This window comes from Euprymna scolopes, chromosome 13 (genome assembly GCF_053919585.1).
Source record: "Euprymna scolopes isolate OS-2025 chromosome 13, ASM5391958v1, whole genome shotgun sequence".
Classification (NCBI taxonomy): domain Eukaryota; kingdom Metazoa; phylum Mollusca; class Cephalopoda; order Sepiida; family Sepiolidae; genus Euprymna; species Euprymna scolopes.
In genome coordinates this window covers 98,246,029-98,318,117 of record NC_136494.1, presented here as the reverse complement: position 1 = coordinate 98,318,117, position 72,089 = coordinate 98,246,029, and the positions used below count along the sequence as shown (strand labels likewise).

The window sequence follows — 72,089 nt, the reverse complement described above, 5'->3', positions numbered from 1 at the left end:
CAGAGTCCATTCACCAAATGGCAATACAGCAGCCCCAGTATTTTGCACCTGCTGATAGCACAGCCTCCTTAGTGGTTAATCCAAAGTTTGGGTCCCTGACTATCAGGCGGATAACGTCAGCCCAGATGAAACATTTACCTCCAGCACCCTTACTAGTGACATGGCCACAAGGATAGACATAGAAACAGAAAATTTCCGACATCTCAGGCTACTGTTCATGAAGTACTGTCGTCCTGGAGAGCAGCTTTTTCTTCACCCTTTGTCAGAAACATCACTCATTGGAAATGAGGACTGAGGGGCAAATAAGAGGAAGCGAGAGTAACGAGAACTGCCGATAACGCATCCACAATGCGTTGTCTACTCTCCATCTAAAAAAAGGGGGGGGTGTAAGGACTTATTAATATTTACTTAGTACAAGTCCGTCACTTTAATTCGAAATTTAAAATGTTTTAAGATAAATTCCTCTCCCCTAATTACGAATGAAATGAAAATGGAATAGATATAGGTTACTGTAATTTCCATTTAAGAGTGTTTAGTTTTTCTTCTTCCAAAGAGACACATACAAACAAAGAAATTATAATGACAATTTAGCATTGAAATAATTTTAAAAATACCGGTCGGGAGTTTCCACGTGTTCAGATTTTCATTAAACTGATTTCTTCTTTGCCAAAAAGGCACCGCTATCATGTTCGAAAGTTTTCTACTGACTGACACTTGTCATTCGAGTTTTGCTGCTATGGCGGAAGTGGTGAAGAATGGGTTATGGTGGGTGGGATGTTTTCGTTTATATTTATATTTAATCCTAAAATTTGTGCACGTTTTGTGTGCTCTGAGCTTCAGAGCAGTAGTTCCAGTGACTAGTAAGTATCTATTTACATTTTGAAGGGTTCATCACTAAACTAAGATAAGAGTGTAGCCACATGGACTTAGGGTTAGCCCCTGCATTTAGGGACTGGAGACAGCCTGGTTACACTAATTGGTCCCGTGAAGCAAGACTGTGAAATTCCCCCATCTGATTACAGTACTTCCAAACAAATACACAATCTTTTTTGCAATGGTCATTAATTTGAAATACTTTCTACTTGGAAAATATATTTTGCATAAAAATTAATGAATGAAATATCTTTAGAATTTTTAACTTTATAGATCATCATGCTGCAATTCTATCAATTTAATTTGAAAAAATTCAGATACTGTTTACACCTCCACATCAAATTGTGTAGCAAACAATTTGAAATCATTTTATACAGACAAAAGCCAGCAAAATGTGATACAAATTTGTTTTGCAAATCCTGAATTACATTTACAAATAGTTTTGAATCCTGTGGTTTTCTCGCTGAAGGGAAATAAATATCATTTTTTTTCTTTGATGTTACCACAACACAAGTTTTTTTTTGTCAAAGGCAACAATATGATTATACATCTCATTTATAAGCTGAGTTTTACTTAATTTTAAATGATTCAAATGAGTCAGTATATTATCCACAATGAATTCTAAAAGATATGTAGTTATTGAAAGTATAAGGCTCCCTCACATAAAAAAATGAAAGTTAATTATGAAGTAAATAAAAAAAAACGTACCTTTCTTCCTTGAATAATCTTTATACTGGAAGTTATATCAATGGTTGATAAAAGAAAACAAATCAATTAACGCTTAACATTTTCTTAGCCTTTACACACACAGATACAGAAAGAAGATGTCTGTTTATTCACATGGTTACAAATGAAGAGAGGGACACACGTCATATATGCGTTTTTATACAAGCAATCAAAGGGAGACAACTCAGAGTTACCCAACGTTTAAAGCACATATAATCAGAAAACAGACATGTGGAGACAACTTTTCAAGCATTAAAAACATGACTGCAGTTACAAACTATTTCACATTGACAATTTCAACAGAAAATGATTAAAATTTGATTTAAAACAGAGTAAAACAGAAAAGCATATACAATGAAATCTACTCGTCTGTCTTTCTCCCCTCTCTTTACTTCTTTCCTCAGATTTTATATTTTATATATATTCTATCTATCGATTCAACATAATAAGAGTAAAATTATATTATAGCACACACTTCATGTAAACATGTGAAGAATAATGCATGCTTAGACACGGAGGCATGTCAGGCCACGGGATCAATATGCACATTGTTGGTCATGCAATGATGTCATGAGTTCTCAATACAGTTAGAGCTTTAGGTCAGTCAGGGAGCCAGTGAGTCAGCCAGAGGTCGGACAGGGTCGGATAGACAGAGCTGACATCCGCCTTGGAAGTGAAGGTAGAAGTTCAAATAATGTAGAAACTTTGAATTCCTTGATACGAAGCCACTGACCGGTTGAATGGAATAAACGAACATCATGATATTTTTGTAACTGTCGTCTTCGTGTTATGTCATTCAACAAGAAAGGTATTGTGAATTTATATTATAAGACTTGTGTTCCACTCATCTGTATTATAAGAACTTTGTGTATAAACTCATCTAAGAATGGGTCTCTATCATCTTAAGAATGTGCCTCCCTCTCAGTATCAAGAAATAATGAATATTCCTTCATTATGATAAAAGACTGATAAAAGACTCAAAAATATATGTGTTAAAGAAAGATAATGTTTATAAAAACACTCCCGGAACTGTCAAACTGTATAAATTACAATATCTCTATCAATCTCTCTCTATATATATCAATCCCTCTCCCATCCAAAGTGTAATACATGTCACTATTAAAATGTCCCTGTCTGTATTAAAAATGTACCCTCCTTTATATATATACACTGTCACTATCTCTCACACTGATATGAACACTAATACGAACAGTCATCCCTTCTAATAACACCCTATGCAACACAGCATCTACAATGTTCAAAGTGGACTTCTATATTGTTACATGCACCCGTTACATTAATCTAGGAAACTGGGCACCATTTTATGTGGCATAAAATATTTACCGAGTGCCCTACTGCATTATTAATAATATATTGCTTCAGAGTTTGTTTCAGATTATTAACCAGGGTCATAAATAACAAAGCCGTATTAAAAAAGTGTGATAAACTTATTTCTTTATCGCTCATTGTTCTGAAATTCATTTGATTTAAAACCAAGTTCAAGCTAAATATAATGAATAAATCAAAAACAATTTCATAAATGAAAAAATATAAAACTCAGGAGGCTTCCAGAGCGCTATTGAAAGTAAGTTACTAAACACCCACCCCCTCCCTCCGAAGAGAAAATATTTTATTAAGTGAGCATGAAAAAAAACAAACAAAAAAAACTCAAGTTTCTAGAGTGACTGAAAACACTAAATAAGAGTAAGGAAGCCTCTAGAGCAATAATAAAACTAATTTTTTTATCCCCACTCTAGAAGAGAAATTATTGTATAAGAGAAATTATTTTTTTAAGTGAGCAGTGAAAAAATATAATACTCAGGAGGCTTCCAGAGCACTACTAAAACAAATTTTTATCCCTATCCCAGCAAAGAAATTATTTCTTTTAAGTGATCAGTCGAAAAAAAATTCAGGAGGGTTCTACAGCATTATTGAAAACACTAAATAAAATTAAAGAGAGCCTTCAGTGCACAACTAAAATTAATTTATAGTACCTTATTTCTTATTTAAAAATAAAACTACTACTTATTTCTTATCTATAGTATGAATCTCACCTGTCTGTTTAAATGTATGTATGTATATCTGCCTTTAACTTTCGACAGAGGCGATGGATTTTCATGAGATCGGTATCATTTTGAAGCTCGACCCTTCGGACGACAAATATTGAAAAATTGGCCAAAACCATCAATTCCTTCACCTTCAACTGACCACTTTTGTATAAGAACGGTCGATTTTTTCGCTGACATGTTTTTGCAAGTCATTTAACCCTCGCATTCACGATATCGCTTAAAAGGCGTTATTTCGACCCCTCCCCATGACGTCACAACTACAATAGGCACATCGGTAAAACAGTTTGGTTTTTTCATCTCTTTTTTCTCTGGTGTGTTATGGGTTCGAACCTGCTTACTACTTCTATTTTTTTTTTTTTTTTTGTGCTCGCAATTTTCCTTTTTTTTTTTTTTTTTTGGCTCAACCAGCACTCTTACACACACCTCCACTTTCTTTTCCGCCTTCACGTCATGGGGTCGAGCCTGGCTGCCTACTACCACATTTTTTTTTGTCAACATACACCTTCAAACACCCGGGCACCCAGGCTAGTTTTAAAATAAAACTGCTACTTATTTCTTATTTAAAAATAAAACTGCTACTTATTTAAAAAAATAAAATTACTCAATGAATGTTTGTTTTTTTTTTGTATGCCCTTTTCTTTTCATCATGGGTAAGATTTTGTTTGTTCTATTTTTTTCATATAGCTAGAATTCTATACAAGTACCTTATTTTCTTATTTAAGAGTACCTTAACTTATCTAGCCTTTGGTGACAGTAATATGTTGTACATAACTTTTATTTGTAAGAAAAGACACTTTAAAATAAGTTAAAACACAAAAAAATGTATCCATGCAAGTAGAAAAATAATTTATCTTGCCTTTGATACATAAGTATGCAATCACCTGAAATGCATTACTTTAAAAAATCACCAATCTAAACGAGGAGACCTCTAGAGCACCAATAAAATCAAGTTTCTAACACCCATACATCTAGTTTATTAGTGTTAAAATATGTCCTCAAATAATGTGACAAACAAACCAACATTGTAACAAGCAGACACATGATTTTAGTCATTAGTCATAAATAACATAAAATTTGTTCACTCTATATTGGTAGATATGTATCTATCTCTTTACATGTATAAACAAAAACTTTAGTAATAAGTAATAGTTTTTTCACTTTCTATTGGTGTATACATACCTCTTACTCAGTCGCTCTCACTCTCTCTCTCTTCATACTCATAAAGAAACAATTTGGTAACTAGTAATACAAATAGTTATTTTTATTACTCTCTATTTGTGTATAGTGTCTCTTACTGTCTCTCACCATATAAACAAACATTTTAGTAATTACCAGTATAAATAGTTGTTTTATCACTCTCTATTGGTGTATACACGTCTCTCTCTCTCCAGATGTATAAACAATTTAGTAATTAATAGTAAAAAGAGTTTTCTTTACTCTCTATTAGTGTACATGTTTCTTTCTCTCTATTTCTCCTCCTACTTGTGCAATCATCTCATTGTATCAAATGTCTTAAAAATAAAAAAATCTTAAAGTTCTAAACAAAAGCTTTTAAATAATTTTTTCAGAGGTAAAATTTTAATATTATCTAAATAACAAAAGTGTGTAGAATGAAATAAGGAACATATTCTTTATAGGTTTCATTGACAACTATTCAGTATATGATGAGAAAAAATCAAGATAACATTTCAAAACATCAAAAAAACAATAGAAATTTAAGACCCTGCATGCGAAAGCGCCTATTAGTTAGACATGAATAGTAGAAAACATTTTGTGTTTTATGCTTTTGCACAAAGACAATTAGTGCTTCTACAGAATTTAAACAGGAGAAAAATTGTTATAAAGCTATAGTTTTTTAAAATTTTTATTTACTAAAAGGTACTTGTACAGTTAATCAAGACATTAAAAAATGAAAATATTGAAAAAAAGGTTATATTGTACGTATTCGTTATGGAACAAAGTTATCCGAAAAAATAATTTCACTTAATTTCATCAAGTAGTTTATATTTTACAGCAAAAAAAAAAAAAAAATAAATAAATAATAATTTGTTATGATACAGAGCAAAAGGTTCGATTTTTAGGAAGAAAAGCTAGTAATAAAGATGGGAAAAGAGTGTCGACGCTTTAACTGGAGTTATCTCCCCGTGGCGTGTTCAACAAATTTCATAATGGCTGACTTCAACGCACTTCAACGTGTTTTTCTGCTGTAAAATAAAAACTACTCGATCAAATTAAATGAAATTTTTTTTTTTTTTTTTAGATCTTCAGCCCAAAACGGATACGTACACTATAACCTTTTTTCGATATTTTCATTTTTGAATGTCTTCATTAAACTGTACAAGTACCTTACTAAATTATAGGATGCAAAAACAATTTCCAAATTTTTCTTTTCATGAAATGTTTCAAAAGTTTTAAGATGAGGATGGATTATTTGTATTATTTTGACAACGTTCCTAGCCTTGAATCTTTCTTCTCACAACGTTTCGGTCGATGTAACAGTCTATAGTTTGAGTATTAAATAAAATGTTCGGTTCAAAATTCAGTACAGATTACCTAGTTTGCCAAGACGCACCTGAAGGAAGTCGGAAGTTGCACCGGTCGAAACGTTGTGATAACAACACTCAAGATCAGAACAGTAGTCCGAATAATCCAAGATGTGGATTTGTTCAGCATATTATAACCAGTGTAGTGTGCAGTAGTGGTGTGGTGCAGTGGTGCACTGCGTGATGACTTTTTAATCAATAGTTTAAATGCTTCCATATTCGTTTCAAATTTCGTAGTTCATTCTTTTCCAACTTAGTAATATGATTAAAATGGCTGACGTATTTACGAAGAAACCAAAATGCATGGTGGTAGATTTAATTTCGCAATGAAATTCTTTTTAATTCGATTTTTAAAGTTTCGTTAGTGCCTATGCCGAATACTGCTATTTTATATAGGTTTTTCAACTTAAATTCAGTTTTTACGGTATCTAATTTATCAAATTTTGGTGCTAATGCAGAGAGTGATCCGATCTATTTTTTAAATCGTATTTCCAGGTTTAATTAAAGTTTTATGTTGGTTTTTTTTTTATTCAATTGTAAGGTTAAAGTACAGAATATGTACAAAACACCCTCCCCTCCCCTCGTTAACAATGGCTTTTTAAATAATAACCTTATTATTTCAGCACGGATCACTCTCTGCATGAGTACCCAAATATTTAGGTGAAAGTACAGAATAGTTATTAAACGCCCTCCCCTCCTTATATTAAGATCAGGTTTCTAAATAATAACGTTATTATTTCAGCACGATCCGTATTCTGTATAAGTACCATTTCGTTTTATATGTCATTACAATTACTCTTTTTTCTCAATAAATATTCCATATTCCATTAATAGTAAATAAAACAATAATATGTAAGTCACATAGAGGCGAGAGACACACGAGGGGGGGGGGTCACGTTCTTTTTATTACTACAGAGATTTATAAGTTTTAGTTGGTTTAACTTATTGGGAGGGGGGGGCTAAGGATTTCAGGTTTATGTAGAAAGTTAAAATTTGTATGTACACAAAGCTTGACAAAGATAATTTACATAAATATCCATGATCATTCTAAACTTTCGAACGGATTAGATATTTTCGTGTGTAAACTTGATAGAAGGAAAGATTGATTAAAAAAAAAATAAAACTACTTACGAGAGAGGAATGCCGACAGAACAGACGACTACTTTACCTCGCTACAAAAACACAACAACAGAAGAAGGGAGGTAATTCCCACAAAGCGCAGACAACTGTTGAACTTAGCATGAATATTTCTCGAATTATTTTTTTGGTCAGGAGCAAAGTGTAGTATCTGTTCTTACACTGTACTTTATTTTTTATGCCCTCGGTCAGTAAGGGAGAAATCCTTACAAACTGTGGCAATTTCAATTTTTGCTCCAATCAAGAGTACCCCTTTAAAAATGTGTCCTTGTGGGGAGGCAAGTAAATAAGGACAAACAGCGTTCGAGAAGAGAATAGAGAATGAAGTAAATTTTGGATATTGAAAATCCGTATTTGAAAATACTGCTTCCATCTGGGATGAAAAGATAAATTTTGACGGCATAGAAACAAGCAAAACATTTTTTTAGGGTTGACAAGCTTGCAGCAGAGTTGACCATTCCAATGTATCTTTTTCCACTCTCAATGTAGTTCAGATAGCTTGTGGAAACGTTTTCTTATGGCTAAAAATTATAAAATTGACCTTCAACCCTCTTTGAACAAGCGTACAACACTTGGGTTCAAGAATAGCTTTCCACTGCACAATACTCAAAACAAAAAATCTAGGGAAAAATATGTGTCAAGCCAAATTCACTAACTTGAGGCTGTCCCTGATCAGCACTCTTGCATATCTACTATTTGATTCACTGCTAAGAAATGTAGCCTGTTTCAACTAGTCTCTCCCTTTTAGACAGGGTCCAAAAAAAGAATCTCTAATCTAATAAGTCTTACACTATTGTAACGACGGAGTGTGATAACAAGGTATGGCCGATCCTCATTGATGCCCATGTCACATCAGCAACATGAATATGAAATGCGCACACCTCATCGTAAACAAAAAAATAAAACTGTCAGATTCAGCAAAATGGTGAAAAGGAAGTTTAACGTTTATAATAAAGTTTTATTTAACAATAAAGATAAATCATTTTTTGGTGGTGTATTTCAATATTCGTGTGTTTACACTCGAGAGAAAATTCAGTTATTAAATGATTTACGGGATGTTCATAGTTCTTGGAAATAAATCCTTGGAAATAAATGCTAGATTTTTAAAATCATGCATAGGTCGTGAGAACTTAATAGGCATTTCTTACATAGAGTCAGATAGAATTTGAGTAAAAGAACTGTAACAATAGATGAAAAGAGAAAACCTTCTCTGACTTAGGAAATCATCTTTTGTTTAGATAAAAAAAAATTTTTTTCTTTACAAAAGGAATTAAAATTTGTTACATTAGTTAGTTCAGTATTGTGATAGTTTTTATCCATAAATGTGTTCGAGGTGACAAAAGATTATTTTTTTTAGGAATTAATCCAGTGAGATTAAGAGTATTTAGGTGCATGGCGTGTGAACTCAATGATAGTGATTTTATGTCAACGAGATGGAGTCGAATAGCGAGTTGTTCATTCATGATACTGCATCCTGAACTGAACTGAATGGATCTCTGACTCAACTGATTTGGATTTTGCATGCAGTGTCTTTTATACGCTTCCAGGTGGCTTCCAGCGAAGGCTGTTCGAAAAAGATTTTAGAAAAAAGTTTTCTTCATGTATTGATTGAACAGAAAGTGAACACCCTGTCATGTAATATTGCTTTGTGTTACGTCTGCACAAAGAGACACAGCTTTACTTTTTACTTCTACAGAATTTGCATAGATGGATAGACAAATGTACGTGGAACTGAAATGTTATTTATCCATCTATTTTAATGTCTCTGGCATATCGCTACACTATCAATCAAGCTCCAACCCCTGTCCCATCACCGCAATATTGTAACCCTATGCCTATTTTACAAGTACTTTAATGAAATGTGCTTAGACGAACTCGTAACACTCTCGATGTAAATAGCCCTGACTAATCTGACAAGCAGCAAAATCCCACCCATTCGCTTTAGAAATCCCTCGGTGCTAGAAAGTTTTCTACTTTAATAGTTTCTCCCCTTGCACTGCTAGACTTTGGAATTCCATCCCGGTTTCCTGCTTTCCTGACTGTACTAACATGTTAAAATTTAAATGCAATACAAACATCTCTTTATTGACAACTCCCTACACAGTGCCCCTGTAGACATGTTCCCAAATAGTTGCCCCCCCCAAGTAATGACACCTTACCAATTCTCCAATACTATTGCTACACTATCCCTTTGATTACTGTACTCACAATAGCCCTTATCCCCGAGTGGCCATTGGGCCTTGATAAGTGGTGAACTCCATGTAAAAAAAAGCAAGAAAAAGAAAAAAAAAACTCAGTGTCCACCCCATGTACTCAGTACCATATGATGAGCGTGTTCAAGTTGGAATTCCTGTTTACTCAAATTTTGTGAGCATCATAGATGCAAATATGCAGCTTCTATCAATGAGTTTGATCTGCATCCACTCTCCTATCATTACAATGTTGCCCATTTTCTAAAATATGCAGCAATAAACGATATCATCACATGATGCCTGGATACTGCTGGGTTTCCTTCCAAAATAGAACCGGAGGTGTTGCATCTTTGTTAAAAGTGAGCCTTCTGAAATGGAATGTTTATTGCAACATGTCTTACTGATAGTGATGTGGAGTAATAGTTTGGTCATCTCACCTCCTCATTCGCCAACAAATTCTGACCCCAATGCTGTTTCCGTGGATTTCTTCTTTTTCATCTTCTCTTCTGTCCGTGTCATTGTCTCTCACATTAATGGCTGCCTAGGGGCAGAAAAGAAAAAAGAGAAAGAAAAAAAGAAAACATAGGAAACACATTCTGTGGATGTTAGTTGGGCTCTGGATGCATGTGTGACACCATCACAGGAAAAAAAAACCCTTCTAACTGCTAACCGACCGGTATTTTTAAAACTATTTCAGTGCCAAATTGTCATTATAATTTCTTTGTTTGAAGTGTCTCTTGGGAAGATGAAAAACTGAACACTCTTAAATGGAAATTACAGTAACCTATATCAATTCCATTTACACTTCGTTCGCAATTATGGGAGGGGAATTTATCTTCAAATATCTTAAATTTCGAATTAAAGTGATGGACTTGTAGTAAGTAAATATTAATAAGTCCTTACACCCCCCCTTTTTTTTAGATGGAGAGTAGACAACGCATTGTGGATGCGTTATAGGCAGTTCTCGTTACTCTCGCTTCCTCTTATTTGTCCCTCAGTCCTCATTTCCAATGAGTGATGTTTCTGACAAAGGGTGAAGAAAAAGCTGCTGTCCAGGACGACAGTACTTCGTGAACAGTAGCCTGAGATGTCGGAAATTTTCTGCACCTATGCCTATCCTTGTGGCCATGTCACTAGTAAGGGTGCTGGAGGTAAACGTCTCATCTGGGCTGACGCTATCCACCTGATAGTCAGGGACCCGAACCTTGGATTAACCACTAAGGAGGCTGTGCTATCAGCAGGTGCAAAATACTGGGGCTGCTGTAATGCCATTTGGTGAATGGACTCTGGACCATGCAGTAGTTTCGAGTGGGGCCTCTCGATGCCATACTAGTGGGTAATTGTTACGGCTTTATCTTATCATGGCTACAAAAAAAAAATCTTCCTCTCTTACCTTCCCTCTCTGTCCTGCTCTAACCAAGTCTGTCAACCTGTTCCACAAATCCCAATCCTCAACAGGAAATACCTCCAGAAAAATAACACGTGTAAACCTAGGACCCCATCCTCCAACGTAGACCCCTACTACCATGTCTCCTTCTCCAACATCAGTGATCTACATTCCAACCTTCCAGAGGTTGAAACCCAATTACAGGAGACGAAACCAGACATATTCTTCCTAAGCGAAACTAGCATTAGGCCGACCGCTTCCCTTGACGAATTCATAATTAAAGGATACTCTAACTTAACATCTAAATCTGACCCCCAAGATCGCCATGGACATGGAATATGTGCCTACATCAAAGATGGTAGGGACATCTCCAGAGAAGACCCTAATTTACCTTATATGTGCTTCTGGGTTGCACTTGCTTACACCACTGCATTTATATTTGCTCTCTATCAGCCTCTCAACAGCAGAGTTACTATCCTTAAGAGCATATCTGAAAAAATTGACCACATCCTGTCTGCTCACCTTTCAGCTAACATCCACATGACTTCAATGTCCACAATGCGGAATGGCTGAACCACTCTAACAGAACAGATGATAAGGGGAGGTTCTGTCATGATTTTGCCGTTGCCTATGACCTCACCCAGATTGTCCACAAACCCACCCGAGTGCCCGATACTCCCGGTCAGTATGCTAGCCTTCTAGACCTTTTTTTTACAACTTTCCCTGAGCTATGTTCAAGTTCCGTTCTGTCTCCTCTGGGATCTTCCGACCACACGGTTGTATCAGTTAAGATAAAGACGAAATGCAATAAGTCTGGAGATGTACCTCTTCACCGTACTGTATATCGATACTCTACCGCTGACTGGGATAGCTTCCGTACACTTATATCCGATCTACCACTGCATTCCATGTTTAAAAAGGATGTGTCCTCCATAGTATCAGACCTGACCGAATGGCTAATTATAGGCATAGACCGATTCATGCCATCCAAAAAATTCCAACAAAAACCTAACAGTCAGCCATGGTTCTCCCCAGAATGTGCTGCTGCCATCGCACACATAAATCACTTTTTCCATAGCTACCACCGTAATAGATGCTCTGAGACTAAAGCTGCCTTCAGGACTGCCAGCAACCACTGCAAAAGAGTAATAAAAAATGCAAGAGAGCTATATGCTCAGTCCGTTAAATCCAAAGTAGCCGAGAAGCGTCTTGGTTCCCACCAGTTTTGGCAAATAGCAAACAGGATCCTGAACAGAAGCGTGCGTTCTATCCCAACCATCATCAATGGACCTGATGTCATCTCGTCAGCATCAGATAAGGCCAAACTATTTGCCAAGAACTTTGCAGCTAATTCTACCCTATGCGACGAAGGCCATCAACTCCCTGTATTTCCTCCTATAACGGACAACATGCTCTGCAACATACAAATTATCTGTGCATGATGTTGCTAAGCTAATCAAGAACCTTGATTCCAGTAAAGCAACTGGCCCTGACGGTATTCCAATCATTGTGCTGAAAAAGCTTCAACTAGAACTTGCCCCCATACTTACAAAACTCTTTAAGCGTTGCCTTAAAGAGAAGTGCTTCCCAACACCCTGGAAAACCTCATCAGTATGCCTTGCATTTAAGAATTCAGGTGAAAAGTCATCTCCCTCTCAGTACAGACCAATGTCTCCTGTGTGTCATGAGTAAGCTGCTGGAATCCATATTAAATAGAGAAGTAGTCAACCACCTCAGCAGAAATAACCTTCTTAGTGACATGCAATATGGTTTTTGTTCTGCCAGATCTACAGCAGATGTTCTAACGGTTATATCTCATAGGATTAGTGAATCTCTTGACAAAGGCGTCCTCTTTAGGGCAATTGCTCTTGATATATCAAAAGCCTTCGATAAGGTATGGCATAAGGGTTTACTTCACAAGATTTCCAGCTATGGTATAACTGGAAATGTTTTCTCGATCATAAAATCATTTCTCTCCGATAGGCTCATAAGTGTAGTGGTTGATGTGCAGAAATCAGAGGCCCTCAATATTAATGCTGGAGTCCCTCAGGGGTCCATCCTAGGCCCAACTCTCTTCCTGATATACATCAATGATCTCCAAAAACACATACTTAAATCATTTGTTGATATCTATGCTGATAACACGACCATCTATGGCAACACATCAAAGACTGTAAATGACAAAGCTCTCTCAGATTATCTCTTCTCTGATCTTGAGCGCATGGTACAGTGGGGGAGGAGGTGGCTAGTTACTTTTAATGCATCTAAAAGCAAGCTCCTATCTTTACATCATCAACGCTCTGATCCCCATCTGGCATTAATTGAAATGGGTGGCTCTCGTCTAGGGGAAGCTCCATGTTTTGATAAGCTTCTGGGCTTGACCTTTATCCCTGACCTAAAATGGAATATGTGCATCAAGTCAGTTGCCAAGGTCGCTGGAAAAATGGTAGGATCCTTCTACCGCTCCAGAAGATATCTCAACCCTGATGCAATTCTTTATCTGTATAAAAGCCAAGTACGTCCAAGGATGGAGTACTGCTGCCACATCTGGGCAGGAGCTGCTAAAAACAGCCTATCCTGCCTTGACAGAGTACAAAATAGACTTTGTGGCCTAGTGGGTGATGCCCTTGTCTCTTCCCTACAACCTCTCTCCCACAGGAGAGCCGTTGCGAGCCTGTCTTTGTTTTATCGTTACTACCATGGCAGGTGCTCGTCTGAACTCCAATCATTGGTGCTCCCTCACTAATCTTTCACGATAAACACCTGCCTAGCTTAAACCACTGTCAAAAATTTTCCCAAATCCTTATCTGTGCCAAAATCAAAACGTAGATTCCATGAACATAGCTTCTTTCTTAGAAGTACACGCCTATGGAACTCTGTTCTGGTTGCCTGTTTCCCACCTGACTATAACCTGGACGTCTTCAAGTCCAATGTAAACAAATTTCTGATGAACCGCCTCCTTAAGTAAGACACTTTATCAAACTCTAACACTAACGTACTGTACACACAATAACCCTTATCTTCGAGTGGCTTCCAAGCCTTGATAAGTGGTGACTTCCTTGTAATAAAAAAAAGGTCTACATCTACATCTTCTAATCTTCTGTCAAGGCCGTGTTCATCAGTTGATGTCAGCTCACCTAGGTCTACTCTGATATACAACCTGTCCTCAATTACATTTCTGTATTTTTAGGGGAGCATTGGTTATTCATGTTATTAGGATTCTTCGGACTACTGTTCTCATCTTGAATGAGAGCATGCTACTCCTATGAAATAAATGAAGGGTTCCATTTGAAATTCCATCCAGATTCCAGAGTTCAACAGAAAGATTCCCGAATTTGACAAGATACACCTGGAGAAGGTCAGAGCTTACATCAACTGAAACATTATGAAAAATGACACTCAAAATGAGAACAGTAGTCTGAAGAATCCAGATAATACGAACAGTGTCCTCAATTGTCACAAACCCAAGACTGTCCATGAACGGTCCCTATCATAAACTGTTGCAAAGCTCATTGCTACCCTTAAAACTATTCGTAAACTCTAAATATATTGATCTCTATTATCCGGTCCTTTGTTCTTGTTACTGTCACACTTTTTTTTTTATTTTACTTGAGAGTCACCACTTATCAAGGTCCAAAGCCACTTGAGGATAAGGGTTAATGAGTGCAGCAATCGCCAATAGTGCAAACTGGACAGAATTAGATTATCGATGAGGACGGCTAAAGAAGAACCTGTTTACATTGCACCTGAAGGCCACCATGCTTCAGCCAACTGGGAAGCAGGCCAGTGGGACAATGCCCCACAGGCGAGTAGCTATGGGAAAGAAGTCCTGCTCATGGAATCTGCATTTAGATCTAGGCACAGATAGAGAGCTGGAAAAATCGTAGATAGTGATTGTAAATAGTCCAGTGCTTCTTGCGAAAGCCTGGCAGGGGGGGGGGACTATAGATCAGAGTCCAGCCAAACACTTGCCATGAAAACAATGATTGAGCAGAGACAAGCTCGCCTTGATTAGCAATACTATTTAAACTATCTCTTTGTGTACCTTGTCTTTTCACCAACCCCACTTCCTATACTTTTGTTCTGCTGATAAACATCTTTCCTCTTTTTTTTATTTCCTAACACTTAGATGCCGGTGGGCGTGGGGGCGATAGTATCACACATGATTTTTATCATAAAACGTCAGTATGGATGAGTTCATGTGTTTGTACAAGATGGTAGTCGCAATTAATTTTTAGTAATCAATTTATACTAGTGGGACCTGTGAAAATTCCACAGTGAACTCTTTTATATGTAATATATTGATGTTGGCATTCTGTGGATGTTCAGCATAAATGGAGACGCCCCGATATTATTGTAGCTCTTTTGTTGAAATTGAAAAAGTATTTATCTAACCTTAATTTAAACCTTCATCATTTCAGTTTGGCGATGGAAGCAACAGCAAAGACGTCACGTTTTTTTTTTCATGTTCTTTTCCTCCTTCGCAGTACGGGTTCGAGCCTGCCTACTACCACTTTTTTCCATTTTTTTTTTTGCTCAACACACACTTCCAAACACCTGGGCAACGCCTGGCACCCAGACTAGTCTATAATATAAATCTCACCTGTCTGTTTAACTGTATGTATGTTTGTATGTCTGCCTAAAACTTTTGATAGAGGCGACGGATTTTCACAAGATCAGAATTGTTTTGAAGCTTGACCCTTCAGACCACAAATATCGAAAAATTAGCTAAAAACATTAATTCCTTCACCCTCAACTGGGCACTTTTCTATAGGGAGGGGTCGCTTTTTTCGCCGATATTTTCGAAAGTCATCCCCGCTTTTCGATTGACTAGCCTTAATTTAAACGTTCACCGCTTCCAGTTTGACAATGAATGCAACGGCAAAAACGTCACGTTTTTTTTTTTTTTTTTTTTTTTTTCACATTCTTTTTATCCTTCACAGTACAGGTTTGAGCTTGCCCACTGCCACTTTTTTTTTTTTGCTCAACACACACCTCCAAACACCCAGGCAACTCCGAGCACCCAGGCTAGAAACAATTAAATGACAGTCACTCGGAAGGAAAAAGATGTAAGCGTGACACGCAAATAGCGAACACACTCTCGTATAAATATACAGACAATAATGAACCGTTTTGATAATAATATAGGTGTGATGAATGGAAACAAAACTTTCCCCTTTAAATAGTTATATTTAATGGATATTACATTTGTTAAAAATTTGACTAATACTTTTCATCTCATGAATGTATAGTAGCAGTGAAAATTGAAAGCTGCCTTATGCACTTACCCTGACCAACAGCGATGGAGCGAATACATACCTGTTGTCCTTCTTGGCTGTCGTGCAGCTATCAAAGAAGACCTGGGATACTCTCCAGCCGAACTGGTCTATGGAGTACCTCTATCACTGCCAGGTCAGATGCTGATCCCAATAGAACTAGGATTGTCAGATCCAGCTCTGTTTATAAACAGACTGCAGGCTTACTTTAGTAAGCTCCCACCCATGAAACCTAGGGAACAGACCATAAAATCTTCGGTCCCCAAAGACATTTCTTCATGGACACACGTGTTTCTTAGAAAAGACTGTGTGAAAGCCCCTTTAACACCGCCTTATACTGGTCCTTATTGCGTGTTATAACGCACTTCTAAACTTTTCACCCTGGATATTAGGGGCAAAAAAGAAACAGTATCTGTTGACAGAGTGAAAAGAGCTTTTCTTGACTCAGAAACACAAGACACACATATCTCAACTACATTCACACATGATACACCTGAAGTGAATAATGAAAATGACAACTATGTCACTACTACACGTAGTGGCCGCCGTGTACATTGGCCCAAAAAATTATGCAAAACTTTGTATATTTAAACCCCTGTAAATTCGGTTTATTTAAAAAAAAAAAAAAAAAAAAAAAGAAAGAAATTTTAGCTGGAACTTTCTATTCTCATTACCCCTTTATATATTCTTTCTTTGGCAACATAAACTTCCAGACATTGTGTTGCCTTGTGTTCTGTATTTTTCTAAAGACTGCTACCTTTTTATTTTTCTTCATCGGCTTTTCGCCTAAGCAGGGGGTGATGTAGCATTTAACAAACTATTTACTGTAAGCGGATCAATGCCCGGTGCCAAAGTGATTTGACCACACTGACCAATCGGTTGGCAGGGCGCATTGATTTGAGCTGTCCCCTTAAGAACTATTTTTAGCCCTTTGGGATCTCAGCTGCTATTGCCAGAGAGACGCCAGGGTCTATCCTTGGACTTCTATTATTTCTGATATTCATAAATGACCTCCCTGATAAAATTGTTTCGGAGATGGGTATATTTGTCGATGACACCACTCTCTATAAAAGATATGAGGGGAAAACAAATGAACACATATCCAAGGAAATGGCAGAAACACTAGAGGATGACCTCCAATCCGTAGTGGAATGGGGACAAAAATAGTTGGTCACATTCAATGCTGCTAAGACTAAGCTTGTTTCCTTCAATAACTACAAGAAACCTTCTCTACCACCAATAGCAATGGCCAAGAACACATTGCCTGAAAGTACTTCTTTTAAACTCCTCGGCCTAACGTTTACAGGGAATATGAACTGGAATATATACATTGAGAGTATTGCCAAGGCTGCTGCAAGGAAGGTTGGCTCCCTCTACCGTGCCAGAAAACTACTTACGCCTGACAGTATCCTATACCTCTATAAGGCAACCATTCGCCTATGTATGGAGTACTGTTGTCACATCTGGGCTGGTGCATCTGCTGCTTGTCTCTCGCTCCTGGACAGGGTTCAAAAGAGAATCGCCAACCTGATAGGTCCTGCACTGTCATCTAGGCTTCAGCCTCTGTCCCATCGACGAGATGTTGCATCCCTCTGCCTGTTCTACAAATACTTTAATGGTGAATGCTCTGACGAACTGCAAACACTTGTACCTCCCCGACGTAACTACCCCCGACAAACCCGACAAGCTACTAAGTCTCATCCCTTTACAGTAGAGATCCCTAGGTGCAAGAAAGCCTTTTACTCAAATAGTTTCTTCCCCAGAACTGCGGGTCTTTGGAACTCCCTTCCGGGATTCTGCTTTCCCAACTGCAATGATATGCAGAAGTTCAAGTGTAATGTTAACAAACATCTTTCTACTCATCTCCCTTCATAATGGCCCCGCTAATTAAGTCCCTAATAGTAGCCCCCTGCTTCAAAGTGGCACTGTGCCTTGTTTGGGGTGAAAATTGAAAAAAAAAAAAAAAAGAAAAAAAAAGCAACCTATACAGACCTCTCTCACTCAATCCTCCCACTGCTACTTGTTGTTGTTTTGTTAAAAGAAATGTCGTTTGGCCTTGTGTTCGTTTAAGCAATTATTCTTCCTATAGTATACTTAAGTTAAAATGATTTCTTTGTCCAGTTTTGTGTTCTGGTGACTCATTCTATAAGGAATTATTCAAATAAAACCGTTAACTCGATTCCATAGTAAAGAACTAAGCCACATACATTAGCCTCCCCCTCTCAATCCCTTCATTACAGAGCTCTATAACAAGGGCACCACAGATATTTTTGACTAAGTTCTTCAGCCATCTCCTTCTCCGTCGTGTTGTAACTGGGGCATGTTTAACTTGACAGACTCATCCTTTCATAAATATGCAAGAATAAACAATCCAAAACTATTTGAATAAATGAATATTTAATCGTAGTAATAATTTTGAAAAGAAATGATCCCGTGAAAACGTGTCATGCTAATAATTGTTAAACATTTTGACATAGGTGTGCGATATGGTGGCATCTTTTTTTTTTTTTTTTTAAGTAATTTATCTTTTGGGGGTTAGTTTCCTCTTTCAAATGTGGACTCGCTGATTGTGCAGAGGGCATAGACATCCATCATCTATTGCACAATCATTTTTTTTCTCTTTTTCAATCTCAAAAATCCATATTTTGTAGAGAACATATGCATTTGTATACTTTTATCCTAAAACTTAATCTGGCTCAAAATTTAGTTCCATTAAACTTCCATATAATTTTGATGTTAAATTTGAAAACTATCAATTATATAAAGGGCAGCTGTCTGTGTGTGTGTATGTTCAGCTAAAAATAAATGAAAAAAACAAACAACTACAGAACAAACGCCTACAAAGTTGGTAAATTTGTGATCAACGTTACCTGGAATGAATGCGTAAAAATGTTTTAAAAAATTATTCTTTCGGGGTCAATTGAGTCATGTTATGTCATAGGGCAAGGGTCAGTCATTTCCAATGTTATCTACTATATAAAGGAAAGGTGAATGACTTACATTATTGAGAAAGACGAATGGACTGAGTAAAGGTGGAAGAAAAGAATGTGGAAAATGGGAAAGGGAGAAAGAGAGACAGATAGAGAGATGGATTGAGAGAGATAGAAAGACAGAAATTTTAGTATAAAAATGTTACACATACTTTTTAACTTATTTTGCTGCAGTCAATAAAATGCAGATTTTTTTTTTTTTTTTAAGTAAGCATTAATTAGATGTTTCTGAATTTTGGAGTTGAGCATTGGTTATTCGTATTATTTGGATTCACCAGACTACTGTTTTCTCTTGAGTGTCATTTTCACAACGTTTCGGTCGATGTAACCTCCTACCTTCTTCAGGTGTATCTTGTCGAACTTGGGAATTTAGATAGAATTTTAAACGGAACCCTTTATTTACTTCCCGGGGGGGGGAGGGGTAGCATTTGCAAATTACTTAGGACCTCTATCCAGTCATGGGCGATGAAACAAGAGCATGCTTCACCCATGAAGTAAATAAAGGGTTCCGTTCGAAATTCTATCGAAATTCCCGAGTTTGACAGAAACATTTCCAAGTTCAACAAGATCCACCTCAAGATGAGAACAGTAGTCCGATGAATCCAAATAATAAGAATAAGCATTATTTAAAAAATTAAAGCAAATCAATTTCGTCAATATGTGTTTTCATCAGGCATGGAATCAGTGATTTTTTTGATTTTTCTTTCATCAAGACATAATGTCACTAGAAAATCAAAGTCATAAATGGGGATTTTTTTTTTCACATATTCCAATTAGGAGGATCGCACGTGAAAGGAAGGATAAAGAAAAAATACAAACTGGTTCAATGGCTGATGAAACTGAGCTGTTTTAAATTAAATGAAATAAAATAAATTCAATTTTTAAATTAAAATAAACAAATTAAATTAATTAATTAATCAATTAAATTAATTAATAAATTAAAAATTTAAATTAAATCAAATTAATTAATAAATTAAATTTTTGAATTAAATTAAATAAATGAATAACTTAAATAAAATAAATAAATTAATTAAATTTTGAAATTAAATTAAATAAATGAATAAATTGAATAAATTAATTAATTAAATTTTTGAATTAAATTAAATAAATGAATAAATTAAATTTTTTAATTAAATTAATACATTTTTATATAAAAAAATTATGTTGTATTGGCTTCTTAACTTACAAATTCTTATTCAAATTCACATAATGCTTACATCGGGGAAATGATCCTGGGCACCACTGGGTAGCCCTGCTAGTTTATAATAATACAATATTGTCATCTTCAAGTCAAATGTAAACAAATTCTTGTTGAGCCGCCCCCATAAATAATCAAATTATATCCAATTTCAACCACTAACGATTACTACATTCTTGTTCTGGCACCCACCATACACTTATTAACCCTTATCCTCGAGTGGTATTCTGGCCTTGATATGTGGTGACTTCATCGTAATAAATAAATAAATAAATAAATAAAATAAATAAAACTGAAAAATGAAAATAATAATAATAATAATAAAACATTTAAAAACCCTTTATATAAAAAGCAATTTTAAATATGATTAAATTTTGAATTATTTTTTTAAAGTCCTCTTTTTCTAAAAAATATATCTATATATCTATAAAAGTAATAATGTGTGTGTGTGAGTGTATGTGTGTACGTGTACGTGTGTGTGTGTGTGTGTGTGTGTGTGTGTGTCGACACTTCACAAGCTATATACTCAACAGATTTTTTATCTACAGACTTAAAATTTGGTTTATAGGGTATTCAGACATGTGGAAAACTTTTTAATTGGTTTTCATCCAGGTAAAAAGACTGATAAGGAGTAAAAATTGAAAAATTGGTATATTGGGTCATCGGATTTTTACCTGTTTGTCAACTGTTCCATGAATACACATGTGTGAATCGTTTACATGACAGATTACTTATGTTAAGAATAAGTATATTTAAAAACACTTTTTAAAGATTGTGTCAAGTTGGCACAATGGTTATCATACTTGACTTAGCTCGAGTATTTTTTTTTTACTTACAAGAATTCTGCATTAATCAAAATATAATATTTATGCATATTTTACGACCAGGCAACGCTGAGCAGCCTGCTGCTATTTTCTAAAAATGACATTGTTTCTATTTACTTTCTTCCACAGAAGGGCAGAGTTAAAGATAAGTCAGTTGTTAATGTGTGGAAAATCGAACTACCCCCCCCCCCCAAAAAAAAAGGGACACACAGGATTGAGATAAAAATAAAAATTTCCTTAGTTTAGAAGAATTTCTCCTTTTTTGATCAAGGACAGAAAAGATGAAGTGCAGTATAAGAACTGATAATACACTTTGAATTATTTATTTGCAAAAATATAAAAATACATTTTTACAAGTTAGACACAAGGCCATCAAAAGTGTGGGGATTGAGGGAGGGATGGTGGTTTATCTCACTCTTAACTAGATTTATTCTGACCAATTCATCCAAGCACAATTCCTTTCATTCTTTTTCTAATTGTCTATTGTTTTCAATTTAACAGTCGCCATATTTACTCTATGCGTTACCCTACTTAAAATATCCCCAATGGTTTGAATTTGTCTATAAATATATTATTTCATTTGTCAAGAGTTCTTTTTATTTATTTATTGTTTTTATTTTAGTGGGTGGGGGCAAAGGTGATTGGATACAAATAAAGAAATAACCTCAAAGAGACAGAAGAAAAGGCCAAGGAGCTTTTTGATCTTTAGAAATTATCTCCCTTTATTTCTGTTCATGCTCAAACATGTATTAAACCTATTGAGTTTTTATGGGAAAATTAGATGAATGTCTCCATTCTTTTGTAGATTTTAATTTGAATCTAATATGAACGTCTAAATACAGATTTTAATTGACAGCTATAAAGTTAATCTTCAAATAAAATAAATCAGTAAAATTTAAAGCCTAGTTTCTATTCTTATAAAAATGAGATATTAAAAAATGTATAATTAACTCGCTTCACATAACCAGCATTGCTGGGAGGGAGGGGGGTATTTTCATTTTGCTTTCCTTTTTTTTTTCCTTCTTTTTTTTGTTTTGTTTTAAACTATGCCATTACTTTATTTTTTGTTTTTCAATATAAGTTTGAAAATGAAATTTTATTAGGATAGTATAATTTGATTATCAGAGTATAAATTGAACCAAATTTTTATAAGTCCACAAACATGTGTTGTTTAAGTAATGTTGTTTTAATTAATCTGATGAGCAATGTCACAATTTATTGAAGAAGAAAAAAAGAAAACCTATGTCATGACCAGTAATTTAAACCTGTACCTTTAGATCTTTACTGGGCTAGCACACCGCCTAAAGAAGATAAAGCAGCAGTATTACTATATTTTATGCATTCATCTTAGTGTAACTTCTATTTCTCTCTCACCCACTGAGATAGAAAGAAAAAGTATTTTCTCTCTCTCTCTCTTTCTCTCTCTCTTTCTCTCTTTATGCACTAGAGAGAGAAATACTATAAAGTCTTTGTATTACTTGGATTCACATCTTGAGTGTGATTTTCACGTTTCGGTTGATGTAACACCTGCCCTTCTTCAGGTGTATCTTGTTGAACTCAGGAATGTTTCTGTCAAACTTTACTGTCGAAATTTGGACGGAATTTCGAGCGGAACCCCTTATTTACTTCACAGGGGTAACGTGTTCTTGTTCCATCAGCCATGACTGGATAGATCCTAAGTAATTCGCAATTGTATTTTTTGGTCGCTCACACTGAGGATTGAACCTTCAATCTTCAGGAGAATATCACTTTTTACAATTGATTTTTCCAATTACTCTAACCATGAGTTCTTGCAATGAATCAAAATAATAGGAATAACCAATCCTCATCTCAAAAATTCAGAAACTATAAAGCATTGTCCAAATATATCAAAGCACACCAAAGCGTGAAATTCCCCCCTCTCTCCCTCTCTCTCTCTCTATCTATCTATCTATCTCCCCCTTTCTCTCTCATCACACTAAGTTTTTTAGATCAGCCATTTTTTCATTCCTTAAAGTGAATTCAATTTTGTTTTTTATAGGAAGAAAGCTATCAACAACAAGTTTAGAAAAAAAACAGGCTGACTTTACTTTATTAGCTAGATATATAGATATAATAGATAGGAACTAAATAGGTAAAAAAAAAAAGTAAAAAAATATGTGTTATGTCTTCTTGACATAAAAATATATGCTAAGAAAAAATAAATAAGATTCTAATATCATGCTAGTTAGTGACAAAATTAGACACAAGGTCAATTTATTGTGGAAATCCTGCTTCCCACACAAAGGAATTATCTGCATGCATGCATAATTAGCAATGATTAGCTCTGTTAGCATTATCCAGTGACCAGAATAAATACTACATTTTGACCATATTTTACAAATGAAACACAAATCTATCAAAAGTATGGAGAATATAGGAGGACTGTTAATCATCCACTGATTATAATACTCTTAACTAGATGCTGTTATGATTTTAAATTATTCTCGTCCCCTCTGCCCCTCTAGTATTATCACTCTCAGCGACCCCTAGCAGTAATAAAATACCATAGATTATTCCCCTTGGCCGGGAGATATGATTCCGCCATTACGACTCTCACCAAGAACACGGCACGTGTATTCTTTTAGTTAATAAAACCTATATAAATGGCATACTAGTCTCTCCTTGCTTTTTCAAATACTCTTTCACTCACTTCAATTTTATTAACTACTAGCAGTTCACCCCGGCTTTGCTTGGGCCCTATGTACTGTTCATAACTTTATGTGTGTGTATATATATATATATATATATATATATATATATATATATTAAAAAGTTTGACTCATGTTTAGATAACCTACATCTATAATTTCAAGTGTTTAGACTCCAAATTTGTGGAGGAATTTCAACTTTGACCCTTTGGAAGCCAAATTTTAGGCCAAAAACCGATTAAAAAGCTTGCCTTATGTCTAAATACTCTTTATGTAAAAATTCAAATGTTTGGACTAAAAATTGGCTGAGTAATTTGGTAGAGATCGTAAAGGTTAAATGTTTTAAAACTTTGACCTTAATTTTGACCCCTTAACATTTGTTGCTTCGGACTCAAATCAAATTAAAAAGTTTGATTCATGTCCAAGTAACCTACATCTAAAATTTCAAGTGTTTAGACCAAAAATTGGTGGAGGAGTTTGGTAGAGTTTTCAAAGGTCAAATCGCTGAACTTTGACCCCTTTACAGCCAAATTTCTGGCTGAAAACCGATTAGAAAGATTTTCCCAAATCTCAGTACCCCTTATGTCAAATTTCGAGTCTGTAGACTGAAAATTGACAGAGTCGTTTGGTAGGGAAATGTACACACACTGACAGACAATTTCACTTTTATAGATATATAGATGGACTAGCATTTCAGCCCGACGTTGCCCGGGTGTTTGGATGTGTATGTTGAGCAAAAAAAAAAAAAAAAAAGTGGTAGTAGGAAGGCAGGCTCGAACCCATACCACAAAGGAGAAAAAGAATGGGGGGAAAAAACGGACGCCTATGCTGTTACGATTACCGCCAAACCGGAAGTGACATTTTTTTAAATTAAGGTTAAACAATCTAAAGGAGAGGATGACTTTCAAAAATATTGGCGAAAAAAGTGCCCCCTCCCCGGTAGAAAAGTGCCCAGTTTAAGGTGAAGATATTAATGTTTTTAGCCAATTTTTCGATATTTGTCGTCTGAAAGGTCGAACTTGAAAACGATACTGATCTTGAGAAAATCCGTCCCTCTGTCGAAAGTGTTGGGCAGGCATACAAACATACATATATTTATATATTGGTAACTAAAAATTTTCGACCCAAACTGATGAAAAAGCTTGCCTTATCTCTGAATACCTTTTATGTAAAATTTCAAATGTTTAGACCAGAAATTGTCTGAGTAGTTTGGTAGAAATCGCAGAGGTCAAATTTTTTTTTAACTTTGACCCCTATTATGACCCCTTAACATTTATTGTTTTGGACTCAAATCAAGTTATTAAGTTAGATCCATGTCCAAGGAACCTATATCTAAAATGTACACAGATACACAGATACACAGATACACAGACGCGTTCACTTTTATAGATATACTAGCATGGGTGCCCGGCGTTGCCCGGATGTTTGGAGGTGTATGATGAGCAAAAAAAAAAAAAAAACAAAAAAAAAACGGTCAATTTTTTAAAATTTGACCCCTATTATGACCCCTTAATATTTATTGTTTTGGGCTCAAATCAAGTTAAGTTAGATCCATAATCAAAGAGCATATATCTTCCCTGAGCAAAAAAAAAAAAAAAGCAAAAAAAAAGCTGTCAATTTTTTTAACTTTGACCCCTATTATGACCCCTTAACATTTATTTTTTGGGGCTCAAATGAGTTATTAAGTTAGATCCATGCCCAAGGAACCTATATCTAAAATTTCAAGTGTTTAGACCGAAAATTGTCGGAGGAGTTTGGCAGAGTTCTCAAAGGTCAAATCGTTGAACTTTGACCCCTTAACAGCCAAATTTCTGACCGACAACCGATCACATCGATTTTCCCAAATCTCAGTACCCTGTATATCAAATTTCGAGTTTGTAGATTTGAAATTGACAGAGTTATTGCGTAGGGAAATGTACATACACAGACACACACAGACAGACAGATACTTTCACTTTTATAGATATATAGATAGATAGATTAGAAAAATGGACAGACTACTGTGCCCGGAAAGATTCGACATTCAACCTACTGCTTCAAACTCAGAGAAATTATATAAGCAGTGGAAACTGACTTTCAGAAACTATTTATCGACTATAAACAATGGCGAAATTGAAAACCACCCCCAAAACATTTTTGGCTTAATTAACAGACGCTGCTTACATTAAACCAAATAACACTGTATACAATAGATACCTATTACTCATGAACAAACAGCAACCAACACAAACTATTGATGCTTTCATGCAACAGTTGGAAGTACACGCAAAGTTATGCAATTTTCAAACCGCAACCGCAGAAGAAAACAAAAGACTAGATTCGAGATGCTTTTATTAGTGGCATCTCTTCCTTCTCAATTCGACAACACTTGCTGCAGAAACCCTTCCTAACACTCCAAGAAACCTACACAATGGCCAGATCACTGGAACGGGCAAGAAAACATTCAGAAAGCTACGAAAACAACCTTAACATAGCCACTGCTGTTACTCTTTTGGAAGATGCCTATTTAGTGCCTATAAAGGAAAAGACCCAACCTGAAAGAGTTTGCTTCTTCTGTGGAAATGCACGGCATCTGTGACTGTTATGCCCAGCTTGCAACGCTGAGTGTGGGAAATGTCTCTCACCATGTTGTGGGTGTAGAGGCCAAGACTATTTTGGAAGAAATTTCTCAAGGACATTGTGTTTGAAAGAGAAATAGAAAAGGGATAAAGGAAGCTATGCGTTTGTTTGTTTATATTACGTGCAAAATTGGATGAATGTTCTTGTGCATCTGGTTGGTTAAAAGAAATGGTTGATTTAAGTTTTTGTCTTGTTGAGTCGATACTTAAAAACATCATCTGCTGCTTTCCCATACAATGTTATCGGTTAATTCTTATTTCAACTGCCTAGATTAGTTAGATTGAAATCAGTTTTCAGCAACAAAACAACTTATTTTTTGCTTGAACCATGTTTTAGTAAAATAGCATCATACACATGAAATGCTGAAATAAAAATTTGCACAGAAAGAGTTTTGGGAAAGAACGATAATTCAACTTCATCATTTTCTAGTTAAGGATAAGGAACTATTTTTTTTATTCTTAAAACAAAGAAAAAAGAAAAAAAACAAGGAAAAAGAAAAATGAACGGGGTAAAGAATTATTTTACCATTTACTTGATTGAAAAATTTTTAACCCCATAAAATGGTAAAAACATTTTTTTTTTTTAAATAGTAAAAGAACATGTTTTACTCTTATATATATATATATATATATATATATATATATATATATATATATATATATATATATATATATATATATAGTTCTTTCTTAACTAAAAAATTATGAATGGATTCTAAATTTCGTGCTCAATAAGATGGCGACTATATTTTTCCGGTCGAGTTTTTATTTATTTATTTTTATTTTTTATTTTTTCAGTATTTCATGTGTACGCATAACTTGATTTTTCTTTTTCTACTAAAACATGGGCTAAAAAAAAAAGAAAAAAAAAGTTGTTGGAAGTAATACCGAAACCTAATTCACTCGAATTAAGTGACTGACATAGGATTTAAACAGGTTATCACTAAATTCGTTATTGCACATTCTGATTACTTATCAAATGTAGCATTTATTAGTTGTATAGAGTTATCTCCCTTGACGGAAGTAGAAGTCTAATTTCTGCCAACATGGCTGACCTGAGCAAAGATCTCAAAGATTATTTATCGAGAACATCCAGTTCGATTTCACTTAATTCGTCTTCGTCAAATTTAGACGGAAAGTTATCCGGTTCAGGTTCAACTTCGACCTTTTCGGATGGATTTAAGTCTCTTTTCAGCCGATCTGGCACGACGGAACTCAATGCTGATGTCGCTAACAGTAGTGAAGGTTGGTTTACGAAAGCCCAATCCGACCCTCTGCTACCATCGTTGTCAAAAAAACAACGTATTCTCGGATTTGTGATGTTTCTTCTCCTCGGATCTTTCTGCTTCTCCTTATCGGCACTCTACGTTCCCATGTTGGTGTTGAGGGCCAGGAAGTTCGCCATGCTTTTTACATTGGGCAGTGTGTTTTTCATGGCTAGTTTTTCGCTACTGTGGGGTCCTGTGAACCACCTCCGTCACCTGTTCTCGGCCGCCCGGCTCCCCTTCACCTCGGCGTATTTGTTTACGTTATTCGGTACACTCTATTTCTCTCTGTGGTTTAAGAGCACCACGCTGACTATCATTTTCGCAATTTCTCAGGTGATTACTCTCATTTGGTTCATTGTCAGTTACATTCCGGGAGGACAAACTGGTATGAAGTTTTTCACCAAATTATTCTACGCAACGGCATCAAAAACAGCACAAAAGACTCTCCCAATATGAATAAAGAAGGACGAAAAATTATAGTGCTTCTTGACCTAAATTAAAAGATACTAACATCTCTAAATACGATTCCATTGTTATGCTGTATAAAAACTTGTTATTATGAAAAGTAATGTTTAAACTTATGAAAACAAACAAGTATTTTTTGTTATCTTTACGATTACTGTTTCCAATTCACCTCCGGTTGCCCCTCCCCATGTTAAGAATGGGTTTCTAAATAATAACGTTATTATATAGAAAATCCTTCATTGGCATGAGGCTATCTTTATCCATTCCGTACTTTCACCTAACAATTTCATGAACAAAATGTGCCGTAGAAAATCAATTAAAAACGGAGCAAGTGAAGTGGGGAAAGTAATTGTAAAAATAACTGTATTTATATCATTGTTATTATTTAATATATTTTCTTTTTCATTGTGAGAAATAGAAGTTCATCTAAAGCCATTGGTTTTATTAATATTACACTAACAGCTAAGGAGTCAAGGACAACAACTTGATCAGTAATGCGATTCGATAGAGTCGTCGCCCTTAGCCGTCTGCATGTGACCATCTCTCGTGTGTAGTTCTCGCCACTACGTGATTAATATATTATTTGGCGTACGTATGGAAGCGATCGATACCTCCTTCTGTAATTAAAAAGTTTTTTTTTTTTTTTTTTTTTTGTGTGTGTGTGTGTGTGTGTGTGTGTGTGGCGCGGATTATTATTGAATGGTCACTAATCTACCAGATTATAAAAAATAAATACAAAAAAATTCAATATTTAACGTTAAGGGGTACTACTAACTACTCCGTTTGTAATACAACGTTCTAGTAAATCAATCCCTCATTTTGGAAGAAGCGACTTTTTTGGCTAAATTCGCGACATGTAGCCAAAAAAGTAATACTTTTTTATGTTTTGAAAGTTAAACAGCTTTAAAAGGGCGAAATTTAACCGAAAAAGTCGATGCTTCTAAAATGGGGGATCGATTTACGAGAACGTTGTATTAGAAACGGAAGAGTAAACACCCCTTAAAAATATTAAATATTGAATTTTTTTTTATATAATGTGGTAGATTAGTGACCATTCGATAATAATCCGCCAAAAAAATGGGAAAAAAGACGAATATATATATACACACACACACACACACACACAGTGGAGGGGGGTACCGGTTCCATACGTTTGCCCATTATTTAATTGATTTCTATTAATTGGTTATATAGTGAAATAAAAGTAATGACATAAAGTACAAAAACGATCGTAGTTATTCCATTTTAAAATGATTTAAAACCGTATTAAAAAGAAATAATTACAAAATTAATTTCATCAAAATGCATTTCACTTTCAGTTTCTTCGTAAACAAATCAACCATTTTAATTTTTCATTCATAGTTGAACAGAAATGACCCTTCTAACTTTGGAAGCATTTAAACTGTCGAATAGAAAACCATTTCTGACTTTAAATTTCTTAAATTTTGGAAAATATTTACACCTAATAATTTTTATAGAGATTTAATATCTTAAAAATAGTTTTATAATAATTTGGTCCAATTAATAATTTAATGACCAAATTAAACTTTTAAAACTGTTTTTAAAATAAATAAGAGGGGGTGGGCAAACCTGTTATTAAAAAGGCAGTACTTATGCACTTATGTTCCCATGCTGGAATAATACTATTTAGAAAGCCATTCTTAACATGGGGAGCGCAGTAGCATAAAAGGCACCCGGACAATATCAGATAGATGCAGTTAGTTAAGAATGATGACAGTAGATGAACTTCTATTTCACATAATACAAATTGGGAATCTTAAATAACAAACAGCGGACCTGAATGAGAATCGCTCCCATATAATTTTTACTAGACTACCCGTGACCCGTTGGGTCAGTATGTTATATTAGCTATGGAATTCATGTATGAGTGTAACACTTGTGACGTAAAGAAAATAGTTTTCTTTTGACATAACAGAAACATTTCTATGAAAGTATATTAAAATGAAAAAAGAATATAGATTTCTATGAGTCGTTCTGTTTATTATAATTGATTATTTTTGAAAAAAAAAAAAATTAGTTACTGAATTATAAGTGGTTGTTCTTTTGGGTTTTTTTTTTTTCGCGTTTAAATTATTCAGATAAACAATTGTTAATACTGTTTGCTTTTTTTTTTTTTTTTTTTTTTTTTACACCGTTCATTTCTGTATTACGTTTAAGTTATTTTAACACAATTGTTTTTTCTTCTCTATTTTTTAGTAAACTTAGAACCTTTTTTATCTACACTCTTAACATAAATAAATTTTAGTTGTAAGAAAATAGCGACAGTATAGTTGTAATAAAGAATAGTTGCAAAACACCCCCACTCTTCCTATGTTAAATAATAATTTCGAAATAATAATGTTAATATTTCAGTGCACAGGTCAAAATCTGCAAAAGAAGCGATTTGTGTTTATTTGTTTATGTTGTTATGGGTTAATGTTTATGCGTGCATGCGCAACCGGATGTCGTAAACCAGAAAAGTGGGTTACATCAGTCATTACAAGGTCATTTAAGTTTTATAATTCTATAGATTGTATGTCTTAGTATGTAGTATAGTTTTGAGGTTGGGAGGTGTTTATTCTGAAAGCCGTTCTTAACATGGGGAGGATTTGGTGTTTATACTATACTGGGTTAGGTAGTAAAAAATACCAACTGCAGAATACCAGTTAAAATTATAGGGGAGAAGGTGATTCTCGTTCAGGTTCCCCTAACAAACTACTTTTTCTTTTCATCGCAAGTTTAAACAATACTTTTCTACACAATAACAAAGCTGTATAGCATAAAATTAAAACTGTATTTAATTATGGATAGTTAAGCCAAGAAACATCAACATTTTTTTTTTTTTTTTTTTTTTTGAGACTTTTCCGCATCTAATACCATTCCTATTTCTAATTTTTTTGTTCCACTTTCATTTAAAAAAATATATGATGTATATTCTGTACTGCTGCTACAACTCAAAGTGGTGATCATGGAATTATTGATATTATTAATTGACCATTTATTTTTGTGTATCTTGATTGACACTTGACTCAAACTATTTATAAGAATAACGCTCAAATTTGGCATGAGCATGATTCTACACCAAGTAAAGAAATCTTCCAAACGTTCATTAATTTAAATTGGAATACATGATTTTTTTTTCTCTTTTCTTGATATTTTGAAAATTATTACAATATAATGTTACAGAACTTAATTATGCTTCCATTAAAAAAAAACAAAAAAAAAACAAACTTGGTTGTGTTCTGAAAGAAAAGACGGTTCTTATCTAGAATTCCTCTCATATTAAAAACAAAAAAAAGTTTTCATGATGTACATACCTATGACAAAACGAAAATGTCATTTTCTAAAAATCACGTAAATTGATAAAGTGGTTTTATTTTTATAAAGAAAATAACTTATGTGATTAATGGGAAATCATAAGCATAACACATTGAGTTATCTCCCTTGTTTCTTGAGATTTTTTTTCTCAAAACAGTCATTCTTCGAATGCTCATAAAATTATTTTATTTTCTTATTTAAAAATAAAACTACTTGATTGATGTGATTTTTGGAATATTATATTTTTAAGTCACGGTTACATACATCATACAGATTTTTTTTTTTTTTTTTTTTTTTTTTAATGCAGGTGGAATTCTGTACAAAAACCAAAAAAGACTTATTTGTTCTTACTGTATTGCTGTTGTTGTGCTAAAAAAAAAAAGCATGTTTACTGAATGAATAATGAATGGGTTTTGATTTTCTCAAAAAATTGGAAAAAAAAAAATTTATCTCAGAAAATTATAGATTTTTTTTTTTAAACTTTAAAAAAATTATAGTAGCTATGCCCTACAATATCATAAAAACTTCTTGGAACAGAAAAGGATGATTTGGCACATCTGCAATAATCAGTGATACTTATTGTGTTTCATCACACCAGATGTAGATGAACATGGATCAGAAAGATGTCATGACAAAACAGCTGTTCTTGGTGTTATTTTTGATCCACTTTTTTGTGATGTTTTATCCTTCAACAAAATATGGTCCTTAAGCATACAAACAATTGCATTTCCAAAAACTTCTTCCACTGGCTATGCATTAGCAGAAAACAGTTGCACCATACATATGGTATAGATGAGTTTTAGGTTTCAAACAAGTCAAAGTGAATTAGTTAAAAGCAAAATATACAAATTAACATTAACAACACTAATGTTAAAGTAGCCCTGGTTAATGGTACTTGTAAATAAATGAAAGCAATATAGTTTGTCAGTATTATAAGAGTAGATATAGGTAATTTCTGCTTCAAACAAACAAACCGATTTACAACAAAATGAAACTGGTAATTAATTTAAAACTACTTTTTGCTTAAACTCATGATTTGTGATTTTTTTTCTTTTGTAAAAATTACCCATAATCCCATTCGATTATACACAATTTTCAATTTCAACTGCTGACTGAAAAATTCAAGTACAATTTAATAATTAAATATTCATATACACAGAAAAGCGTTTGTTTTGTCTCTTTAATGACTTATCAGTGTTGTTATGTATACAATTGACCCACCAGCTACATGGTTCAAACCTTATACCTCAAGTTCTATAACCTGACATGTATCTATATATAATTTAAAAGCAACAGTGTTTTGGGAGTCTGTCTCTTCATAGACAAATACAAACATGTGATTGGTTAACAAAACAAGGAATAGGGAGAGTACACATTACTAAAGCATCTGGATGCATGTTTTATTAATTAAAAAATAATTTAAATGTAAAAAAAATATAACCTAGGTTTCATTTTCTTTTTTTTTAACTAAGCAACCATTTCCTTTTGCTTTTGATAATCCACAGAAAAGTTAACATAAAAAATAGTCATCATAAATTCAAGACGAATGTGGAAATTGTTGTAAACAGGAATTTGTCAACATTTTTTCCTGTCTCCTTTTACTTTTGTAATTAATTAAGAATCTATATATTATTAAAAAGTTGTATTTTTTAAGTTTATTCGTAGGCAGATGAGAAACTGGCTGACAAAAAAAAGTGAAGGCAGAGTACACATTGCTAAGGCAGTAGTTTTTGTAATGTCAGTACCTGGGTTTCAATCTAACAGTAACAATTTTTCTTAACTGGATACATATTTTATAAATCTAAAATAAATTAAAATAATGGCATAAAAAAGCACAAATATTAAAAATAAAACTAAACTTTTTGTTAATAATTTGCATAATAAAAGTGGACATAAATGTATTTGGCATTAATTCCAAGCAAATTATTTTTGTTTAAAAACATAATTTATGTTTGTTTGCCAAATGAAAACAATGTGTAAATACATTCATCCTAGTTGCTTAATACAAATACTAAGTAGCATATTTTTTTTTTCATGAAATTTACCAAGTATTTTTTTTTCATACGAGCTATAAAGAAGGCATGGAAATTGGCATACCCAGGTACTGTACCAACACTGAAGAGTGGGTATAAACTAATTTTGTAAAAAAGGATTCTGTTTATTTTGATATTGTTTTTAAGAATAAATACAATCTGAAATCATAAGTTTCAACAAAAATAAATAATTTTGAATCGGCTCCATTTGTAATTTAGGTTCTTGTCAAGAATTCCCCCTCTATTAAAAAAATAAAAAGATGTATGGTGTATGTATCCTTGACAAAACAAAAATATCATATTAAAAAAAATGAGTAGTTTCACATTTAAATAAGAAAATCAAATTTTGTAAGGAGCCAAAGAGCAGCCGACTTGTCAACCATTTTGTAAACAATCTAAAAAAAATAAAAATAAAAAAGCAAAGAGAGATAACTCAACACTAATTTTAACTTGCAAGGTTTACATTTTAATGCCTACGAATTCCAATTAATGACTTAAAAATGATTTTCTTTATAAAAATAAAATTACTTGATCAGTTTATGTGATTTTAGCAATATATTTTCGTTTCATTATAGATACATACATCATTTTTCTTTATTTTTGTTTTTTAATAAAGGGGGAATTCTGGACAAGAATTGTAAATAATTTTGACCACAAAAATAAAAACTGATATGTATCTATTCTCTCTTTTATATATGTATAAAAAAAACAATATTCCAATTGTTATATCTTCTCACTAATGACTCATATAAAAAACCTTTGCTTTTTGGCCAGGAATAAAGTGTAGTATCTGCTCTAATACTACTTTTCATCTTTTCTGTTCTTAATAAGTGGAGAAAAAATCCTTCTAGACTGAAGAAATTTAATTTTTAATCACAATCCATAGTGTTCCTTTTTGAGGAGCTGGATTTTCCTTACATTAAAAAAAGACTTTGTGTCTAACTCAGCCCTCGTGGGGAGGCAAGTAAATAAGAACTCATATAACCTACATTTTAGTTTAAGTCTTTCCCTCATAGCACAAGGTATTAATTGGAGTGAGCCAAATTTATGACTAGTTAAAGAAAGATAGTATTAACTGATAACATATTTGAGCCATTTAACATGTATGAGTTGGAATATTTTGTTTTGCTTTTTAATATTTATACACTGTCAGATACCTCTCCCAACTTATATCACAGGCTCTTTGACAGACAATGGATACCCACGAAGGGTTGCCTGCGTGTGAAATTTTGTGGCAGGAGGTGCGCAATCTCCAACCACACCTCTCCTGGGATGACATTGTTAAATACCAGTGGCAAGTAAAGTACAGGACAACTGAAAACAATACCAAGATAAGCGGAGAGCACATACAGCACCTAGAATTCCCAAATGGTCACCCATCTGGTACTAACCAGGCTCAGCGTTGCTTAACTTCGGTGATCTGACAAGAACCGGTGTGTCAACACGATTATGCCGTATACTTATATCAATAGCATAAAAAATCAATACAGCTCAACTACAATATTACACTCTAAAAGCCTCGCTATTTTTTCTAACGGAGCTTCATAAAAGTAAGAAATAATTAAAAAATAAGTCTCTTTTCATTAGTTATTATTATTAATGTGCACACACACACACACACATATATAATATATATATATATATATATATATATACAGTTGTGCCCGATATTATTCATACCCCCCCTTGAAAATTGAGTTTATTAGGTGTAACTTTGTTAGAATTTATTGTTTACGTCCATATTGATACATATTCTTAATAAACCTCTTCTGATCATTTTCGTCATCTTAAAATCTCGGGATACTTGTAATAAAAGAAATATACAGCTATTTATAAAATCTGCAATGTTCAAAAATAATCATACCCCCTTATTTTTTCAGTATTAATCGAGTTTCTGACTGTTTGTTTCCTGTTTGATTCTTATTTTGAATGCTTTTATACAACCTTTGATTAATTTCATTTCGTTTTTTGCATTTTTCAGAAATTAAAATGATATCAACTGAAAACCAATAAAAGAATAAAAATTATTAGAATGGGGAAGAAAAAAGAGCTTAGTAATGATCTTAGGACTAAAATTGCGAATTCACATAAGGATGGTTTAGGTTAAAAGTCAATTTCCAAGAAATTTGAGGTCCCTACAGCAACAGTACAGAGCATCATCAAAAAATTCCAGAGCCACCGCACAACAAACAACTTGATTGGTAGAGGAAGGAAAAGGAAACTGTCTGCTAGAGCCACCAGGAATATTGTAAGAAGTGTTAATGCAAATCCAACCACCACTACTAAGGACATTTTAGAAAATCTGGAGTCTTCTGGCATAAAAATATCAAGGCAAACATTGCAAAGGACTCTGCATGAAAATGGTCTGAAAGGAAGAAGACCAAGAAGGACTCCATTGCACACCGGAAAACACCTTGCAGCACGTCTAAAGTTTACTAGGAACCATGTGAATTCTCCAGAGTCCGTTTTCTCAAGTATTTTGTGGACTCACGAAACAAAAATTGAATTGTTTGGCCATATGGATGCTTCTTACGTTTGGAGGAAGAAAGGAGAAGCTTACAACCCAAAGAACACCATACCCACGGTGAAACATGGTGGTGGTAGCCTAATGTTTTGGGGCTCCTTTTCGGCTAGTGGTCCAGGTAGTTTGGTCAAGATAGATGGAACCATGAAGAAGGAGCAATATTTGGAGATACTCCAGAAAAACATTAGACAGGATGCGGAGAAGCTCCATTTAGGACCAAACTGGGTCCTTCAACAGGATAATGATCTAAAACATACTGCCAAAATAGTCAAGAAATGGTTTGAGGATAATCAAATTAATGTTTTGGAATGGCCTAGCCAGAGTCCCGACCTGAACCCTATCGAAAACCTCTGGCACATATTGAAAACTGAGGTTAAAAAGCGGAAACCTAGAAATTTGAGGGATTTGGAGAACTACTGCATTGAAGAATGGTCAAAAATCAGTGTTGATGCTTGTAAAAACCTTGTTGATAAATATCCAAAACGGTTACAGGCAGTTATTAAGAATAAAGGGCATGCTATTGACTATTAGTAAGAGAGGTATGAATAATTTTGTAACTAGTGCCATTATTGTTTTTCTTTGTATAATGTTTCAAACTTGCATAATTTATTTATTTGTTGAGTTTAAATTAAATGCTTATGCTTGATTTATTGTTTGAAATCCCTTTAATATTGTCTACCTTCTGGTTTGAGCAATAATCTTATAGAAATCTCAAAGATCCGAGGGGTATGAATAATATCGGGCACAAGTGTATATATATATATATATATAGTAATCTATAAAATATATATGGCGATTAAGCTACACTGAATATTCTGCGTTTCATCCACTATAGGATTCGTCAGGCTTATGCGCGAATTCTGTGGTTGTTTCTTGTTTTTATATATGTTGAGGATTTTTAGTTAGCCAATCAGCTTTCTAGTATCCACCGCGCCCCTTCCTATCAGCCAATGGGCATGTATTTTATCGGACAAAGGATCTGTTTTAGAACTAGGTTAGTGGTTTAAGGTAGACGTTTTCCTTCTTTTTTTTTTAAATATATATAAATATACCTATGTGTACACACATGCATACACATATATATACATATATATATATATACATATATGTGTGATCGTTTATGTATATTCATGTTTATTTAATTTATTTAAATTTTAGCGAATAAATACTGGGAACTCAAAGAAAGCGGACATTCGCCAGTAGTCGAATGGAAAATAATAAGACAAGCTACCACGTGCAGACATTTAGACGACCCATGTAAATTATGCCTCCATGAAAAATTTGCTATCCTGTACTTTAAAGAACCCCAAAATCTATTAAACTGTAGACGAGAAATAGCAAACAACTGTGTTCACAAAATAAAACTTACTCTAGGATAGCGATACAAAATAGCTTTAAAACTAACAATAACAATAGAAAACAAACAAATAAATAAATTAAATAAACATGAATATACATAAACGATCACACATATATGTGTATATATATATATGTATATATATGTGCATGCATGTGTGTACACATAGGTATATTTATATATATATAAAAAAAAAAAAAAAGAAAGGAAAATGTCTACCTTAAACCACTAACCTAGTTCTAAAACAGATCCTTTGTTCGATAAAATGCATGCCCATTGGCTGATAGGAAGGGGCGCGGTGGATACTAGAAAGCTGATTGGCTAACTAAAAATCCTCAACATATATAAAAACAAGAAACAACCACAGAATTCGCGCATAAGCCTGACGAATCCTATAGTGGATGAAACGCAGAATATTCAGTGTAGCTTAATCGCCATATATATTTTATAAATTACTAACTAGCTCTACCTACGTATTGAGCACTTTTGAAGTAAATACTTAAAGTTTACGCATAAATCTATACTTTCGTATATTAAATTTATATGAGTAAATGAAGTAGTTATATATATATATATATATATATATATATATATATATATATATATATATATATATATATAAATTTGGTGCATGTATGGAAGTGGTACCTTTACCTTCTCTGTATTTTTATGTTAATTTTTTTTTCCATTTTTTTCAGCAGATTATTATCAAATGGCCATTAGTCTTACCAGATTATCGAAAACAAATTTTTTAACAGTCAATATTTAAATATTTGTAGGAGGTGGAAGGTTCTAGTAAATCGATCATCCATTTTAAGAACACTCAACATTTTAGGCCAAATTTAATAAAATTTAGCCATTTTTAAGCAGTTTAGCCCTTTTTTCCTTTTTTTTTTTTGAGATCATTTTGAAAGGTGAAATTCCAAAAAAGCCTAAACTGCTTAAAAAAAAGGCTAAGCTGCTTAAAATACGCTAAATTTGCAAAATTTAGCCTAAAAATGTTGAATGTGTCTAAAATGGGTGATCGATTTTCTAGAATGTTGCATTAGAAACTGACCACCTCCTTCAAATATTTTAATAATGATTTTTAAAAATATTGTTTTTGATAATCTGGTAGACTAGTGTCCATTTGATAATCATTAGCTGAAAAAATTTTTTAAAAAAGATGAAAATAAAAAATACAGAAGAGGGTATCGCTTTCATATGTGCAGCACAAGTTTTTATAACAAAGTTTTTTTTCCAATAGTTCAATACTGTAGGAACTAAAGCTATAAATATTTTAATATTATATGAACTACCTTGAATGCAGTGAACAAGCTTTTACAAATTCTCCAAAACATTATTTTTTTTTATTTTCTATCCAGAGCATACAATTATTTCAGGTTACCACCAAGATATTTATAATGTTCACAAAATATGTATTTATCTCCAGTGCTCAGGTAAATAAGTATATACAACGGATGTCCTATGTGTTTAAATAATATTATTGTGAATAAAAACAAACGAGAAATTTCAAACTCAAATTCTGGAGGGCAGCCATTGTATTTATTTATTTATTCATTGAAGAGAGTCTAACCAAGAAAAAATAATTACATAATAGATTGTGAGCATAAATATCTTGATGGTAAGCTGAAACAATGATATGTTCTGAATGGAAAATAAAAAAAAAAAATGATTTTTGGTGAATTTGTAACAGTTTCTCCTCTGCATTCAAGGTGGTTCATTATATATATATATATATATATATATATATATATATATATATATATATATATATATATATAACTCCAATCTCTGGTCCCACCTCGCCAATCTTCCACGAAAAACACCCGTCTAGCTGAATCCACTGTCAAAAACTTGCCCCACTCTTTATCTGTGTCTAATTCAAAACGTAGATTCCATGAACAAAGCTTCTTTCTTAGAACTGCGCGCCTGTGGAACACTGTTTCGTCTGCCTGCTTCCAACCTGACTACAACCTGGATGTCTTCAAGTCCAACGTAAACAAATTCCTAATGAACCGCCCCTTAAGTAAACACTTCATTAAATCTCCACACTAACGTACTGTACTTGCAATAACCCTTATCCCTGAGTGGCTTCCGGGCCTTGATAAGTGGTGACTACCGTGTAAAATATATATATATATATATATATATATATATAATTTTAAGGGAATTAGAACACCAGTCTAAAGAGCGGAGTTTATTTTAATGTATTAATAAATGCATTAATACAATTAAAAGAAAACAGTGCTCGTTGTAATGTAGATATATAATAAGCTCGACATGCATAGATATCCTATAGCTATTTTAATATTGAGTAAAATGATTCATAATTTATGATTAAAAATCGGTTTCAAAAGGAAGAACAAACAAAATTTTGTTTGTTCTTCCTTTTGAAACCGATTTTTAATTATAAATTATGAATCATTTTACTCAATATATATATATATATATATATATATATATATATATATATATATATATATATATATATATTGCAATACTAGGTCAACCCATGGCAAAGGTGAAACAAGCACTTAGCACTTTACCAAGTTGCAAAAATCAGTTTAATACCATAATGCCCAAAATAGGGTATATATCAGATATTAAGCTCATAAGAACAGATACTACACATGATCTTATTTATGTAGTTTATTGATCGTAAAAATTGACAATTTAAAGTTGAAACAATAAAAGTAAAAATTCACCAACAAAAAACTTGAACATGCAGCCCTATAAGAAATTTGGGGAAGAGGGAGGGAAAAGGTCTTAAAAACTTTGGAGATTACTTTTGACTGGCACCATTTACCACAATACCACATTCACTCCGTAGAGTTAAACCTGCTTAATAAATTCCCCCAGCATTTTGTAAAAATGTACATGTGTGTGTGTGTGTGTGTACAAAGTTTTTATTTTTTATATATAAATTAATAGATGATGCAAAATGAGAAAAAAGTTCATTGGATAAAAAAAAGTCTTTAAATTTGGTACTAAACATGATCTTAGTCAAACGGCGAGGAAGCATCCTTCAGCCGTTACACAATAACATGAAAGCACGAGTGAACTTTAATGGGTCTCCGTCTGATCCTAGATAAGTTAATAATGATCTGAAACAGTGATATCTTTGATCCCACATTATTCGACATATACTTAACTATGATACTGGTGTATGCTTTTAACAATTGCGATATTGGTGGGAAGTTTTGACTTCAGGTAAACTTTTTAAGCTTAGACGTTTCAACACAAAGTCAAAAACTTTTCAGAACTTTGTTCTTGAACTTTTATATACAGATGATGCAGACCTTGTTTTACATTCAGAAGAGGACATGAAGTTGATTACGAACACGGTATCAGGGGCATTAAAGCTTTTAGGCTTACCATCAGTCTCAGGAAAACATTATCTTTTGGAATGCCATATGTTGAACCAAACACTTTGGCTGATGGTAAGATGTTAAAGTTTATGGACAGTTTTGCATACCGTAGTATTATTTTGAATAGGGACTGTATGTTTGATGCTGAGAAAAATCACAGATTATCCAAAACCAGTTCCGTTTTTGGCAAACTGGAGAAATAGGGAGCTTATTCGGGATTGAATCTTTATCTAAGGGAGATAACTTTTTTTTTTTTTATTTAATGTTATTTTGTTGCAGATAATTTAGCATGATTTAGGACGCTGAAATGATCAGTAGTCAAGAAAACAAACTTCTTCAAACTTCCATTTTGCCAGGATGCTGAAAAGGAAGATTTTTATTTTCTCAGAACAAAACTAATTTTTTCTAATTACGAAATATTTTATTTTTAATTATTTCTCCATCACTAACTGAGGATCGAACAAATGCAACACTTTTCTTTTTGCAAGAGACAAAAAGTAAATAAACTATTTTTTTTAACTGCAAAATATTTCATTTTAATTAAGTATTTTTCATATTAAAAAATTAATTTTAAAAATTTCTGTATTTTTTTTATTTTAAATACAGAAAAAAGCGTTCATTATAAATGAATAGAAATAACACTTTTTTGAAAAAAAAAATGTTAACTTTTTTTAATTACAAAATATTTCATTTTAATTAAGTATTTTACATGTTAAAAAAATTGATTAAAAAATTTTTCTTTATTTTTAATTTTCTTTGTTAAACACAGGAAAAACGTTCATCATAAAGTTTATTTTTTGAAGTAGGTAAATATTTTTTCATTGGCTAATCGAAAAACAACTTCTTCATCATTGGCTGTTCAGAAGATGAATTTTATAATTTTTATAAAAATCTTCCTTTTTAGCATCCTGACAAAATGAATTTGTCAGTATTTATTAGATTTGGAGAAAATAATAAATTTGTTTCGTATCAAAAAAAGAAATTTGTTTCCTTGTTCTACTGATGATTTCAACATCCTAAATCATCTGCAGCAAAATAACGTTATTTCCTTAGTAAATGCTAGTTATCTCCCTTAGATAAAGCCTAAATAAGTGCCAAGAAATCAGGGAATCACGTAAAAACCAAAGCTTAGTATTTATGAAGCATGCGTTATCACTACTCTACTATATGTGTCAGAGACTTGGAGAACAGATAGGAGGCACCCCAAGCTATTGGAAAGGTTCTATCAAAGCTCTATTCAGTGAATACTTAATATGAACTGGAAAACTCTCTTGCCTTGGACGGTCAAATAGCACTAGTATAGAAGTAAAAATAATTCGAAATCAGATGTGCTAGAATGGACAGTTGGTCAGGATGGAGGACAAAACACTCCCTAAACAACTGTTTTATAATGAGATAGATAGAGATAAAAGACCACAACATAAACCAAGAAAAGGGGTTAAAGATGCTCCGACAAACAACTTTAAATTACTTAGGATGGATGTAAATAACTGGGAAGCCCAATCGAAAGATCGATCTCTATGGAGAAAAACCACCAAAGAAAGATATAAGAACTTTGAAAAACACGATGTAAATCTTGCTGTCTTAAAGTGCGCTCTAAAAAATCAAGATGAAAATATAACACTATAAACACAATAAAAATATACAGTCAAAGAATATTAAACAGGAACTGAAGTGCAGTGTATGTGATAGATCCTTTCGTCAAAAGTTGGTTTTGTAAATCATTTGAAATCACCCAATCAAAGGCAGGAACAACAGTCTTATGAGGAGGCTATAACAACACGGCCGAAGATATCATATTTGTAGTGTAATCTTCAAATCAAAAAGTGAACTGGCATAACATTCGAGGATTCACTATATTATCAGGTGAGCACCCTTACAAGAAGGAAAGATTTTATGTCACATATGTCAACGTTCATGTCGGGCTAAAGCTGGGTTAAAAAGCCACCTACATGCACACAGCAGTTGACTGAAGAAATGGCAAACTTTTCTCAAGAAGAAGCACTCATCATATATATAGATAGTAATATATATATATATATATATATATATATATATAGAGATTTAAGTAAAATCTTTATGTCGATTAAACAGCTCTACTTATAATTGAGCAATCTTATCTAAATCAGTAAGCATTCCCTGGATTTTTACTCTGGATGTAAACTTTGCTTGGATTATATATATATATAAAGCTGAATGTGTGTGTGTGTGTGTGTGTGTGTGTGTGGTCATGAATAGGCTCCTATATGGTTGACTATTTTAAAAAACTGATTACATATAATGATAGAAGATGTATCGAGACACAGGAATGGGTATGTTTGATCTGGCAGAACGGTGGTTCATTAAAATTGTGGGGTCTGCGTACACGCCTGGCCCACAAAATATGGAAATAAAAATTAAAAAAAAAAACGTTTACAAGTGTTTTTGATATAGATGTACATAATAATACTTTGAAAAGTGTGTTTTAACTTAAATAGGGATGGTATAATAAAATTGTGGGGTTTGCGTTCGCGCCTGGCCTCCATAGAATAGAAATAGGCACAAACTTTAATAAAGACTTTTCATATCTATCTGCGTAAGTATACTTTGATAATTATGTTTCAGTTTAAAGAAATATGGTATAATAAAATTATAGTGTGTTCATTCGCACCTGACCTCTATAGAATGGAAATATGTCACAAAGTTTAACAAGGTTTTTTAATATAGATCCACAGAATATTGTGATAAGTGTTTTAGTGTGAACAGGTATGGTATAATAAATTATGGGAGTTATCTATTTTATTTTTACTTTCATCATATTTTGCTTTGGTTTTGATACCCCCAAATTCAACCTAAATTTACAACCTTTCCTTTTCATAACCTATCATACTTTCATAAATCAGAGTCCATTTTCTGTAGGCTGTTTTTGAACCCAGTCAACGACGGATACTTTTGCTGGTACTTTTTGCTATATATATATATATATATATATAAAGAGGTTTGTATTTACTATAACCTTTTTATGCAAATATTATGCAAGTATAAATTGTGTAGAATATCTGCATAACTAAAGATGATCATCCCATCACAGGGAATTAATTAAAATGAATGTTTAAAAGAATATGGAAATTAGCTAGATCTTTTGCAGATGAATGCAATTCCCCAACCCATATATAACAAAATTGTATTGTCTTTTTAAATAAATAGAAAAAAGGGTTGTAATATGAATATCAATACACAAAAACCAAATTTTTAAAAGAATATATATATATATATATATATATATATATATATATATATATATATATACATACAGAGAGAGAGAGAGAGAGAGAGAGAGCATATATTTATATATATATATATATATTTCTGTGGAAATATATTTTATTATAATATATAGGAATCCATGTTTAAGAAGCTCAATGTAATTACAGAGCAATATAATGAATAAATGACAAAAGACTACATTCCAAAGTTCATGATTTTTTTTTTTTAATTACATTTTCACCCCAAACAAGGCACATTGCCACTTTGGTGTAGGGGGCTACCATCAGGGGCAGCAACTACTAGGGCACTATGTTGGGATTTGGGCAGCAAGATGTCGGTTCACGTTACACTTGAACTTCTGCATGTCAGTACAGTTAGGGAAGCAGGGACCTGGAATGGAATTCCAGAGTCTAGCGGTTCTGGGGAAGAAACTACTGGAGTAGAAAGATCTTTTACATCTAGGGATCTCTACTGTGTGGGGGTGGGATTTAGCTGCTTGTCGGGTTTGTCGAGGGTGACTACGTCGTGGGGGCACAAGTGTCTGCAGTTCGTCAGAGCATTCACCATTAAAATACTTGTAGAACAAGCAGAGGGATGCAACGTTTCGTCGATGGGACAGAGGCTGAAGCTTAGATGCCAGTTCAGGGCCTATCAGATTGGCGACTCTCTTTTGAACCTTGTCTAGGAGCGAGAGACTAGCAGCAGATGCACCAGCCCAAATGTGACAACAATACTCCTTACATGGGCGAATGGTGACCTTAGAGAGGTACAGGATACTTTCAGGTGTTAGTAGTTTTCTAGCACGGTAGAGAGAGCCTACCTTTTCGCAGCGGCCCTGGCAATGTTTTCAATATAATTGTTCCATCTCATGTTTCCTGTGAATGTTAGGCCAAGCAGTTTTAAAGATGTACTCTCAGACAGGGAGTCACTGGCCATTGCTATTGGTGTCAGAGAAGGTTTCTTGTAATCATTGAATGAAACCAGTTAAGTCTTGGCAGCATTGAATGTGACCATCCATTTATGTCCCCATTCCACTACAGATTGGAGGTCATCGTCTAGTGTTTTTGCCATTTCTTTAGATATGTGTTCATTTGTTTTCCTGTCATGCCTGTTATAAAGTGGTGTCATCAGCATATATACCCATCTCAGAGGCAGTTTTGTCGGGGAGGTCATTAATAAATATTAGGAACAATAGAGGTCCAGGAATAGACCCTTGAGGCATTCCCGCATTTATATCACACTGTTTAGATGTACGACTGTCGAGGACAACCTGGAGTTTTCTCTTATCTAAGAAGGATTTAATTATGTTAAGTATTCTACCAGTGATACCGTATGATTTAATTTTCCTGAGTAGACCCTTGTACCATACCCTGTCAAAAGCCTTAGATATATCTAGAGCTACCGCTCTGCCCTCCTCCGCTTTGTCCAGTGAATGGTATATACGTTCAGAGATTACAGTTAGGATGTCAGCTGTGGAACGGGTTTGTCTAAATCCATATTGTTGGTCAGTCAGAAATTTTGCCTCTGTAAGGTGCCGGACTAGAGCATGCTTAATTATGGTCTCAAATATTTTGGCAAAAAGTGGGAGGAGGCTAATGAAGCGATAATTTGATGGGTCTGTTCTTTTGCCAGAATTCTTGAATACTGGTACCACAGAAGCAGTTTTCCAATAGCCCGGAAAGCATGATTCATTAAAGCATTTGTTGTAGAGTTTGGAGAGAACTGGAGCTACTTCAGCTGAGCACTTTTTTAATAGCACATCTGGGATGAGATCAAGTCCACATGCTTTTGAAGTGTCAAGGTTTTTTATGATAGCATGTACCTGAGCAGCGGTGATTTTTAGATCGTCAAGCGTGGCGTCTGTCCGCAAAGGAAAGTCAGGCAGGGGGTGGTTGGAAGGGTCCAGTGTGGAGTTCAAGGCAAACCGACTGGCAAGCTTATTAGCCTTGTCGGTTGCTGAGCAAGCAACCTCGTTATTGTTGGTTAGTGGGGGAATTATTGATTGCCCATTATTTACTACACTGTTGTAGATTTTCCAGAAGTCACGATTTCCTAATTTTTGTGCTTCAATGCGTTTTTTAGTTGTTTCAGTAAACTCTCTATTCCTTTAATTCAGTTGACATTTACAATTCTTGACAGTATCTGTTTCGTAGCACAAAATCAATCACTTAATTATTATATAAATTAGTGAATCTATTATTCCTTAACTAATCAGAAGAACAGTAACAATAAATCCGTGAAAAGGAAATAAAGTGTGTTTTGACATGATTAAAATCCGAAAATTGGAAGAGAAGCTGTGAATACCTAATAATATGTTTCCATTATGCCATTTTGAATGTTTGAAAATTCCATTACGCCATTTTGTCAAGAATTGTAAATGTCAACTGAATTAAAGGAATAAATTATAAGATGGTCAACCTCATGAAATTTGGAATATAGTCTTGTCATTTATTCACTATATATATATATATATATATATATATATATATATATATATATATATATATATATATATATATATATATAAAGTTTTCAAAAAAAACTTTATAAACCTGTACGGAAGATATAAAAAATTTTAATTATTCGACAAGGAGTACATATAAAGCAAGAAATGGATTTTCGTAGAATGAAATTCTGCTCATCAGAGGGAAGAGGTTTGCAAAATATACAAGAAATTTTACAGGAAACAAACAAAATGAAATTTACAGGGAAAAAAAAAAAAATGAAATCATATTTGCATCAAACAAGTCATTGAACAGTTTGAGACAGTGTATAAGGATTCAAAGAGATTGAGAAAGCAAGAAACAAGTAAAAAGGGAGAAAAAGGATATGATAAAAGTCCAATGGGAAAGACGATTAAAATCCGGACCAGGAAAAAATCTGAAATGGGTCTTTTTTTTTTTTTTTTTTTTTACATGGAGTTCACCACTTATCAAGGCCCAATGGCCACTCAGGGATAAGGGTTATTGTGTGTACAGTAATCAAAGGGATAGTGTAGCAATAGTATTGGAGAATTGGTAAGGTGTCATTACTTAGGAGGGGTGTCATCAGGAATTTGTTTGTGTTGGACTTGAAGACATCCAGGTTGAAGTCGGGAGGGAAACAGGCAAGCGGAACAGAGTTCCACAGGTGTGCAGTTCTAAGAAAGATGCTTTGTTCATGGTATCTACGTTTTGATTTAGGCACAGATAAAGAGTGGGGAAAATTATTGACAGTAGTTTCAGCCAGACGGGTGTTTCTGGTGAAAGATTGGCGAGGGGGGACGAGGGATTGGAGCTCAGACGAGCACCTGCCATGGAAATAACGATAAAATAAAGACAGGCTCGCTATGTCTCTTCTGTGGGAAAGAGGTTGCAGGGTAGAGAAAAGGGCATCCCCACCAGCCACAGGGTCTGTTGAAAATCCATATAAAAAAAAACAGAAATATAAATATAAATGTCCAGGGTAAAATGGAGCTTCAAGAAAAACCATCAGGTCAAGGAGAAGTGAAGATATGCAACTGTTTTCTTTTCTTTTTTTTTTAAAATAACGGATCAAGGAAATGGAGAGTGTTAAATGGAGATTCTAAATAAGATTAGGAAATGGGGTGGTAAGAGAAAGAGAAAATGAACAAGAAAGATAAGAATAAAAGAGAGGAAAAAAGAATATTAAAAAAATCGATAGGATAGGGAAGAAAAAGAGAAACATAAGTGAGGGAGAAAGGAGAGAAACAAAGAGGAGGGAATGGGGTAGGTAGAGTCATGTTTCTGAATTTATTTTTACAACAGATAAATATAGGTCAGAAAGGGTCAATATAGGTCAGAAAGGGTCAATCCAGACAGGAATATAACTCAGGTTGATTAATTTTAAATTTGGAAAGAAGTAAAGTGGGAGATGGGAATACAATGGTTTAATGAATTAATTCAAAATTATAATTGTATGCATACACATATATACATATATGAATGTATAAATGCAGATACACACATATATAAAAAATCTAGAATAAAAAATAAAATGATATGAAATAATATAGGAAAAAAGTGAGACCAAAGGGAAAAACTCATGCACAAGCAATAGGGACACATATACATTTAAATTTACAAAGACATAGATGAATATATAGATGGACATATACATACATATATATAGATGCATACACATATATATACATACATAAACTCACACATTACGTATACAAACAAACATACATATGTGGATATAATGCCAGAGTTAGTGTACAACAGCTCCTTTAGTCTCACACAAGAAAAAAAAGGAATAGAAGAAATCTTTTATATTGAGTAAATTTATAGCTGTAGGTTCAAGAGGTGGGCTAAGTAATTTCGAATTTTTTCTTATGTTAACATAGGGAAATAAATTCGCTCTTGAAATTAATTAAGTTGATACTTTCGGTGGAAGTGATTATGCGGTGCCTTCAATAAGTTTCCAGACTTTTTTGTACAGGTATTTAAAATTATATGTTATTGCTATACATCTTATGAGATGACTGGCCACTTTGTATAATTTCAGGTTTAAATGAACAGCCACTGTAGGAATTGTAATACACTCTACTAAAGCATGATTGTTACAGCTGGTGAATTTCAAAAATTTAATCTGGATGTGAGGACACTTTAGAAAAACAATATGCAATAAAATTCTGTTTTAAACTTGGAAAAAATGCCACAGAAACGTATGGAATGCTTCAGACTGCTTTTGGACCATATTGCATAAATTGAGAATTAGTTTTTGAGTGGCACAAGAGATTCAAGAAATTCAGGGAATTTGTTAGGAATGATGAGAGGTGGGGGGAGTAAAGAAGTCAGAACACCAGAATTGATTGGCCAAACAAAGAATTTCATTGATAAGGGCCGTCGTGTATCTATAGAGACAATAAGTGTTCCGTTTAATGTCAGTGTGAGAACTGTACACACAATTATTCGCAAGGAACTGAAGATGCGGAAGATTTGTGTGAAGTTTGTACCAAAAGATCAGAAGAAAAGACATTGTCATGATCAAGATGGTCATCTTATCCTCCCTATAGTTCAGACCTTGCTCCCTGTAACTTTTAGTTATTCCCTAAGCTCAAGGAAAACCTTAGAGGCTGTTGTTATGAGACAATTGAAAAAATGAAAGAGGCTGTGACAAGGGTCATTGACACGCTCACACAAGAGGACTTCCATGGGGGTCTTCCAGAAGTTGCTGGAACATTACAAGTGCATTGCAGCCGGAGGAGATTACTTCAAAAGGGTCTAGAGTTTCATGTGTGTACTATCAATAAAAGTGCCCATACAAAAAAAGTCTGGTATATATATATATATATATATATATATATATATATATATATATATATATATAGAGAGAGAGAGAGAGAGAGAGAGAGAGAGAGAGACATATGTAATTATACTGAGTTCGTGAAATTCAGTAAATTTTCATTTTTTTTTTTTCATTTTTGTTTTATTCAATTTTCACCCCAAACAAGGCACAGTGCCACTTTGAAGCAGGGGGCTACTATCAAGGACTTAATTAGCGGGGTCATTATGAAGGGAGATGAGTAGAAAGATGTTTGTTAACATTACACTTGAACTTCTGCATATCAGTGCAGTTGGGAAAGCAGAATCCCGGAAGGGAGTTCCAAAGACCCGCAGTTCTGTGGAAGAAACTATTGGAGTAAAAGGCTTTCTTGCACCTAGGGATCTCTACTGTAAAGGGATGAGACTTAGTAGCTTGTCGAGTTTGTCAGGTAGTTACGTTGGGGAGGTACAAGTGTTTACAGTTCGTCAGAGCATTCATCATTAAAGTATTTGTAGAACAGGCAGAGGGATGCAACATGTCGTCGATGGGACAGAGGCTGAAGCCTAGATGACAGTTCAGGACCTATCAGGTTGGTGAATCTCTTTTGAACCCTGTCCAGGAGCGAGAGACAAGCAGCAGATGCACCAGTCCAGATGTGACAACAGTACTCCATACATGAGCGAATGGTGGCCTTATAGAGGTGCGTAAGTAGTTTTCTAGCACGGTAGAGGGAGCCAACCTTCCTTGCATCAGCCTTGGCAATGCTCTCAATGTATATATTCCAGTTCATATTCCCTGTAAACGTTAGGCCAAGGAGTTTAAAAGAAGTACTTTCAGGCAATGTGTTCTTGGCCATTGCTATTGGTGGTAGAGAAGGTTTCTTGTAATTATTGAAGGAAACAAGCTTAGTCTTGGCAGCATTGAATGTGACCAACCATTTTTATCCCCATTCCTCTACAGATTGGAGGTCATCCACTAGTGTTTCTGCCATTTCCTTGGATATGTGTTCATTTGTTTTCTCCTCATATCTGTTATAGAGAGTGGTGTCATCGGCAAATATACCCATCTCCGAAACAATTTTATCAGGGAGGTCATTTATGAATATCAGGAGTAATAGAGGTCCAAGGATAGACCCCTGAGGTACTCCCGCATTTATGGCATATTGTTTAGATGTACGACCCTCGAAGATAACTTTGGTTTTTCTATTACTTAAGAAGGATTTAATTACATTATGAATTCTTTCAGTGATTCCATATGATCTAATTTTCCTTAGAAGACCATCGTGCCATACCCTGTCAAAAGCCTTAGATATATCAAGGGCCACCACTCTACCCTCCCCTGTTTTGTTCAATGAATGGTATATACGTTCAGAAACTACAGTTAAGATATCTGCTGTTGAACGGGCTTGCCTGAATCCATATTGTTTGTCAGTCAGGAGTTTAGCAGCTGTTAGGTGCTGGACTAGGGTTTGATTAACTAAGGACTCAAATATTTTGGCGAAAAGCGGGAGGAGGCTAATGGGGCGATAATTTAGTGGATCAGTTCTTTCACCAAAATTCTTGAAGACTGGTACCACAGAGGCGGTTTTCCAGCAGTCGGGAAAGCAAGATTCGTTAAGGCATTTATTGTAAAGTTTGGAGAGAACTGGAGCAACCTCGGCAGTGCATTTTTTTAATAGCACAGCCGAGATGAGATCTGGTCCACATGCTTTTGAGGTGTCTAGGTTTTTTTATAATAGCATGTACTTGAGAAGGGGTGAGAGGAAAATCAGGGAGTGAGTGGTGTACCGAGTTCAGTGTGGAGTTTGAGGCAAACTGACTGGCAAGCAGCTTATCCTTGTCAGTTGCCGTGCAAGCAACCTCATGATTGTTTGATAGTGGGGGAATCGTTGACTGTCCATTATTTACTACGGTGTTGTAATTTTTACAAAAATTCAGGGTTCCTAATTTCTGTGCTTCGATGCGTTTTCTGGTGGTTTCAAAGTAATCTGTCTTAGCTGTCTCTATCACTCTCTTACAATTATTTCTAGCTTCTATAAACTTCTGTTTATTTGAGCTGGACTTATGTCGGTTGAATCTGTGGAACGCATGCTGCCTTTGACAAATGGCAGCTGCACAAGCAGAAGTAAACCATTGGGGAGAGTGGGGCTTGCTATAGAATTTCCATGCCGGAACATGTGCTTCAATTGCAGTTTTGAACCATTCAGTGGTCTCATTTGCACACTGTTCCGCTGGAAGAGTAAAGATATTTTGCCATGGGGCATCTCTGATGAGCTCCCTGATGACTTCCCAATCAGCCTTTTTGTAATACCTCGTTGTTTTGAGTAGTGGGTCTTCAGTTTTAGGGCGAGAATTTAGGCTGATTTCTACCATTATCCCAACGTGATCAGCATTCCCGAGTGGGTTGTGAGCATTTGTTGTACAGTCATTGGGAACCGTTGTCAGAAAGAGATAAACCAGAGATATACCAATGAGTTTTAAGCCAAAAATGGTTGACTTAAAGAGCAAGCTACAAAATTATCAAATTTTATAATTGAGCATTAATATACTGTGTAAGCAAAAACAAGACTTCAAAACAAGGTGTTGGTGGCAACAAAAAGTGTATTTCAATTTACGTTACAATTGTTTCCAAGACGATTTCAAGCATTATGTTGTTTTAAAATTTTCAAAACCAGCATTTCTTCAGACTTTATGAATAAGCACACTTTTGGCAATGGAGCAGCTTTTGAAGAGAAGGAAGGAAGGGGAAATCCCTAGCTAGAAAGGCATGCGAGAAACATCTACCTTTGTTGTGGTTACGGAAAATCCCATTTAAATATTAATATATCGCCAAATTTTTGTATCCTTATTTAAGAGCAGTCATGACAAGTTGCTACAGAGAGCCCTAAGCCATTTAAAAAAAATTTTTTTTAATATATATCCCATTCGTTGGGTTCCTAAATTAGATCTTGCTATTTCTTTGTTACCCAATACTTAATTTTTAAAATTTTTGTTTCGATATTATGGCCGTAACAGTCTTGCAAAAATGTTACGGTTAGTTTTAGTTTCGTATTAGTGGCAGGTAATGTTTATAGATTATCGTTATATTTGTGCTCGGATTTAAGACCCTTTTAGTTTCAAAGTTTAATTGAATACGAGAGTAAATAAAATGGGTGTATTAAAGATATATATAAAAATCCTTATATAATATTACGGGTGAAGTATTCTAATCTATTTATTGTTATTTAATGTTTTAAGATTCATTGTTATTCTATTTGAAAAATGTTTTCATATCGTTAAGTAGGATAAAATGAAGGGAGATAATCCAATTATATTGTTAAGTATTGTTAGTTAATTTTGTTTGAAATTGGGTCGATTTGTATCCTATAATGGTCAAAGGGAGGTAATTCAGGCCGTTTGGTGTTTTTGGTTCATTGATTACTAGAAGGCGTCTATGATTTAATAATTAATTTAATAATTAATTTAACTTAATCAGATAGGTCCAAAACATGCTACGATGGCTTACTTAACCAATTAAGTATATAAATTTTGTTTTGATCTCAAAAAATCGTCTTAGCCCATGGGTTTAACTCGCCTCTGTTACTAATCACTTAATTCATGCATTGTATTTTTGGGTATCTAAATAAATAAAATATATATCCTCTAGTTATTATTCTGATAGCAAAACCACCCATGGTTACAAGTATGTTTCACTCCTGTGGGAGGATGTCTTCTCCTGCATTTATGGGTAAAAACATTTAGAACAGGGATTGCGGTAGGTAAATAAGTAAGTCAGTATGGATTTTACCAACTTGGAGTGTAGGATGACAAAATCTGATGAAATTATATTTACATAAATTTTGCAATCGCCAAATTGCTAATTTAATTTTTATTTTTTTAATAATAACTGGTTTAATTGCTAAGTTGTTTTATTGATTTGAAGAGGGTAACCCTTATTTCACCGTCCATACTATACTATATATATATATATATGTATATATATATATCATTGAATTATCTTCATTTTATTTTCAATTTCTTTCCTTTCTTAAATACAGGGTGGAATAATAATATAATAATATGGCTTTGGTATTGTGGGAGGTAATGTTGGTGATGTTCTCAACGTATGACCAAACAAAGTAGTCCAGCAGGTTCAAGTCGAAAGAGGAGGAGGCCAGTGAGAGAAGAGTACTAAGTCGTAGTACTCCTTCTGAAGCCAAGCCTGGGTCTCTTTGAACTTTTGGGCCAGCACAGAGTCATGCTGCCACACCCAGGGTCTGTCAGCGGCCATCTCATTGCACTAGGAGATCACCACATTCTTCAGCACATCTTGGTAGATTTTGGTGTGGACTTTCAAGCCAACTTCGAAGATGTGAGGTGGCATGATGTGGCCCTCATTTGAAACCACATCAAAGATCATAACCGTGACCAAAAACTTTGTTTGCATCACCCTGGGCATATCTCTGTTATTCGTGACAATCCAGCGATGCATTTTTAGGGTGTTGACAATGATCCTGTTGTCATAACTTGGATTAATATAGAACATGAATTGTATAGCAATGCATCTCCGATCTCGTTCATTGAACATTCTTGAGTTGGAAGCCATGTTTAGGTTCAGAAGAGTTTCCGATGGGTAGTTACTCTATACAAGTCCTGAAGATGACAAATTCTCAGTGGACAGCTATTCTGTACAGGTTCTGGATTTTATAATTTTGCAGCCAAAGAGCAAAATATCATTCTCGTGTTGACACGAAGAAAACATATGCAACGTTGCTAAAAAGGTGTAATTTTTATGGAGCAATTCTGGTTTCTGATTGGTTGATAGTAGAACGTGAATTAATTTGATTCATCAGTTCCTAACAGCAGCATTTATAAATAGAATCTCCCAATCGTAAGAGACCATACTCCCTTATGAGTCAAAAATATTGCAACAACCCTCCTATTTTTTTTTTTTATATAATGAGGAAGTCCTTTTGGTTCATTTTTAATTCTGTTAAAAAATAAATAGATATTTTTATATTCGATTATACATAATAAAAACAGAAGTTATTTGGATCTTAAAATTTGAGCATGTAAAAAGAAGCCATTTTCAATTTTGTTCAAATGTCAAAAACAATATGTGCGTAGAAAAGAGAAATAAAAGAAATGTATTTTTATTTTTATCTTAAAAAAGGTGGGCAAGTGAAAAAGGAAACCATTTCTTAATTTTGATTATGCAGTTTCGTTCAAAAACGCATGCATATATGCATATAAATAAATATACACATAAATAAATATACATATAAATAAATATACATATAAATAAATATACATGTAAATAAATATACATGTAAATAAATATACATGTAAATAAATATACATATAAATAAATATACATGTAAATAAATATACATATAAATAAATATACATATAAATAAATATACATGTAAATAAATATACATATAAATAAATATACATATAAATAAATATACATGTAAATGAATATACATATAAATAAATATACATGTAAATAAATATACATGTAAATAAATATACATGTAAATAAATATACATATAAATAAATATGCATGTAAATAAATATACATGTAAATAAATATACATGTAAATAAATATACATGTAAATAAATATACATATAAATAAATATACATGTAAATAAATATACATATAATTAAATATACATGTAAATAAATATACATATAAATAAATATACATATAAATAAATATACATATAAATAAATATACATGTAAATAAACATACATATAAATAAATATACATATAAATAAATATACATATAAATAAATATACATGTAAATAAAATTACATGTAAATAAATATACATGTAAATAAATATACATATAAATAAATATACATGTAAATAAATATACATATAAATAAATATACATGTAAATAAATATACATGTAAATAAATATACATATAAATAAATATACATATAAATAAATATACATATAAATAAATATACATATAAATAAATATACATGTAAATAAATATACATGTAAATAAATATACATATAAATAAATATACATATAAATAAATATACATGTAAATAAATATACATGTAAATAAATATACATATAAATAAATATACATATAAATAAATATACATGTAAATAAATATACATGTGAATAAATATACATATAAATAAATATACATATCAATAAATATACATATAAATAAATATACATATAAATAAATATACATATAAATAAATATACATGTAAATAAATATACATATAAATAAATATACATGTAAATAAATATACATGTAAATAAATATACATATAAATAAATATACATATAAATAAATATACATATAAATAAATATACATATAAATAAATATACATGTAAATAAATATACATGTAAATAAATATACATGTAAATAAATATACATGTAAATAAATATACATATAAATAAATATGCATGTAAATAAATATACATGTAAATAAATATACATGTAAATAAATATACATGTAAATAAATATACATATAAATAAATATACATATAAATAAATATACATGTAAATAAATATACATATAAATAAATATACATGTAAATAAATATACATATAAATAAATATACATGTAAATAAATATACATATAAATAAATATACATATAAATAAATATACATATAAATAAATATACATGTAAATAAATATACATGTAAATAAATATACATGTAAATAAATATACATATAAATAAATATACATATAAATAAATATACATGTAAATAAATATACATGTAAATAAATATACATATAAATAAATATACATATAAATAAATATACATGTAAATAAATATACATGTAAATAAATATACATGTAAATAAATATACATATAAATAAATATACATGTAAATAAATATACATGTAAATAAATATACATATAAATAAATATACATATAAATAAATATACATGTAAATAAATATACATATAAATAAATATACATATAAGTAAATATACATATAAATAAATATACATATAAATAAATATACATGTAAATAAATATACATGTAAATAAATATACATGTAAATAAATATACATGTAAATAAATATACATATAAATAAATATACATATAAATAAATATACATATAAATAAATATACATGTAAATAAATATACATGTAAATAAATATACATATAAATAAATATACATATAAATAAATATACATATAAATAAATATACATATTAATAAATATACATATAAATAAATATACATGTAATATGTACCGGTTAAAAAAAGAGAGAATTTATTATTATTTTTTACATGTTAATTAAAACAAATTAAAAAAAATAGGAAATTTTCGGTAAATTAGAAAGACTAATGTGCATAAAATAAAAGTTAAAAAAAGAAAGTCAAGTGTAATTTATGCGCGCCTTAAATAAGCATGCAAAAAGTATTTCTAAAAAAAAATATACAAATAAAATGTTTTCAAAAAGGGATGTTTTTCTTTGGATATTTTTTTTTATTTCAGTAAAAGTATTATTTATGCATTAGTATGTTAAAGTGTTAATATACACAAAAATAACAAGTAACAAACGAATCATTTTTTAGTGTCAAAAAGGTGTGTCTGGATAGACAGTTCTTGCAAATGTGAAAGTTATTGAGACTGTTCGTTATTTGGACAAGAAAAAGCAGAGAGTATCCTTTATTTTCTCAGCGAGAAGACAGGCTTAATTTTTGAGTGTGCTAGGAGAAATAAAGAAGAAGGTAAATGTCCTTGCATGCGGCTGAATATCTACATTATTTGCAGTGTGTGTGTGTGTGCATGTGTGTGGATAAGCGCTTCTCTGTGTATGTGTGCATGCATGTGTATAATCGTGTTTTGTCATACTAGCGGAAAAATATGTAGCAACGGAGTCATTAACATGAATAGAGAAGTGAGCAAAGAGCGGTGAGAGAAGAGTGACGAACGCAGAGTGCCGAGTGAGAATGAGTAAGTGAATTCGTTTAACCATTTGTCGATTGGCTCCCCGGCGATGTGAAAAAAAGGCTTTGAAAATTAAATCTTTCTCTGAGTGTTGATTGGCCGAGAAGTGCATTCTTTTGTCACGTGGTATGCTTTCAACTATGTTCGCCAAGCAAAACGCATTTTAAGTTTTGTTCCCCGCAGAATTTTTTAAATCTTTGCGCCTCTGAAATTTATCTTTTTTTGTTTGTGCGCGTAATTGTGTTTTTATTTATTTATTTGTTATTTTTAGAACAAGACGTGAATGCATTGTGTTTAACCACACAGCTTAGATCTTTGATGAATTATTGTGTTCTGTGCTTAGACTATGCTGGCTTGATTATCACACTTAATTACTATGAAGGTTTTAATTTATTCTGGTTCTAAAACTGTCTTTAGGATATCTTTGAGGTAAAGTGCTTGTTGTGCAGTATGTGTGAGCACAATAAATTCTGCCTCATATGTAGAGAGAGATACAATCTGTTGCTTTTTAGATTTCCATGAAATAATAGGCCCATTTTCTGATAGTTTGAAACAATATCCAGATATACTTTTTCGATCTTCATCATTTCCCCAATCTGAATCTGAAAATCCTTCTAATTTTAGGAGATTTGTTGATTTTCTAAATACTAAATTCTGTTCCTTAGTTTCCCTTAAATAATGAAGGACTTGTTTAGCTCTGTTTAAATCCTTCATTGTCGGTCTTGATAATTTTTGTGATAGTTTTGTCACTGTGTAGAATATGTTGGATCTCATAGATAAGACTATCTATAATTTCACCGTTTAATTTATCTTTGATTATTTCAGATTCTGGGTCTATATGTTTATTAATATCATTTTCAACTGGTGTAGAGCGTTTTTTGCATTCTCCCATTTCAAATTTCAATAGGATTTTGTCAGTGTACTTCGATTGATTCAGTTTAATAATTCCTTTTTCATTCTATACCCAAAAAAACATGATATTTTACATTTTCTATACCCCAAACCATGATATTTTGCCAAGATCTGTCATTTTGAATTTTTTATTTAATAATTTCTTAACATCAGTCAACATTATGTCACAATTTGATGCGATAAAAATGTCATTGACCCATAAAACCAAAATCAGTAGTTTATTGCCTTTGTCTTGGGTATACAAACAGGGGTCAACTGGGCATTGTTTGAATTGTTGTTCAATCATATAATTATGAAATACTGTATTCCAACACTGAACACTTTGCTTTAGACCGTACAGTGATTTGTTAAGCCTCCACACACAATTTTTATTTTTCATTATGAATCCCTTTGGAGGGGTAATATAAATTCCACAGTCTATTGGGGTATTTAAAGCAGCATTTTTTTTTTACATGGATGTTAAGGTTATATTGCAATGCGCTTTGTAATAAAATTCTGATTGTCGTAAGGTTTGTAGTCGGTGAAAACATAGAAAAATATTCTATACTGTAAATCTGAAAGTATCCTTTAGCAACAACTCTAGCTTTGTACTTTTCAACACCTAATGCTGTAGTCTTTTTTGTAAAGACCCATCTTGTAGAAATGACATATTTATCCTTTGGGAAAGGTACTACGGAATAGGTATTATTTTTTGTTAAAGCATCTATTTCGTTTTTCTTTGCTATTTTCTAATGATCACAATGTTCTGAATTAATTGCTTCATTAAAGTTTTTTTTGGCGTATTATCCATGGAATAGCAATAATCGATTTGGTAATCTTTCAAATTGTCGACGACAAAAAATTGGGTCGTTTTCTACTTCTTTTGGAGTTAACGTTCGACTTTAACATCAACATCATCGCTATGATTATGAATAGTCTTGTTTCCGTCAACGGCGACTTCATTGTCGCCATTTGTTTTATTAATTTGAGCAAATATTATTTCATCCTTTTCATGTGATGGGTTTTCCTCTTTGAAATTAAACGTGTCTGTAAATTTTACACATTGGATTCTTTTTATTTTATTTTTCTCTGGAAAAAATACTAAATATGCTGGGCTTTTTTTTTGATCGTACCCAAGGAATATACCGCTACCAGTTTTAATATTTAATTTGCTCTTTTTATCTATAAATGTGAAGCAAGTTGAACCAAATACATGCATTCTGCTTAAATTTGGTTTTCTACCACAGAAAGTGTCATATGGGGTTCTAGATAGTCTTTTGTTAAAGCACCGGTTGCATATATATGTAGCAGCCATAAGTGCGTATGTCTAGAGATTTTTTGGGAAGTTTTGATTCAATGAGTAGACATCTTGCCATTTCAAAAAGTGTCCACCATGAACTTTCTACAGTTCCGTTTTGGTGTGGTAAATTAGGGGCCAATTTTCATGTTTGATACGATGATAAAAGTTCAGCCTTTATTAGTGAATTCTGTACCATTGTGAGAGCACCATAGGGGGCCATGCCAGCAAAATATTTTTTTAGTTGCTAGCAAGGTATCAGATTTGTTCTTTAAGAAATAGATCATTATTAAACCACAATAATCATCTACAAAATTTAATGCATACCTGAAATTTTTCTGACGATCGGTTCTACGGAACCGTTCAAGTCGCAATGTACCAGTGATAAGAATTTCGTGGCCTTCTTATCTGGTATCTTGTTTTGATAATTTTATCATTTGTCCCTATGTACACACGTCACATTAGTCAAGTTTTTTGAAGTTTTTATTTTCATTCTGTCAACCACATGCAGAAACTTTTTGATATCAGGAATATTGCAGTGCTGAAGAATTTATATAAATCATGACAGGCAGTTTTTGGTAGGACTATGCTATTTAAATAATATAGTCTTCCATTTTCTTTAATTTCGAATACAGTTCCATTTGGGTACACCAGTTTTGATTTATTGGGGCTAAAGTTTATATTTGCATCTTGTTTAATGGCGATTTGTACAGAAAATATATTTTGTTTAAATTTCAGGATTAGAAGAGTGTTGTCCATAATACAGAAAAAAAGTTCACCTTTATTGTTCTTTAGCGATATTTTAGCATTGCCTCTTTTCAAAACGATATCTTTTACTCGACTGTCCTTGGCGAGCTCTACAAATTGACTCTGAGGGTTAAAGTTGGGATTAAGATTGATAAAATCAGATTCATCCGTAATTACATGTGCCGTTGCACCACAATCGACAAAAAAATTGTTACTGTTTGTTGAAGCGTCAAACGTACATGAAAATAAAAAAAATGTATGTTCGCTAACGGAGCTCTCCACATTTTTAATGGAGTCAACTTTGAAATTCTTGTATCTACATTGGAAACTCTTGTGATTAGGTCGCTCACAATTGTAGCAAATAATTTTTGTACTTTTCTTAGGAGAAAAATTGTTTTTGCTACAATTGTGGGCGACCTAATCACAAGAGTTTCCAATGTTTTCCTTTTTTTTTAAGCAAATACATATTACATGTATATTTATCAATATGTATATATGTATGCGTTTTTGGAAAAGTTGCGGTTTTTATTTGAGGTAAAGGTATAATTAAATTTTGGTGTTTTTAAGTGGGCATTTTTAAATTTCATGATATTTGTAGATTCGTTTTTTTCTGTGATCATTTTCTCAGTTTCCTTGTAAATCCTGAGTGCTACCTTGAATTGATTAAAAGTCGTAGGTTTTTCTTTCTGGGTTATCACGGTAGTAAATGCCTTGAAATCACTCGGCAACCCTTTAAGGACCATAGAGATTAATAGTCTGTCGCTAATAACTTTGCCAGACATTTTTACTGAATGTTCTGTTGTTTTGGCCCTTATAATATAATTTGTAATCGTCTTGGTTTCCATACGTTTTAGAGATGTCAGTTCATTATATAAAGAGATAATTTTGGGTTTTCCTTTCGATAAATAATGCTCTTGTAATATGTTCAATGCTTTGAAGCCATTGCCCAGGGTTTCTCTTATGATGGACGTCATCTAAGCACTGTATTAATTCCACATAGACAATTGCGTTCTTTTCAATAAAGTTGGGGTCTTTTCTGTTTTCAGGTTATGCCTGAATTACTTTGTGTAATGTAGATTCGTAAATATCCTACAAATTTCACTTGCCGCAATTCGAATCATGATTCTGATCCATCTCATGCTAGGTCCATAATCTTTGGAGTTGGAAGCCATGTTTAGTTTCAGAAGAGTTTCCGATGGGTAGTTATTCTATACAAGACCTGGGGGAGTGGATTTCTGCCAGTCTGAGGTCAGAACTTTGTGTGGCAAACGACTGTAAGCACAACCTGACACCAAATGAATCGTTACCCAATAGCATGTTAGATGTAACTGTGTTTATAGTCTCAGGGTAGGTCCATTATTCCTAAAATGGGCAGATCAGCTTATTCAGTAACAATAACTTTAAAATTCTAGAAATGAAATAATAAGAACTAGCTGGCCATCCAGCGTTGCCCGGTTGTAAAATACACTTAAATATGATATTTTAATTCATGCAGATTTCATATTTATCATTATAGAGCTAATTCTCTATTGATTATTATATTTTACCCAATATATAGTAATGATTTCAAAAGTTAAAAAAAAAAAAAAGAATTGGGTGCTATCAGTTAAAATTGAAACCAAAACATTTAGCACTCCAGCCTTAGTCGTTATTGCTTGAGCTATAAAAAATATAAAAATGATAAAAAACTAGTTAAAAATGAACTGAGTTTAGCGTATAGATGTATATTTGCGCTTGCCTACAAGATTACTTTAAATTGACTTGTGACTGCCAAGTTCCAATTTTTTCAATTTTGACCTCATTAGCAGCTATTTTTGCCGGTTTTTACATATATAAAACAACAGTCCACAAAAAATCCAGTCATTTGACCTGCCTTGCACCGCTCTGCGACCTTGCATCTTGAAGGAGATGCAGTTTGAAAAAATAGAGACAGACAGACATAGTGAGTTTTCAGCAGGATTATACATCGTTAATTATTGGTTTTTGGGAAAGACTAAAAAATTTACTGAAAGATATTTCAATAAATTTTGTACTCATGCATTCTCTATGAATCAATGCGAAGTACACCTTCACTCTCAAAATTGCATACTATAAACTGAAAAATTGGCTGTTGTATTGAGGTTTTCATGGCTTGTAAGGAACTGCCATTTGGTAGCTGTTCAGATATCTTGAAGCTAAAATTTTACGTCTGGATGCCTTTCCTTAACACTAACCCCTCCAAAGGACTGAGTATCTTGTTTAGACATCATATCTCTATCTTTCTCGGCTAATTGGGGCATTGTGCTTGTCTATTGAAAATGTTAAAGTAAGAATAAAAAAGGTAATCTTTTATTCTAGGCTAGAAATAGCAGGACATAAAGTTCCTTGTTTGTTCTTGGAACTAGATATGAAAAAAAGTAGTCCAATATTCATTTGCTTGGTGCCAACATGTACCACTTTAGTGTATGTATAGGAGGGAACATAAAATTCTTTTCATACTTACTGATAAATGTTCCAAAAACAACACTGAAACTAAGTCAAACGGTCGGCTGCTGCCTACTTTTTCTCATTTTGTTTTTTATTTCTTTCAATTATATTTAGATGCTTGCAAAAGCATTACTAAGAGAGAGGAGCAATCCAAGGGAGATCATCATTAACATCCGTCAGATACGGCTTAACGTCTGTTCACATTGAATGGTTTTTAGACATTGAGGTACTTATCCAGTTTATGTAAGCAGCTGGAAGATGTCAAAGCGATTATCCAATCAGCTGTCAGAAGACGACAAGTTTCAATGAAATCAGTTAATCAAGATAAGTTTTTAAACTGAAGTTGACGTTTAACCCACCCTGTCAATCTAAAATCTTTCCTTTCTCCATGTTAAGAATGGCTTTCTAAATAAAAAGACTTGAGAATTAATTTTCTGTCAGATTACATAAGCAGCCAAAAGTTGCCGGAGATTGGGTCTTAGACTGAATAAGTTATGAAATTGATTTCTAAACTAGTCCATCTCTGGCTAGATCTTTATTTATACCTTTTTCTCTCAAGTCATTTATCACTTCCTTCCATGTTTTCAATGACCTTTTCCCTATGAATAAAACATGATGCCTTAACTGTTCTACTAGGCAGATTTTACTTCTGTACATCATCACACTGCATACATATGCCTGATAGACTCTTCTTTTGCTCTGCTGGTTATTAATGGCAGAAGTTCAAGGATGAAGTACTGCTGCCACATCTGGGCAGGAGCTGCTAAAAACAGCCTATCCTGCCTTGACAGAGTACAAAATAGACTTCGTGGTTTAGTGGGGGATGCTCTCTTCTCTTCCCTGCAACCTCTCTCCCACAAAAGAGACGTTGTTATCCTGTCTTTGTTTTATCGTTATTTCGCTAGCAAGTGCTCGTCTGAGCTCCAATCCCTCGTCCCCCCTCACCAATCTTTCATGAGAAACACCCGTCTGGCTGAAACTACTGTCAATAATTTTCCCCACTCTTTATCTGTGCCTAAATCCAAACGTAGATTTCATGAGCAAAGCTTCTTTCTTAGAACTGCACACCAGTGGAACTCTCTGCCGCTTGCCTGTTTCCCACCTGACTACAACATGGACGTCTTCAAGTTCAACATAAACAAACTCCTGACAAACCGCCCTCTTAAGTAAGACACTCTATCAAAACCCCCAATACTAATGATTACTACAATACTATCTCATTGATTACTGTACACGCAATAACCCTTATCCCTGAGTGGCCTTTGGGCCTTGATAAGTGGTGACCCCCATGTAAAAAAAAAAAAAAACTTACTCTAATCATACGTAATTCTTGCAACCCCACTAACACATGCTCCACCTTGTCTTCCAATGGTTTCCCCAAGATAACCCAACTTCTGAACAATCTTAATAGCTTTGCCATCAAAATTTTAATTTGAGGAAAATCCAGCTTCTGAAACATAGGCATTCAGTTTAGTCCCATTGGCATTTTCTCATGAATGAAGGAGACTAATGCAATGGGTAATATATCTACTATTATGTAATCATGTAATTGGATTAAATAATATTTTATATTTTAATTTTCAAATTGATTTTAAAACTGAGCTAAGATTCATCAGTACTTTTTTTTCTTCTTTATTTGTAATTGCTGTCAGCGAAGATTTGGGTACGAAGGGAATGAGAGAGATTATGTTATATGAAGAGAAGGAAAGGGAGAGACTATAAAGAGGGAAAGATCAGGTAAACACCTGTTTAAAAGAGAAAGAGAGGACAGGTTTGTCAGCACGCATACATGAAAACAAAAAATAAAGAGAAAGAAAGGGAGAAAGATACGTTATGCAAGAAGCATGTGAAAAAAATGTGTTATGACAATAGAAGAAATAAAGAAAAGAGTGAGGACTGTTAGAAAAGGGCAGTTGACCGAGATGGGCAGGAAGGACAGGCAGCAAGTGTTTGCCTCCCCAGACAATAGCAGACGAGAATATGCTAATGTAAGAGCCAAGAAAAGAAATTTTCCACTATTTTTAAACGAAATACGCCACTGAATTGTGTTCATGTTTTTCTAATGCTATATCAAGTAATGGCAATATTCGAGAACGAATTTTCTGGTATCATATCAGTGGCGACTTTAGCCTATTATTGCTACTCGTGCCCTCCTCCGCCCTCTGTCAACTTCAGTTCCCAACCCGTGGTCCGTGGACCCAAAGTAAGTCATCATAGTTGCTATTGCGTAATTCTCCATTGTATACCACAGATTGACTAATGTACCTTGCATGGTGTTTTTTTTTTTTTTTTTTGTAAACAGTCAAAATACTATATAATTTGTAGTTTTGTTAATACAGTAGATAAGATAATTTTCTTTTCCTTTCAAAGGTATTGAAGAAAGAGATGTTTATTACTATGACGAGAAAAATGTTTATTAGAATAAAGAAATTGATGACAATGACAACTAACCAGGTTAGCAATTAAGTCCACAACTCTATATACAACATTATAGCCGCTTTTATGGGATGTTCAATGGATCTGACGGTGGCTGGACAAAGACCATCCGTTCAAAACTGCATCGTTGTATCATTCCCAGATATATTTATGAACTTTTGGCTACTTAGTTATCGAAACTTGAATAGATACGTAATTGCTTGAAATTAATGGATGATTTTTAATCCATTTTGAATAACATTGACCGAGTTATTGGTCATGCCGGGCACGAGTGGCACTAGTCCCATCTCCGCCCCTGATATATATATATATATATATATATATATATATATATATATATATATATATATATATATATATATATATATATATATATATATATATATATATATATATATATATATATATATACAGGGTGTCCGTAAAGTTACTATACAGTCTTATTGTTTTATTGTATTATATTTTTATTAATAGTTAATATTTATTTTTTTTACAGGTTTATTTAATTGTAAGACTGTATAGTAACTTTACGGACACCCTGTATATATTAGTGGTCTAGAAAGGCCAACGAAGCAAAAAAAAAAAAAAGAAAAGAAAAAAAAAGCTAAGCAAAATTCATCCCAAAGCAGCAAAACTGAAGCTGACCTGCCAGGACACTATACATAGAAATGTAGGCAAATTTGGGCATATTTTATTGGTTTGAAAATATAGGTTCTTTTTTAACAATTGACATAAAATTTTAACCATAGTATAGCATTATAATCCTCAAAAAGCCTGATATTTTTCATGTACTTTCGTCTCATAGAACCAAAGATATAAACGTTTCAATATTCAATTTGACTACCAATATACATATATATATATATATATATATATATATATATATATATATATATATATATATATATAAAATGAAAATTAAAATTGAATTTACCAAAAATGATCCAAGATGGTAAAATGATTGCTTCCGGAAAGGGAAAGTAGAAAATAAATTTATTCCTTCCCTTTCCGGAAGCAATCGTTCGGCCATATAATGATGTCTCCCCTAGATTTGGATAGCAAGTGCGTGAAAAAAAAATGGCGTCTCCAATTTCGGCAATAAAGTGTAGAAGCACCTCAGATTTTTATGGTTCGCTAATTTTGCCATAAATTGTTAGGTTAAAGTTTGTTTTTTTCAGGAAAACTTGCACTTTTTTTTAAAAAGAAAGTTAGTAGTAAACCTTCCTTTTTGAAAACAGAATTTGGTACTCCTTGGGCGCTGAGTTCCATGGCAAACAGCATAAAAGAACATGCATTGCTCCCTTTCTGACACAAGCGCACATAACACTTTTTTTTATTTACTGACGTTATCATAGTAACTAAACGATTATTTGTCACATTATTTATTTTGAAAAAAAGTTTTACTCTTTATGAATATTAAAAGAAAAATTACTAAACATTTATTAATAATGCCTCACTTTTACAGACATTTGTTTTTAAATTTCTTTTTAAATGACGACTTTTATCGACTTATTTTTTAATAGCATTTGCAGATGGGTATGCTGACATTTGTTTCAATTTCTTTTTAAATGACTTTTTATCGACTTTCTTTTTTTTTATAGCATTTGCAGATGGGTAAAAAACGAAAAAAAAAAAAATAACTAAACCATTTACTGATAATTCTCACTTTTACAAATATTTTTAACAAATAAATGTTATCAAGTAAAGATACCGAGAAATTGTCAGTAAATGGCTTAGTTATTTTTTTCGTTTTTTACCCATCCGTAAATGCTATTAAAATAAAAGTCGATAAAAAGTCATTTAAAAAGAAATTAAAAAACAAATGTCAGCATACCCATCCGTAAATGCTATTTAAAAAAAGTCGATAAAAGTCGTCATTTAAAAAGAAATTTAAAAACAAATGTCTGTAAAAGTGAGGCATTATTACTAAATGTTTAGTAATTTTTCTTTTAATATTCATAAAGAATAAAACATTTTTAAAAATAATGTGACAGATAATCGTTTAGTTACTACGACAACGTTAGTTAATAAAAAAAAGTGTTACGTGCGCTTGCGTCAGGAAGGGAACAACGCGTGTTTTTTATGCTGGTCGCCATGGAACTCAACGCCAAAGGAGTACCCCGAATTTTAATTATAAAAAGAAAAGATGAATGCTTTATATGAACACTGTAAATAGTTAGGTGAAAGTAGAGAAAAGTTAGATTTTTTTTCAAGAGACTGTACAAATTATTTTTTTGGTCAACAAGATGTTAAGAAAATAAACAGAAAAAATACTCCCATCATTAATTAATTCTGCAAAAAAATAAATAAAATGTTTGTTTAGTGTTTAAATATTTGGACAACGCTCGGCTGAATTCGGTCACCACGATGGCCGGTCGAACCTTAAACTAATTGGAATCTGGTGTGTGTGTGTGTGTGTGTGTGTGTGGTGGAGGGTAAATTCTGCATGAGTACCGTTCATTTTAATTTTATCTTTTGTTCAATTTTTGTGTGGGCTTTTAGCGATTGCAAACTAACAAATTTAACCAAAATGCAAAAAAATTCAACAATTAAATAATTTTGCTCAGCTTCTAATACAGATCCTAGTAAATCAATCCCTCTTATTAGAACACTCAAGGGAAGGACGGAAACAAATTATTGCCAGTATGTCAGACGAGCACTTGCCATGGAAATGACGATAGAACAATGATAGGCTCGCTACATCTCTTCTGTAGGAAAGAGGTTGCAGAGAAGAGAAAAGGGCATCCCCCACCAAGCTACGAAGTCTATTTTGTACTCTGTCAAGGCAGGATAGGCTGGTTTTAGCAGCTCCTGCCCAGATGTGGCAACAATACTCCATCCTTGGACGTACTTGGCTTTTATATAGATAGAGAATTGCATCATTAGTGAGATATCTTCTGGAGCAGTAGAAGGATCCCACCATTTTCCCAGCGACCTTGGCCACAGACTTGATGTATGTGTTCCATTTAAGATCAGGAGTAAAGGTTAAACCCAGAAGCTTATCAAAACATGGGGCCTCCCCTAGACGAGAGCCATCCATTTCAATTGATGCCAGATGGGGATCAGCGCATTTATGGTGTAGAGATAGGAGCTTGGTCTTAGATGCTCTTCCCCCACTGTACCACGTGCTCAAGATCAGAGGAGAGAGAATCAGAAAGAACATCATCATTTACAGCCTTTGATGTGTTACCATAGATAGTCGTGTCATCAGCATAGACGTCAACGAATGATTTTAGTATGTGTTTTGATGTAGATCAGGAAGAGAGTTGGGCCCAGTATGGAGCCCGGAGGGACTCCTGCATTAATATTGTGGGCCTCTGATTTCTGCCCATCAACCACTACTCTTATGAGCCTATCAGAGAGAAATGATTTAATGATCGAGAAAACATTCCAGTTATACTGTAGCTGGAAATCTTGTGTAGTAGGCCTTTATGCCAAACCTTATCGAAGGCCTTGGATATGTCAAGAGCAATTGCCCTAGAAATGAAGCCTTTGTCGAGAGATTCACTAATCCTATGAGATATAACCGTTAGCACATCTGCTGTAGATCTAGCAGAACGGAAACCATATTGCATGTCGCTAAGAAGATTATTTCTGCTGAGGTGGTTAACTACTTCTCTATTTATTGTGGATTCCAGCAACTTACTTATGACACACAGGAGACTTATTGGTCTGTACTGAGAGGGAGATGACTTTTCACCTGAATTCTTAAATACAGGGCATACTGATAAGATTTTCCAGGGTGTTGGGAAGTACTTCTCCTTAAGACAATGCTTAAACAGTTTGGTAAGTATGGGGGCAAGTTCTGGTTGTAATTTTTAACACTATAATTGGAATACGGTCAGGACCAGTTGCTTTACTGGAGTCAAGGTTTTTGATTAGCTTGGCGACCTCACGCACAGATATTTGTATGTTGCATAGCGTATTGTCTGTTATAGGAAGGAATACGGGGAGTTGATGGTCTTCGTCGCACAGGGTAGAATTTGCCGCAAAGTTCTTGGCCAATAGTTTGGCCTTGTCGGATGCTGTCGAGATGACCTCTGGTCTATTGATAATGGTTGGGATAGACCGCACGTTTCTGTTCAGGATCATATTTGCTATTTGCCAGAACTGGTGGGAACCAAGCCGCTGCTCAGCTACTTTGGATTTAATGGATTGAGCATATAGTTCTCTTGCATTTTTTATTACCCTTTTACAGTGGTTTCTGGCGGTCCTGAAAGCAGCTTTAGTTTCAGTGCATCTATTACGTTGGTAGCTATAGAAAAAGTGATTTCTGTGTGCGATGGCAGCAGCACATTCAGGGGAGAACCATGGCTGGCTGTTAGGTTTTTGTTGGAATATTTTGGATGGTATGAAGTGGCCTATGCCTACAATTAACCATTCGGTCAGGTCTGATATTATAGAGGACACATCCTCTTTAAACATGGAATGGAGAGGTAGGTCAGATATGAATGTACGGAAGCTATTCCAGTCCGCCATAGAGTATGAATATACAGTACGGTGGATTTATTATATTTCATTTTTATCTTAACTGATACAACACAGTGGTCGGAGGATCCCAGAGGAGATAGAACGGAACATGAGCATAGCTCAGGGAAAGTGGATAGAAAAAGGTCTAGAAGGCTTGCGTGCTGACCGGTAGTATTGGGCACACGGGTGGGCTCGCGAACAATCTGAGTGAGGTCATAGACAATGGAAAAATCATGACAGAACCTCCCCTCATCATCTGTCTTGTTAGAGTGGGTCAGCCATTCCACATTATGGACATTGAAGTCACTGCAAATGTGAATGTTAGCCGAGGGATGAGCAGACAGGATGTGGTCAATTTTCTCTGATATACTCTTAAAGACAGTAACTCCACTGTTGTGGGGGCGATAGAGGGCAAATATAAATTTGCTGGTGTAAGCAAGTGCAACCTGGAAGGTAGATTAGGGTCTTCTCTGGAGATATCCATGCCACACGGGCAGCCATCTTTAATGTAGGCACATATTCCATGCCCGTGGCGATCTTGGGGGTCAGATTTAGATGTTAAGTTAGAGTATCTTTTAATTATGAACTCATCTAGGGAAATGGTCGGTCCTATTCCAGTTTCGCTTAAAAGGAATATGTCAGGTTTCGTCTCCTGTAATTGTGTTTCAACCTCTGGAAGGTTAGAACATAGACCCTTGATGTTGGACAAGGAGACATGGTAGTAGGGGTCTATGTTGGAGGATGGGGTTCTAGGTTTATTCGTGTTTTCTTTTTTGAGATATTTCATGTTGAGGATTTTGGGATTTGTGGAACAGGTCAGCATACTTGGTTAGAGCAGAACAGAGAGGGAAAGTAAGAGAGGAAAGATGGGAATTTTTTTTTTTTTTGTAGCACATGATAAGGTAAAGCTGTAACAATTACTCACTAGTATGGCATCGAGAGGCCCCACCAGAGACTACTGCATGGTCAAAAATCCATTCACCAAATGGCAATACAGCAGCCCCAGTACTTTGCACCTACTGATAGGACAGCCTCCTTAGTGGTTATTCCAAGGTTCGGGTCCCTGACTATCAGGCAGATAACGTCAGCCCAGATGAAAACGTTTGGCCGCAAGGATAGAGATAGAAACAGAAAGTTTCTGACATCTCAGACTACTGTTCACGAAGTACTACCGACCTGGGAAGCAGCTTTTTCTTCATCCTTTGTCAGAAACATCACCCATTAGAAATGAGGACTGAGGGACAAAAAAGGAGAAGCAAGAGTTACTGGAGTTGCCGATAACACGTCCACTGCATTATCTACTCTCCATTAAAAAAAAATGGTAAGAGGGACTTATTTATATCTACCTAGTATAAGTCCTTTGCCCATTCCCAGTTTAGAATAGAATTTGAAGATAGTCTCCCCTCCCATAGTAATCCGTGGAAGTTCTTTTTTTTTTTTGCTTAAGTAATGTTAAGATGTTTCAATTTTTAGTAAGACTGCAATAAGAGAACAAAGATAAATAAATAAAATATATATATATTTTAATACACAAATATAGGCAAATTTAAGACGAAATACATTAATTTTATTTATCAACATGAAAATTAGTAACCTCTTTTTCTTTATTTTTTAAAATATTTCCAGGAATATCGCCTTGCTACAAAAATGCTAGTTTATTTTGGTGTTTTTAACCCTCCCCCCTCACATTTTTTTTTTTACTTTGTTTAAATATAAAAAACACTTCGAGACCTTGTTTAAATATAAAAAATCTTTTTATCAAATTATTTTTTTAATTATTGTTCAAGACCTATTGTCTGTTTCAATAAAAACATCGTTTCCGAAACGATCATACAATCTATTGATTTTGTTTGTTTTCCTTTTGAAACTGATTTTTAATTGAAAATTATGAATCATTTTACTCACTATTAAAATAGCTCTAGGATATCTATGCCTATCAAGCTTATTATATATCTACATTACAACGAGCAATAGTATCTACTCATTTACTAGTACATTAAAATAAACTCTGCTCTTTAGACTCTAGGTCTAATTCCCCCCAATATATATATATAGTCATTCACATACAATACTGTTTTGCTGCATCACAGCTCATCAGTGCGGCTAGACAGGCAACTACGTCAAGCCAGGATCGAAACCCGACCACCCAAACGACAGTCAATGCTTCTAACCTATATATGGCAGATAGTGAATTATACAAAGAAAATCGCTTAATACACTAATGACAGTTTGTACATCACTTCTCAATATGCTCAACCCAACCCAAATGAACGTTCGTATATATATATATATATATATATATATATATATATATATATATATATATATATATATATATATATATATATATATATTCAAATATATATATATATATATATATATTTGAATATATATATATATATTTGAATATATATATATATATTTGAATATATATATATATTTGAATATATATATATATATTTGAATATATATATATATATATATTTGA

General features: G+C 33.4%; 2 protein-coding genes and 2 pseudogenes across 2 annotated transcripts in view; 1 reads left to right on the top strand and 3 right to left on the bottom strand.

Annotated features, from left to right (window-relative positions):
• LOC145292104 (serine/threonine-protein kinase Nek10-like) overlaps positions 1 to 7,413 on the bottom strand; it is a 150,866-nt gene extending 143,453 nt beyond the window's left edge. Inside the window, exon 1 of the mRNA XM_080138192.1 lies at positions 7,343 to 7,413. The gene's annotated coding sequence lies outside the window, so the exon portion shown is untranslated. The remainder of the gene's footprint in view (positions 1 to 7,342) is intronic.
• Positions 7,414 to 27,501: 20,088 nt separating this feature from the next.
• LOC145292103 (uncharacterized) lies at positions 27,502 to 32,716 on the top strand. The gene has a single exon (XM_080138191.1). It carries the CDS (start codon positions 27,549 to 27,551, stop codon positions 28,224 to 28,226), a length of 678 nt encoding a protein of 225 aa, XP_079994317.1. The 5' UTR covers positions 27,502 to 27,548; the 3' UTR covers positions 28,227 to 32,716.
• A 2,213-nt stretch (positions 32,717 to 34,929) lies between these two features.
• On the bottom strand, positions 34,930 to 35,046 carry LOC145292454 (5S ribosomal RNA; annotated as a pseudogene).
• Positions 35,047 to 39,965: 4,919 nt separating this feature from the next.
• On the bottom strand, positions 39,966 to 40,132 carry LOC145292458 (U2 spliceosomal RNA; annotated as a pseudogene).
• Positions 40,133 to 72,089: the final 31,957 nt, after the last annotated feature.

What these genes read in the sequence shown, in the direction of transcription:
- LOC145292103 (XM_080138191.1), top strand. Translation starts at nt 27,549, where the DNA reads ATGGCTGACCTGAGCAAAGATCTCAAAGATTATTTATCGAGAACATCC.